The 71,199-nt window shown below is 41.3% G+C and overlaps 4 protein-coding genes, 1 non-coding gene and 2 pseudogenes across 6 annotated transcripts in view; 5 read left to right on the top strand and 2 right to left on the bottom strand.

Moving 5' to 3' along the window:
* The window catches only part of POLR2B (RNA polymerase II subunit B), a 46,637-nt gene extending 34,686 nt beyond the window's left edge, over window positions 1-11,951 (bottom strand). The window contains exons 1-4 of the mRNA XM_032400442.1: window positions 11,869-11,951; window positions 11,226-11,576; window positions 4,522-4,594; window positions 143-293 (exon numbers count right to left, since the gene is read on the bottom strand). Of these exons, the coding sequence (XP_032256333.1) occupies window positions 143-293; window positions 4,522-4,594; window positions 11,226-11,244 (243 nt within the window). The 5' untranslated portion in view covers window positions 11,245-11,576; window positions 11,869-11,951. The remainder of the gene's footprint in view (window positions 1-142; window positions 294-4,521; window positions 4,595-11,225; window positions 11,577-11,868) is intronic.
* Window positions 2,160-3,158, top strand: LOC116630004 (60S ribosomal protein L31-like). Its single transcript, XM_032400446.1, has one exon. The coding sequence runs from the start codon at window positions 2,479-2,481 to the stop codon at window positions 2,854-2,856; it is 378 nt and encodes a 125-aa protein (XP_032256337.1). The 5' UTR covers window positions 2,160-2,478; the 3' UTR covers window positions 2,857-3,158.
* LOC116630003 lies at window positions 7,661-8,181 on the top strand (annotated as a pseudogene).
* On the top strand, window positions 11,936-24,740 carry NOA1 (nitric oxide associated 1). Its single transcript, XM_032400443.1, has 7 exons — window positions 11,936-13,169; window positions 14,717-14,881; window positions 15,536-15,741; window positions 18,908-19,039; window positions 20,155-20,271; window positions 23,161-23,281; window positions 24,199-24,740. The coding sequence occupies exons 1-7, from the start codon at window positions 12,023-12,025 to the stop codon at window positions 24,396-24,398; spliced, it is 2,088 nt and encodes a 695-aa protein (XP_032256334.1). The 5' UTR covers window positions 11,936-12,022; the 3' UTR covers window positions 24,399-24,740.
* An 8,125-nt stretch (window positions 24,741-32,865) lies between these two features.
* LOC116629999 lies at window positions 32,866-34,262 on the top strand (annotated as a pseudogene).
* Window positions 34,263-40,102: 5,840 nt separating this feature from the next.
* Window positions 40,103-62,593, bottom strand: REST (RE1 silencing transcription factor). Of its 2 annotated transcripts, none has more exons than XM_032400440.1 (4): window positions 62,470-62,593; window positions 59,211-60,117; window positions 52,538-52,621; window positions 40,103-45,925 (listed from the first exon to the last, which is right to left on the bottom strand). In XM_032400440.1, the coding sequence occupies exons 2-4, from the start codon at window positions 60,106-60,108 to the stop codon at window positions 43,812-43,814; spliced, it is 3,096 nt and encodes a 1,031-aa protein (XP_032256331.1). In that variant the 5' UTR covers window positions 60,109-60,117; window positions 62,470-62,593; the 3' UTR covers window positions 40,103-43,811. The 2 variants fall into 2 exon arrangements, with proteins under 2 accessions (XP_032256331.1, XP_032256332.1); XM_032400441.1 differs by lacking the exon at window positions 62,470-62,593 and adding an exon at window positions 61,665-61,779.
* A 3,312-nt stretch (window positions 62,594-65,905) lies between these two features.
* Window positions 65,906-66,020, top strand: LOC116630391. The gene has a single exon (XR_004298968.1). It is a non-coding gene; the product is annotated as a U5 spliceosomal RNA (small nuclear RNA).
* Window positions 66,021-71,199: the final 5,179 nt, after the last annotated feature.

Here is a 71,199-nt window from a genome sequence, read left to right as displayed (position 1 = left end):
AAGGTAAAAGATGCTGTAAGTACCCTGCTAAAAACACCTACTTTTTTTTCTTTTACCTGTAGGCCAGGTGAGAAAAGGACTGAAGTTCCAAAATCAAAACTCTTCTTTCACATATGTTACTTTATTAGAATAACCATCTTACCGGTTCTTCAACTTCTCCGCTAGCATGCTGAGCTTCGGCTTGTAGGTCTATAGGTGGGGCATCTTCCACAATTCTTTGAACAGACATCTGAATAAACTCATCAAAAGAATCCAGCTGTTGTCTGACCAAGCCTTTCTCATCAAAATAGGAACTGGGAAAATATTGGAGTTTATAACCAGTTACAAGTCAGTGATTTTCTAGCATATTTCCTCATTTTCATTATAATTAAATCCAACAAATAATTAATTGTTAAATACCAACCACTATAAGCCCATCATTATACAGATACTATGAGTTATCCAAAAACAGGGTGAGACCAGGTTTCTTTGTAGAATTTGTTAAGTTTCAGGAAACAAGACTTATGGGTAAAATAATTAAAGCACAACAAAAAAACTATAAGGAAGCACTAATATAAATGTCCTTTATAAGTTTTATCCAACCTCTTTTTCTAAGTTTTATTTATTTATTTAAGTAATCTCTACAGCCCATGTGGGGCTCAAACTCATGACCCCAAGATCAAGAGCTGCATACTCCTCTGACTGAGCCAGCCAGGCGCCCTTCATCCAACCCCTTTGAAACATTTCTTCAAACTAAAGAAAATGTGGATACTTGAGTGGCACAGTCAATTAAGCGTCTGACTCTTGGTTTCGGCTCGGGTCATGATCTCAGGTTGATGAGATCGAGCCCAGGTGGGGCTCTGTAGTCAGCGAGGAGTCTGCTTAAAATTCTCTCTCCCTCTGCCCCTCCCCACCATGCTTGCTCTCTCTAAAATAAATAAATCTTAAACTAAAGAAAATATATAGTCAAAGATAAAAGAACTCTAATTTGAGTAACAGGGAAGATGATGATACCCATGACTAAAATATGGAAGGTATAAAAACTTCAATTTTAAGTTTAAGATTAGTTCGAATTTGTATATGTTAAAGGTGGGATGAGAGTAAGTCATTCAAGTGAAAATACTCATCAAATGACTGATGATAAAAAATGAAGTATGGGTAAGAGATGGGAGTTACCAATAGATACAGAAATCACATAATGAAGCCCTAAAAAAGAATGAAGAATCTAAAAAAAGAGACATACGGTTTACAAGGAACAGACTCTTGTTCACATGAGGGAAGGAAGAAGAATATATATAATAAAGGTACAAGACGATATAAGTACAAGAGCAATCTCACTCCTCACCACCACCCAGAAACAGTTATATAGCTGGGCTTCAGTGAGACTGTAAGAGCTCTGAGATTTACCACAACCCTAAGGACTGGATTATCTCATCAGCCCTCAGGAAATATCCCATGAGCACACCCCCATGTCTCAATTCCTTCACCTTGTGACCCTTGCATCTTATATCTCTGACACTTTCTTAGCTTCTGCTCCCCAACTCCCTTATCCTCACATCAATTTTCTGAGGCAATATGCAAAGCCCAACTGATCTCCAGTCTCCCATTTTGGCATCACCAGGTCACTTCACGGGTCACCAGCAGGCCAATTAACTGGCTGGCTTTGCGACAAGATCTCACCCTGATTCAATTAATCATGGATATCAATACTAGAAGTTAGGTCCTATGGCAGACAACAGTGCACACAATCATCCTTGTACAAGGTACAGCCGAAAGAATGGATAGGGCAATTTCCTTCAGTAGAGACTGTGAGCTAACAGGAAAGAAATTTCTCACAACCATTTGAGTCCACCACTGATATGTAAGAAACACATGGAAAAAGGCACTGTCTGTAATTTAAGTAACAATGGTTTTTACAGACAATTAACAACGAAAAATCTTCAACAAAAAAAAATCTTCACAAAACTATGGATAAGTTTCATTCCCCCAGGAAGACTTCCCAAGATCATTAGAACACGGCTTCATTAGAATGTTATCCTTGGGGCACCTGGTGGCTCAGTTAGTTAAGCGTCCAACTCTTGATTTCAGCTCAAGTCATGATCTCAATGTGTTGGGATGGAGCCCCATGTGGGGCTCCATACTCAAGCAAGGAGTCTGTTTCTCTCCTTCTCCCTCTGCCCTTCCCCCCGCTCACATGTGCAGGCACAAGCATGCGCTCTAATAAATAAATCTTTGGAAAAAAAAAAGTTGTTCTTTACATACCTAAACTATATAAATATCTCATATTTATATCTATCTTGATTATTTTACCAGAAGTCATCTTACTGAAGTCCCTGATAATATTAAGTAACATCATAGCCACAATGCTTGGGAAAAAAATCACTTTGATGTGAAAAAGTGAAAAAAAAAAAAAGCATCATCTCACAATAGACAAAGCACCTATAGTCAATTAAAATATAAAAATCAAATATTTTGTTTTTCCAACCAGGGCCTGGCAGAATGGCTCCCGCGAAGAAGGGTGGCGAGAAGAAGAAGGGCCGTTCTGCCATCAACGAGGTAGTGACCAGAGAATACACCACCAACATTCACAAGCACATCCATGGAGTGGGTTTCAAGAAGCGTGCCCCTCGGGCACTCAAAGAGATCCGGAAATTTGCCACGAAGGAGACGGGAACTCCAGATGTGTGCACTGACACCAGGCTCAACAAAGCTGTCTGGGCCAAAGGAATAAGGAATGTTCTATACTGTATCCGTGTGCAGTTGTCCAGAAAATGTAATGAGGATGAAGATTCACCAAACAAGCTCTACACACTGGTTACCTATGTACCTGTCACCACTTTCAAAAATCTACAGATAGTTAATGTGGATGAGAACTAATCACTGATTGTCAAATAAGGTATAAAACCGAAAAAAAAAAAATCAAATATTTTGTAACAAATGTTAAATAGGGTGACTATTCACAACAGTTTACCTTGAACAACCAATCACATATGTTGAAAACAATTCTTTAAGATCAAAATATCTTTTCTCCCTGGACATTGTAGAATAAGGCATACCCACAGAATATCTACCTAGTTAATTTTTCCTAGTAAGATGCCCCTTGGTGTTTAATACTCAAAGATCATAGAAGATACAAATGTCTTAATACGAAGTTTCTTTTTTTTCCCCCAAGATTTTATTTATTTATCTGACAGAGAGAGAGCAAAAAGAGGGAACACAAGCAGGGAGAGTGGGGGAGGGAGAAGCAGGCTTCCCACAGAGCAGGGAGCCCGATGCGGGGCTCGATCCCAGGACCCTGGGATCATGACCTGAGCCGAAGGCAGACGCTTAATGACTGAGCCACCCAGGAGCCCCTTAATACGAAGTTTTTATAGCCCATGTTTAGCAGTAAAAATATACATCTACATCTCAAAATCTCAATACATTTTTAATAAAACAAGGTTCAAGAAGGTTCAGTTATACTCCAAATACAACTGGTACAATGTTGGAAGCATATGTTCTTTGAAAAGGAAGAGACTGTCAACCAAGAGGATGTGCATCTTGGAGATTGAGGGGCTCAAAGAGACAGCATTCCGTTACTTTATAGACAGCAATTGTCAGTTTGATAAAAGAGGAGAGTTGTAGCATTTTATATCCTAACACAGCAAGATGTTACTTCAATACTTTGAAAGTTATTTTTCTTACCTACATGTAAGGCTTCTGAGTTTTGTTACATTTTAATTACACTTAGAATTGGATGGGAATTTCGGCTGAAATACAACCTAATGTAACTTTATCCATTTAAAATAATAAGAAAACCCAAAAATAAAATTAACACCAGTAATGGAAAAAAATGGGCATCACGTGCCTCCTGATAGACTGCAGAGAGAACATCACTGCTGCCAAAAGTAATCATTTGAATCTAATTATGAGGAAACATCAGAAAAACCCAAACTGAGGGGCATTCTAAAAAGCAACTGGCCTGTATTCTTCAAAAATGCCAAGGTCAAAAAAAAAAAAAAAAAAGAGGAAAACTGAGGAACTGTTCTAAATTACAGGAGACAAAAAAATAAGTCATGAAAACTAAATGCAATATGTAATCCTAGGATGGATCCAGGATGAGAAAAAAATGTATTTTGCTATGAACAACATTAGTGGGACAACTGGCAAAATTTGGGTAAGATCTGTAGATTAAATTATTGTATTAATATCAGTTTTCTGATTTTGATGACTTATGATTATGTAAAAGAATATCCTTAGGTCTGCAACTTACTCTCAAATGTCTCAGGAAAAAAATATTCAGAGAAAGGGGAAAAAAGGCAAAGAAAGTATGTAAGGTTAACATCTAGGGAACCTGAGTGAAATGTATATATGAATTCTTTGTGTAACTTTACTTAAGTCTGAAATACTTTAAAAGTTCAAGTTAAATACATAAATAGAGAAACCAGTTCTCATGTAGCATATTCATATAAACATCTAATTTTCAAGAACAGAATAAGCAGGAAATCCCTTTATAGGTTATTGTGCCTTTTAAGGCTTACTAAGTTTGGTCTCAAAAGTTACCTGATTACAATCCAGCATGCTTCTTGCCACAAGTCTGGGGTGATTTCATCATCATCTTCATCATATTGCATGTCTGCAAAAACCAAAAATATTGTACCCACGTGCAATAAAATGCTAGCAGTTAACATCTCGCTATGATTTGAAGTAGCAGAAACATATTTACTCTCTGTTAAATAAAAAGCAATCCTTTTACCCCACTTTTCTAAACTTTCACTTAATTGAATTATTACTAATATATTACAATATACACAGGTACACATCTATGTATACAAAGGTCTACGTCACATAGGTATTCTCCCAGTATACACTACAAAGGTTTAGTATAAGTTGTGTGAATTTGTTAATATTCCATCTTCTGCAGAAAGTCCATGTAATTCTCATTAATAGCTAACTATAATGATAACTAGGAACAAGCATGTAGTCCTCTTCAGGGACTGGAGAGAAAGATTAGGGTAAGGAAGTAAAGCCAGAGAAGGGTTCCAATAGCTGGGCAATACCTTAAGGTACAGTGGTTTATTATAGCAACATTTAATACAGGTAAAGGTATGACAGACTGTATTTTCCGAAGATGGCCACAACTATAGCTTCATTTCACATGTTCTTTTATAATGTCATCTTGATATGCCTACCATCAAGATACAGGGGTCTATTTTTCCTCCCCTTAAATCTGGGTGGGTCTCTGACACTGCCATAACTAAAAGAAAGCAGCTGAAGCCACACTACATGACTTAAAAAGCTAGGTAAGAAAAGGCAATGCAATTCCACCTTGTTTACTGAAACATGTGTTTCTGGAACTCTGAGTGGCCATTAGTTAAGTCCTACTACTCTAAGGCTTGTATAGTACAAGGAAGCCCAAATCATATGGAGAGGACACTTACAGATGCTCCCATCAATCCTGGTCCTTGAGTCCTGCTAGGCTAGGTGCCAGACATCTGAGTAATAAACACTCTAGATCTTCAAGGCCCCAGTTGTCAACACCCAAACTTTGAGTCTTTGCATTGAACCACTGACATCACGGAGCAAACAAGTCATTCCTACTATGCTCTATCCAAATTCCTAACCCACCGAATCCATGAGCACATTAATTTTTAAGCAGCCAAATTTTAGGGTAGTTATGCAGCAATAGTAATCTGAACAATAGGGGATTTGAAAAATCAGAGTGCACTGGTCCTCTGCTATTGGTCGCATCATCTTATGTAAAAGAGAAGTGTGCTGTATTTTTGTTTTTATATTCTAACTTATATAGCCTGTAAAACTTAAGAGCTTTCAATTCAAAATTTAATACATGTTCAAAACAAATTATATAATAAATGCTTCTTGAACAAATTGGAATTACTGATTCCTATACACGGGGGGGCGGGTGGTAAGAAAAACAAAGGTATCGAAAATAGCTCAGAGATATCTAGCTTTGATGACAGATTAGAGGTTAATATCACAGCCACATAGAGAAGCAAGAAGGTGGGAAAAAGAGAGAAATGAGGAGGTTAGCTTTAGGTACACTTGTGAATCATTTATCCCTTTAAATACCTGCAGTAAACAACTGGATATAAATATAAAACTCAAATAAGGGGTCTAAATTACAAAAAGCTAAGAATCATTAACAAGTGGTTGGTAGCATACGGAGAGCTTCCATAGAGAAGAAGACTAAAGGCAGGATATTAAGGAATACCTCTATTAGAGTCATGTGAAAAAAAAATGAATCCATGAAGGAGACTCATTTACTCATTCATCCATTCCCATTCATCAAATATTTATTGAATGTATTTACTATATCCCAGGCATTGGAAACACAACCTTCAATAAGATAAAAGATGGCTGTATCCTCAGGGAGATTATCACCTACTGGAGGGATACAAACAAGATGAAGTCAATTAAGAGGAAGAACAACGTGAATGGGCAGTCCTAACCAAGACCTGAGGAGGTTAGGGTAGACTTCCCAAAAGCTGAGCTGAGCAGAGACCTCATGTATGAATAAATAGGAGTAAACCAGGCAAAAGGAAAGGGTGAGGATGGGAGGGGTAGAGAAAGGAGTCTTTCAAAAAGAAAAAACAATTTGCACAAAAGACTCCAAAAAATGAAAGCTATTGAAGGAATGAAAGAAGGCTAATGTAGCTGAAGCATGAAGTGTGAAGTTGGAGTGGTTCAAGAGACGGGTCTTTACCAATACAGCTTTGAGGAACCACCCTAAGATTTTAACAAGGGTGTGGCTAGATCAGATTTTCATTTCTGAAAGATCACTATGGCCATAGTATGGACAGTGAATGGAAAGGAAAGAAACCTGGAGCACACAAACCAGTTAAGAATCTGGAGAAGTAATCTAGGTAAGAGATGGTAGTGGCCCGAACTAAAAATTGTGGCAGAGGTGACAGACAACTGACCAGATTTGACATACTTAGGAGACAGAACCCTCAGGACTTGGTGGCTTATGAGATAATGGGGGCAGAAGAGAGGAATCAAGAATGATGCCCAGGCATCTGGCTTCAACAACACAAGGGGGGATACCACTCACTGAGATGGAGAACACAGGACAAAGCAGATTAGGAAGGTGGATGAGTAAAGGAAAATAGCTCAGTCTGGGCAGTGACAAGTTTGAGTAGCTTAGAGCACATCCAAGTGAAGTTGTCCAGTGGCAGTTAGATATGTAAGACATCTGGACTGGAAATATAAATTCGAAGTCATCCACATACAAATAGTACCTGAAGCCATGGAGAAGATATGGAATCCTCCAGAAATAATACGAATAGAAGAGAATGAGAAGAAATGTCAGACAGGTAAGAAGAATTACGTGAGAGTTATGTGGCAGAAGGAAGGAGTGAGTTTCCAAGAGGAAGTAATCAACAATGCTGACTACCACAGGGTCTGGATAAGGTTTGAAAAATGTCCCTCTGATCTATCAACTGAGAAGTGACTAACATTCTTTTTTTTTTTTTTAAGATTTTATTTATTTATTTGAGAGAGAGAGAGAGCATGAGAGGAGAGAGGGTCAGAGGGAGAAGCAGACTCCCTGCTGAGCTGGGAGCCCGATGTGGGACTCGATCCTGGGACTCCGGGATCATGACCTGGGCTGAAAGCAGTCGCCTAATCAACTGAGCCACCCAGGCGCCCGAAGTGACTGACATTCTTATTAAGAGCTGTTTTACCTTTCGGCCAGAACCGCATCTTCCAGCAATTCGCCAAAATGACCAACACAAAGGGAAAGAGGAGAGGTACCTGCTATATGTTCTCTAGACCTTTTAGAAAACATGGAGTTGTTCCTTTAGCCTCATACATGAGAATCTATAAGAAAGGTGATATTGTGGACATCAAGGGAATGGGCACTGTTCAAAAAGGAACACCCCACAAATGTTACCATGGCAAAACTGAAGAGTCTACAATGTTACTCAGCATGCTGTTGGCATTGTTGTAAACAAACAAGTTAAGGGCAAGATTCTTGCCAAGAGAATTAATGTACGCACTGAGCATATTAAACACTCAAAGAGCCGAGATAGCTTCCTGAAGTGTGTGAAGGAAAATGATCAGAAAAAGAAGGAAGCCAAAGAGAAAGGTACTTGGGTTCAACTGAAGCACCAGCATGCCCCACCCAGAGAAGCATACTTTGTGAGAACCAATGGAAAGGAGCTGGAACTGCTGGAACCCATTCCCTATGAATTCATTGCATGATAAATGTAAAGAAAATAAAAGACCTCAAGACTGTTAAAAAAAAAAAAAAAAAAAAAGAGCTGTTTTTATGTAGTGGCTAGAACACAATTAGATTATAATAGGTTGAGGAGAAACTGGAAAATAGGAATTGGAAACAACAAAGAGCCTATTTTTTTTTTTTTTAAGAAGCTTGGCTGTGGGCGCCTGGGTGGCTCAGTTGGTTAAGCGACTGCCTTCAGCTCAGGTCATGATCCTGGAGTCCCTGGATCGAGTCCCGCATCCGGCTCCCTGCTCGGCAGGGAGTCTGCTTCTCCCTCTGACCCTCCCTCCTCTCATGTGCTCACTCTCATTCTCTTTCTCAAATAAATAAATAAAATCTTTAAAAAAAAAAAAAAGAAGTGGGGCGGCTGGGTGGCTCAGTCGGTTAAGCGGCTGCCTTCAGCTCAGGTCACGATCCCAGGGTCCTGGGATCGAGTCCCGCATCAGGGAGCCTGCTTCTCTCTCTCCCTCTGCCTGCTTCTCTGCCTACTTGTGTTCTCTATCTCTCTGTCAAATAAATAAATAAAATCTTTAAAAAAAAATAAAAAATAATAAAAAAAAAGAAGTTTGGCTGTGAATAAAAGGAGAAAGGCTAAATATTGGAAGAAAAAGTAAACAAAGTTTAACAACAAAAAAGAGTGTTTTTTTGAGGACAAGAGATCTAATATTTCACAAAGAAAAAGAAGACTGGTGAAGAGGAGTGTCTGAAAAACTGATGAGGGCATATCTAATAAAGCTATCAAAACGGGGCCCTGGGTGGCTCAGTCAGTTAAGCATCTGCCTTCAGCTCAAGTCATGATCTTGGGGTCCTGGGATCGAGCCCCGTGTTTGGCTCCCTGCTCAGCGGGGAGTCCACTTCTCCCCCCACAACTCATGCTTGTGCTCTCTCAAATAAATAAATAAAATCTTTAAAAAAAAAAAAGGGGGGGGGTGCCTCGGTGGCTCAGTCGGTTAAGCATCTACGTTCGACTCAGGTCATGATCCCAGGATCCTGGGATCGACCCCAAGTCGGACTCCCTACTCCGTGGGGAGCCTGCTTCTCCCTCTCCCCCGACTCGTGCTGTCACTATCTCTGTCTCTGCCTCTCAAATACATAAAATCTCAAAAAAAAAAAAAGATATCAAAGGACACAGGCAGGAATGGAATGTAGACTCAGTGTTGGAGTAGACTTGAAAAGAGAAGTAACTTTAACTCTCTTTCCACAGGATTATTATACATTGCTAATGAGAATATACTGGGGCGCCTGGGTGGCTCAGTCAGTTGAGTGTCTGCCTTCAGCTCAGGTCATGATGTGGGGCCCTGGGATCGAGCCCCATGTCAAGCTTCCTACTCGCGGGGAGCCTGCTTCTCCCTCCCCTCCCCACTCGTGCTCTATCTCTCAAATAAATAAAATCTTAAAAAAAAAAAGAATATAAACTAGTACAATCACTATAAAGGTCACTTGGCACCATCTGCAAAATGTTAAACATGTATATCATTTGAGCTGACAATTCTATAGGAATTTCTCCTACAGACATACCTACACTGGACAAAATGACATGTACAAGATAATTAATAACAGCACTATTTGAACCAGAAAAAGACCGGATATAACCCAAATACCCATCAATAAAACACTACTTAAGGTACATCCATACAAACTAGGTATGTGTGAAAAAAAATGAGGTGCTCAAGAAAATCTCCTAAATATAAATATATATATATGAAAAAATAAAAGTGCAGAAAAGTGTGTTACCTTTTTTCTGTAAAAGGATGGAAAACAGAATCCCATTTCTATTTGCCTGAATATGCATAAAGCACTCGAGAGAGAACCTAAGAACAGAGGTAACTTACTGTGGAGGAGGCCCACTCTACACAGATGGTGGACAAGAATAAAACCTTATGCTTTAACATTTTAATATTTTCTACCTTGTGAGCCATGAGAATATTCTACCCACTCAATTTAAGCTAAGAAAACTTTTAATTTTTTTTCTGAGATAGGAGTTAAGAAATCTAACGATGCTAACAAATTTCCAGACTCAAGATATGAGACAGAGAAGTTTAAACAGTAGAGTTTACGCTTTTTCTTCTTTTTCTCCATGGAGTGGCCTGGGAATAAGGAGAAACGTGAGAGGTGGCCACAAGACTGGGAGTCAGAAAAAAGTGGTTTGAAATAGTAGCTATGGAGAATGGAAGACCCAGCATTAAAAATACATAATATACACTAGACACGACTAAGAATTCTACATGTGAAAGGAAAAAACAAAGACATATTGGCCCTATTCAAAAGGATACATAAGACCTGAAAACTCTTCCATCTGTGGGGAGACGAAATTTAAAGGTCATCTTTTTTTTTTTTTTCAAGATTTTATTTATTTGAGAGAGTGAGTGAGAGAAAGAGTACAAGCCGGGGAGGGGGAGAGGGGCAGAGGGAGAAGTAGACTCCCTGCTGAGCAGGGAGCCCGATGCGGGGCTCGATCCCAGGACCCTGGGATCATGACCTGAGCCGAAGGCAGACGCTTAGCCGACTGAGCCACCCAAGCGCCCTAAAGGTCATCTTTTAAGACAATTTACTTAGACATATGACAGCATGAAGGAACGCCCGACACAGATACTAGATTCTTTGACCCGGCTGTAAAACCTAACACAATGCTTGGCACAGGATAACACTCAACAATTCAACTATTCAATAAATTCACTCTGGCCTTGGGGGAAATCAAGAAAGAAGCCCTTTGCTTCAAAGTCAAAACAACGGAAACTGTCTTACTGCTCCGCACGCCATTTCAATCCGGGAAGGCGGTATCAGACTCAGCCAGAAGCAGAAAGTGGAGAGAACAAGAATCACCTGACTAGGAGCATTAATGCTAAGGTTCCCTGCACCCTCCATCTCTCACAATCCCAGCTTCGTTCCCGGCCTGGGGAATGTTGGGGGCACGACTGGGAACACTTGAGCGGCGAGTAAGGGGGAGGCCGCAAATCCTCAATTGGTTCAGCTCCCCACTCTTCCCTCCTTAGGTCGTCGCGGAGTGTTCTGAGGAGTTACCTACCCTCGTCCGCGTCATACATATTGGCAAACGGTTCCCAAGTTCCTAACTCTTGGAATCAGAGAAAATCGCGCAGCAGCCTACAACACCCGCAGCGTGAAGAGAAGTAATTTCCGTCTCCGGCGTTCCCAGAATGCTCTGCTTCTCAGGCCAAAGGCCACCCACAAAGCAGCCTACGTAAGATCTGCGCCTGCGCAAGTGGGAGGCTACGGTTTGGTGAGAGTTAGAATTGCGCACGCGCAAATCGTAGACCGCCGCCTCCGGTGCTGATAGCGAGGACTGTTCCTCTAGTGAGGGTAGGATCCCGCCAATTAAATGTTTTGTTTTTTCAATATTGTTGCACAAATAATACACCTGAAAAAAAAACCAGAAAGATTTATTAATAAAAGATTTTAATTGAGGCCGTGGGTATGCGGCATTTGATAGGGGTTTTTTTTGCACTTCTAGAGACTAAAAACATGAAGCTTTTAAAAAATGTGATTCACTAAAAGCGAGTTGTGCCAGCGATGGCGCGTTGAAGAAGCCTGAAAGTACACAAACCCCCATTAGCCTCTCCCGCCCACCCAGCTCAGCCTAGGTCGCCGATGCTTTTGACGTAGCTTTGAATGGGTTCTCCGGCCTCAGATCCTTCATCGCGAGAACTCACAGAATTAGACGCGAAAGAAGCCGAAGTGCGCTTTCCGATAAATGACAGCCCACCAGCAGTCCCGGGTTTAAGTCAGGTTTAACGCGCATCCCGGATCCCAGTGCGCCTGCGCGCTTGTGACTCCGCCCCCGCCATACCAGGGGTAGCGTTCTCCATGCTGCCTTCACGCCTCACCCGCCAGCTGCTGTGGCCCTTCCTACGGGGATCAGTTCCCGCCGTAGCGTGCCATGTCCCTCGGGAGCCGCTTCTCGAGAGATGTGCGGTCGCCTCCTCCTCCCAGCACCCATCGGGCCTGGGACATAGGCTTTCCCACGGCTCAACGGCGACTGGGGGTTACGAAGGGAGGACTGACATGGAGGAGCATTTTCTGTTCCCAGAGTACGTCTCGGAGCCCGAGCCTGCACCGATCCTCGAAAAGCAGCTGCGAGAGCTGCAGCAGCGGCAGGAGGAGGAGGAGCGACAGAAGCAGCAGCGGCGGGAAGAGCGGCAGCAGCAGAAGGTACGGGCCAGAAGCCGGCTACACCCGATCGTGGGACACCCGGACCCGACGGTGCCGCCCAGCGGCCTGAACTGCTCGGGCTGTGGAGCGGAGCTGCACTGCCAGGACCCCGGCGTGCCCGGCTACCTGCCCCGCGAGAAGTTCCTCAGCGCAGCGGCGCAGACTGACGGCGGGCTGGCGCGAACTGTGTGCCAGCGCTGCTGGCTGCTGGTGCACTACCGGCGCGCCCTGCGCGTGCAGATGAGCCGCGAGCAGTATCTGGAGCTGGTGAGCGCCGCGCTGCGTCGCCCGGGGCCCGCCCTGGTGCTCTACATGGTGGACCTGCTCGATCTGCCCGACGCCCTGCTGCCCGACCTGCCCGCGCTGGTGGGCCCCAGGCAGCTGATCGTGCTGGGGAACAAGGTGGACCTGCTGCCCCGGGACGCGCCCGGCTACCTGCAGCGGCTCCGGGAGCGACTGTGGGACGACTGTACCCGCGCAGGGCTCCCGCGGCCCTCTGGCCACCGAGGACCACAACACGCCGGTGAGGACCCGCAGCAAGACGGGAGGGAGAATTCGATTCCTTCCGCTAGGACTCGCACGGTGCTCAGGGATGTACGGCTCATTAGCGCCAAGACTGGCTATGGGGTGGAAGAATTGATCACAGCGCTTCAGCGCTCCTGGCGTTACCGCGGCGACGTGTACCTGGTTGGCGCCACCAACGCTGGCAAGTCCACTCTCTTCAACACGCTCCTAGAATCCGACTACTGCATCGCCAAGGGCGCTGAGGCTATCGACAGAGCCACCATCTCCCCTTGGCCTGGTGAGCCTTAGGAGTCCCGCTTCCTTCCTTTTCTGAGATGCTGAAAGTCTGGTTGCAGCCCAGGCACCTCGTATATCCTTCCTTAATGTGCACCAGGGGCTGTCTGGAGTCTTCCGTTTAAAAATTCTCTCCGTACTTTGGTCACACCTCTCTTTTGTGTCAGCCTAGTTCTTGGAAATTTAGTACATGGTAGAGTCATTTTCTCATGGGCATATATATGGAGCACTTCTATGTTCCAGTCACTGTTCTTTAGGCACTGTAGATGAACTAGGAAACAAAGCAAGAGTTCCTGCTCTCTTGGAGGTTTCCCTGGGAGCTTTACTTCTTTGTATGTTTCTCTGGAAAGTCGTTCTTTTTACTTTCTTTTTTTCCTTCTTTTACTTTCTAAACTTCCACCCCTCAGTCTTACTCTTCATATCTTAAGTTTATTCATAAGATCAGTATACTATACACATTTAGCATTTGAATAATTCACTAATGCTATATGATTTGTGGCTTTGAGAAAAAAAGTCAACTTTGTGGGTTTTGTTTTTTAAGATTTTATTTATTTGTTTTTTTAAAAATTTTATTTATTTATTTAACAGAGGGATAGAGAGCACAAGTAGGCAAAGTGGCAGGCAGAGGGAGAGGGAGAAGCAGACTCCCCGATGAGCAGGGAGCCCAACGCGGGACTCGATCCTAGGACACTGGGATCATGACCTGAGCCGAAGGCAGACGCTTAACCGACTGAGCCACCCAGGCGCCCCTTTATTTATTTATTTGTCAGAGAGAGAGCACAAGCAGGGGGAGCAGCAGGTAGAGGGAGAAGCAGGCTCCCTGCTGAGCAAGGAGCCAGATTCGGGACTCCATCCCAGGAGCCTGGGATCATGACCTGAGCTGAAGGCAGACGCTTAACCCACTGAGCTACCCAGGCTTTGGTTTTAAGAAACTTTGTAATTGCAAAATGGGTCCTTCTGTGACCATGTTGGTATTTAACAGTTGGCAAAACTGCCTCATTTGTTCCTTTGAAACCAGTGTTTAACTTTGATAAGCTCTTCTTCTCTGTCCAGGACTTTGGTTAAATTATACACAGAAGTGCTTTTATGCTGAATGGTAGTACAGTGAAAATGGAAAGAAAGCAGGTCTGCAGATTTGGGATTCAAATCCAGGTTGAGCCTGTGGGCCAATCTCTGAGCCTGTTTCCTCATCTATAAAATAAGAATGATCTTGTAGAGGGTTGTCATGAAGGTTAAGTGAAGTAAATCGCAGTACCCAAGTCAGTGTAGCTCCTCAAAAATGTTAGTTTTCCGGGGCACCTGGGTGGCTCAGTCTGTTAAGCGTCTGCCTTCGGCTCAGGTCATGATCCCAGGGTCCTGGGATCGAGTCCCGCATCTGGTCCCCTGCTCAGCAGGGAGTCTGCTTCTCTGCCTCTGCTCATCCTCTCTCTCTCTCTCTCCCTCTAAATAATAAATTAAAAATCTTTAAAAGAAAACATGTTAGTTTTCCTCCCCGTATTCCCTTTTCTTGTACAATGTTTATAAGAACATATTTACTCTTTGGTATTTCAGGTACTACATTAAACCTTTTGAAGTTTCCTATTTGCAACCCAACACCTTACAGGATGTTTGAAAGACAAAAAAGGCTTAAAAAAACTGCAGCTGAAGCTGAAGAAGATCTTAGTCAGCAAGAACAAAATCAACTTAATCTCTTGAAAAAGCATGGTTATGTAGTAGGTAAGCATCTTCTATAGGAGAACTCTCGTTGGGGCTATGCTAAAATTTTTTGTTGAACCTGAAATACAGCTGTCTAGGGCTAGCCAGTTTTTGTGGGGAGAGACTACTCTCCTTGTTCTGGAACAAAGAGGCCCTTGAGAGGCAAGGCTGCTGTTTGGAAACCCAGAGTTCACTGTGCTAAGAAAACTGAAACAGTAGATACTTGGAGAAATCCAGGAGGGGAAACCTGCAAAACTGTCCACCTAGCCATTGTCGGGGTGGAAGCATTTTCACTGAGAAACAGCACCCTGTCCTTGCAGATGAGCACAAGTTGTGGACTCCATGCCGCAGCTTTATATTAGATTGTCCCTCTCTCTCCTTGGTATCTTTTTTCAACCTTCCTTCACTGAAAACAGTTTGGTTGCCAGCACTTTTTCCCCAACCACCCAGCCCCTTGCCCAGTGTACCCAGCTAGCGACATATTTGACCATTGCAAGAGTCTGACCTCCACTGCCTTTGAAAAAAAGGGCAAAGGTATCATTGTAGTCTTGCTTCCAGACACCATAGTTAGTCTCAATAACTTGTTTTTGAGGCAAGTGAGGAGAATAAGAATTATCTGTCTGGAATCAAAAGTTTCAAAGGAGTGACTAATAGCTTAAATATAACTTGTTCTAGGAAGAGTTAGAAGAACATTCTTGTATTCAGAAGAACGGAAAGATGAAGCTGCCTTTGAGTTTGATGCTGATGCACTTGCCTTTGACATGGAAAATGAACCTGTTATGGTTGCAGATAAATCCACCAAACGAGTAGAATTGACCCCGCAAGATGTGAAAGATGCCCACTGGTTTCATGACACCCCTGGAATTACAAAAGAAAATTGTGTATGTATTTGATGTCTTTTGGAACTATTAACTTTCAGTTGCACGAGTGCCATCTTCATTGGCAGAACACAGGAAAGGCGTATCCTTTCACTTTAGACTCAGTTCTGATTCATTCATAGAGGCAGTTCAGGGTGAGCTATGTGCCATCAAGATCTGTGTTCTGTTTGGTAGGCTTCACTGCTCACAACCTCTTTGTGTTAGTGTGGTGGTTACCTTCGTTGGGAGACATTTATAAAATCCTAGATTTTGAGGCTGGAAGAAAACAACTATCGCTGCAGTCCAGCCACCTATTCTATGCTTGAATTCCCTCTAAACATATCCATCCAGCTTGAACTGAAATAAGGAGTGACTCACCATCAGCTGAAGCAGTGTCCCCTTGTCTCCCATGGTAACCCATCTGGCCTTTGACCTGCTGTTTGTGTGGAGCTGAACAGTCTCCCTGTAACTTGTACCCATTGTTCCTCCAAATGGTCCTATGGAATGAACATAATGCCTCTTTCCCTTGCTAGACTTTGAACTATTTTAAGTTTAATATCCTATCTCTTCCTCACTCTACTCTTTCATTAGTTCATCCAACAAACATTGAACATTTACTGTGCTGACATAATCCAGATGATTTCTCTTTGTTTCTTGCAGCTGTTCTCTCTGAGAGGCTTTTCATCAACTCAGGCCTCTTTTCAGAATATTTTCTTAATTTGTTTTCGTCCTTAAAATACGACACTAAAGGGCAGCTGGGTGGCTCAGTCGGTTAAGCATCTGCCTTCAGCTCAGGTCATGATCCCAGGGTCCTGGGATCTAGCCCCACATCGGGCTCCCTGCTTAGCGGGGAGTCTGCTTCTCTCTCTTCCTCTGCCCCTCCCCACTGCTTGTGTGTGCTCTCGCGCTCTCTCTCCCCCTCTCAAATAAATAAAATCTTTAAAAATATATATGACACTAAGAACTAAATTTCTTGTGTAAGTGCCCTCTGATGAGCACAACTTAGAATAAGATTAACTCCACCTGTCTTGCCCTTATATGTCTTTTTACTCCAATTACAATCTTCTGGGCAACTTTCTTTTATATCATTAAATTAAGCCCATATCCTACACACTCATTAAATTTCACAACTTTTTATTCATTTGCAATTTTGGTTATCATCCAAGTCACGGATTGACTGAAGAATGCATCCAGGATACAGCCTTACAACAGATCCATTAATCAGTTTCCTTTGAATCTGATTACTGACGCAAGTTCCTGATTTGCCTAATTATGTCTGTATATGCCTATTAAACAACAGTGGTGTCTTAGCTTCTTTTCACTCTTTGCCTTATCTGGATCACTTAGTTTCAGTCTCAGAATTATACTCTATTTAGTGTCTCATGTCATAGAATCATATAGATATTTTTAACTTTTTTTGCGCTCCTAGAATAATTGCTTGTGTCCTGTCTCTTCCTTAGCAATCCGTAGCTTCAGAGTAACTGGACTGCTTTCTAATAATGTTCCAGCACTTGAACTTCACCATTCACCAACTTATTCTTCCCTTTTAGAATCAAGTCAAGGATAGCAGTTACTTTAGTCATCTGTACCTTCTTGTCAAATAGTCAGAAAAGCAAGAATTTGCTAAATATTGTAGCCAGCAAAATGAGACCCTAAGTTTTTAGATCTAAAAGGGCTCTGGCAGTTTGTTTCTGTGTCAGTTTAATGATACATTTATTAGATGCCTTAAACCAGTGTTTTCCCAAACCACATCAAGGAACTCTGTTGAGAAATAAATTAGGGTCTCTGCTAAAAGGGGTTAAAAGGCTTCTACTGCAGGTGGCTTTTAATGTGCTTTTTAAAACACAAATGCTGAGGAAAGTACTTGTATCCCCTTGTTATATATTTTCTTGTGAAGCTTTCTAGGTTTCACGTATTCTTTATTTCCTTGTTATTTTTCTTTTTTTTGTTGTTTTTAAGATTTTATTTATTTGAGAAGAGAGAAAGCGGGGGGGGGGGGGCGGGGGGGAGGCAGAGGGAGAGGGAAAGAATCTCAGCGCAGAGCCCAATGTGGGACTCGATCCCACAACCCTGAGATCATGACCTGAGCTGAAACCAAGTCAGATGCTTAACCGACTAAGCCACCCAAGCACCCCTCCTTGTTATTTTTCTTAAGAATCAAGTTCATAAAAGTTTTTTAATCCACTTTTTTACCTTCTCTAATACTTCTTTTTTTAAAAAAAAATTTTTTAAGTAATCTCTACACCCGGTGTGGGGCTCAAATTCAGAACCCTGAGATCAAGAGTCACATGCTCTACCAGCTGAGCCAGCCAGATGTCCCATAATATTTCTTTTTTTTAATATTTTGATTCCTTAAATCCTACCAGAATCTTGTGCTTCCTGGCTTGCCTTTTCTATTTTCTCTAGTCTCTTTAGGAACTCTTCATCCTTAGAAGCCAGAGGATTCATAACTTTCTCTCTCGTTTTTTGCTGAGTGTTTGGGGGACATAAGAAAACTGAAGACCAGACTTCAGAAAAGGGTTCTTCAAAGCTCTATAACTGCTCCTAGAATGAGGTGACCATTTTGCATTTAATGCATGCATACTTGCCAGTGGGCTAGCAGTTGGCATATTGCCTTACCTTTAGCTGAGAACTACTGGTCCCTAGAAGCCTTGGTAGAGAGAACGTATGTGCTATTTTGGGATTGACACATCACTGTTTTCAGTTCACACCAATTTTGACATTTGAGGGATGCTACTGACATACAAAGTCTTATACTCCCATATAAGTTGTTTTGCTCAGTATTAAGTTGTGAAACAAGAGTAGAGCCATCCATAAATTGATTGATTTAGACAGAACGTAGCAATTTTATATGCAGCAAATTCTGACATACTTTGGTTTATTTTGAAGTCTGGAAAAAAATTATCACTTTTTTTTAAGATTTTATTTATTTATTTGACAGAGAAGGGACAGAGAGAGAGGAAACACAAGCAGGGGGAGTGGGAGAGGGAGAAGCAGACTTCCCGCTGAGCAGGGAGCCCAGTGTGGGACTCGATCCCAGTACCCTGAGATCATGACCCGAGCCAAAGGCAGACGCTTAATGACGGAGCCACCCAGGCGTCCCTATCACTTTTTACCTTAAAGGTAAATCACAATATATCATATCTTCAATAAAAGTAATTCTCTAAAATATCTGCCCTCCGCTTTACAGATTTTAAACCTTCTAACAGAAAAAGAAGTAAATATTGTTTTGCCAACACATTCCATTGTTCCAAGAACTTTCGTGCTTAAACCAGGAATGGTTCTGTTTTTGGGTGCCATAGGCCGCCTAGATTTTCTGCAGGTAAGGAAAGTCTGTACTGTTAAAAAATGACTTAGGATTACTTTAAGGATGCAGATATATGAAGAAGATTGGCAAATTGTTCATAACTAGTTCATGACTGTGTAGGAAGTTGATACTTTTTTGTTTGTTTGTTTGAAATTGTCCATAATAAAAACTTGGGAAAAAGAAATGGGGAGGAAAAACAAGTAGTAGGTCTCAAAAGCTAGATCTTCATTAGGATATTGAATGCCCCATACAGCTTGGCATGAGGAAAAGATACTGCCCCTATCCTGTGGTATTGTTTCACATGGAAATCATAGGTTAAAAAAAAATAGGTCCAACCTTTAGGTACAGGGTTAGTGTGCATTAAATAAATCCCACACTTTTTAAGTTTTTATTTTTAAGTCATCTCTATACCCAGCGTGGAGCTTGAACTCACAACTCCTGATCAAGAGTCACATGCTCCACTGACCGAGGCAGCCAGGCGCCCCTCCCACGCCTGTTTATATTCCAAGATACATATACATTACATATGTACTTTTTTGTTTGATATTCATTTACATAGCATCATTCTGGTGATTTTAGAGTATTTATAGAATTGCTCCCTGTTTTCTCAAAGTGAGGAGAAAAAGGAAATGTAACATGGATGTATCTAGCAACAGTAAATGTAACTTGCAGGCCATTGCTATAGCATATTTCTTGGGTTTTGTGTTTTCTCATAATTTTTTTGGCAATTTAGCCTTACACACTTAAAACCCTTATATGTTTCATTAAAGCCCACAGAATGTTAAACCTAACTTTATACTGGCACAATTAAAGCATTTCCTTTTACTTATATTCCCATATATATACTTTTTTTCTTTTTTTCTTTTAAGTAGGCTTCACGCCCAGTGTGGAGCCCAACACAGGGCTTGAACTCATGACCCTGAGATCAAGAGTCAGCCGCTTTAACCGACTGAGCCACCCAGGCACCCCTTCTTATGTTTTTCCTTTAATTATATTTATTTACATTTCCATTTACTTATAAAGGGAGCTTGGTTTTTTTTGAGGGGGATGGTAATTGATTGTAATTTGTAATATGTTGGTTTTGCAAGTTTTTCAGTCTGTAAAATAACTTATTTTCTTCCTTTCTTAAGGGAAATCAGTCGGCTTGGTTTACAGTTGTGGCTTCCAACCTCCTCCCTGTGCATATTACTTCCTCTGACAGGGCAGATACTATGTATCAGAAGCATGCAGGTCATACATTACTCAAGGTGAGGCAGCACACTTGGAAGATCGCACAGTTGGGTTAACCTACACTGTGACAGTCCCGCAGCCCTGCTAAGGAAGCCTTTGTTGGACATACCATTTTTGTTATATGATCAGCTAGCTCTCTCCTTCCCTGTTCTGCTTGAGGATTTGGGCTATAAAGTAAAGTGGACCCTATAAGAAAAGGGATGTTGTTTGGACTGATCTAGAATAGCTACAGACTTGTGTTTTCTCTGAACTACACTGGCCAATACCGTAGCCACGAGTGGCTATTTCAATTTAAATAAAATCTAAAATTTAGCTTTTCAGTTGCACTAGCTACTTTCCAACTGCCCAGCAGTCACATCATTGCAGAAAGTTGTATTGGATTAATGCTGAGCGAAGAGAAGGCACACGTTTTCTCACAGCTGGGGGCGTTACTGGCATCCAGTGGACAGAGGCCAGGGATAATGCTGAACATCCTGCTGTGCACAAGACAGACCCTCACAACGAAGAATTATCTGGTCCAAAATGTCCATAAGGCCAAGGCTGAGAAGTCCTGGTCCGAGTGGAAAAGCTCTCCTCCCAGGTTCTAACTCCCAGACACTTACAGATTATCCTGGCTTTTTACTTCTGCTCTACTAATTCCTTCCTTCCCCCTGTAAGTATGCTATAGTTTCATCTTTAAAAAACAAAACAAAACTCAGCGTCCTGCTTATTCCTTCTTTTACAGTCAATACTTCTCGTGCTCCTCATGTCCCATCCTCTGCAGTCCCTGTTTGGTCCTTACTGTGTCACTGAAATTGTTCTAAGTTCACCAAATACTGTGTGAGAACTGTTTTCAGCTTAATAAGGCATTGCATACACACGGTTAATGTACAATGTCTGTACAATGTTTAAGATCGCCACAGCCAGACTGTGCAAATGCTCTTTTCCACCCACAAAGCTATGTGACTGTGTGTCATACCTACATCACAAGGTTGTGGCGAGGACTGAGTTCCAGGGCACTGCTGTAAGTGCTATGTAAGTGTTTGTGGTGATGATGATGATGATGATGGAACACATCCACAAAAATACCAGGTGCATCCAGCAGAGGTGATTCAGTATTAATTAATGCTTATGCAACTGAATATAAGCCAAAACCCAAAATATACACCTGCCCTTCAAAGAGGCTAAAGATAAACCTAACTTGAGAAGTAAATGCTTTTTTCTTTCTGTATTTCCTAAGAAAGCCAGACTGAAATTAAAACTCTATTGAAATAATTGCCCTAAAGTGAATATTCCAGAGACTTGTAGGATTTGCAGGGTGGGTGAGCATATAAAGGCAATCAGCAATATAGGATCTGTTGATTTTTCTACACTTAAAAAGCCTTTGGTTGTCCTGTTACATTTGCTCACTTTTTAGGCAAAACATAATACATGAGTTGAAATACAGCTGGAGACTTACAGGAAAGAAAACTTCCTGAGTTTGTTTAATATGGCTCTCATAAAAATGAACTCTGTGGTTCTCTACCCCCACTCATCTGTGTAGTTTTCAGAGTGGACATCACTGATACTTTCCAAAGCAACAGTCCCAGCCTTCTCTCCCACCGTAACAGAAACGTGTTTTGGGGGCTACTCTGAGACTCATTCTTGCCTCCTGGTTTTCTTACCTCCCAAATGAAAGTCAGCCCTGCCTCCTAATTATCACTGAATCCAGCCTCCCAATTCAGGCTGTAATCTGATGTCAGTAGGCTGTTTTTGAGATCCTGAAGTATTTTCTTAGCTTCCAGCTTTTGCCCTCCTCCCACCTCCACCCCAAATATACCTCCATGGCCACTACAGCAGTGCTTCTCAACCAGGGTTGACTTTTGCCCCCAGGGGCCATCTGACAACGACTGAAGACATTTTTGTTTTTCACAACTTGGTGGATACTGAGTAGATGCCGGGGATGCTGCTAAAAATTCTACAATGCACAGGACAGCTCCCCACCCCACCCCCAAAGAATTATTCAGCCTAAAATGTCAATAGTGCCAAAGTTAAGACACCCTGCACTACAGAGATCTTTCAAAAATACAAAGCAGGCCACAGTATTTTTTTATTCCTATCTCTATTCTTTTTCCTGCTTCTAATTCCTTGGTAGTTCCACATTACTGAGAAGTCCAAACTGATAGCCTCATCACTAATGCACACTCATACACAGACTTAATGTACCCTCTACAGTTCAACTGCAGTTCCCTGACCTCATCCTTTTTCCGGTTTTTGTGTCTATACATATGCTAACCCAGAATACCATTCCAGTAAGTAACTTTAACCTATTTCTCAAAATGCTGCTCAGATACTGCTTCTTCGTTAATGTTTTCCTCGACCAAAACACGTTCATTACTTCTTCCTCCACAACCATAGTACTTAATAGACGCTTCCCATCACACTTCTTACCTTGTAATTTGTCTACATGTTATCTCCACCTTCTGACCCCTGTGGGCGCAGGGACCATACTGTAACATCTATCTTGTGTCCCTCATGTTAAACACAGATCTATTAGTAATTACCCAGTTACTTCCCATTCATGGACATATCTGTAAGCAGAAGCTGAACCTTACCCATTGTACATGTACGCTTCACTTGTAATGAGGCAGGGAGGGATTAATCTTTGAGGCCAGCCAGGCCTATGAGAACTAAGGTATTTTGAAGGATGTTACCGTAATTGCCAAACATTACTCTCTAAAGCTTAATGGAGGGCTGTAAAAATAGTGAAAACTAATAAAACAAGATGATGCTATTAGGAGGTTACCACCAGACGCATGCTCACATGCAGATTTTGTCACTGGGATCACTATAGGCTTCATCTCCCTACAGAGCTCTCCCATGCTTTTCATTTGAACTAGAAGTGATTTGGGGTTTTCAGTAGCTGAGAATATTTATCTCAATGGCAGGTTCCAATGGGTGGAGAAGAACGAATGGCAGGATTTCCTCCTCTTGTTGGTGAAGACATTACATTAAAAGAAGGACTTGGGGAATCTGAAGCAGTGGCTGACATCAAGTTTTCCTCTGCAGGTAATTTTACACCAGGCACTTTTTTTTTTTTTTTTTAAGATTTTATTTATTTGACAGAAGAGCACGGGGAGTAGGAGAGGGAGAAACAGGCTCCCCGCAAAGCAGAGAGCCCGATGCGGGACTCGATCCCAGGACCCTGAGATCACGACCTGAGCCAAAGGCAGACGCCCAACCGACTGAGCCACCCAGGCGCCCCCCAGGCACTTTTTAAAAGGTGAATAAAGTACCCTTACTGACTTACAGTATATTTTTATAGAAATGTGCATTTAACTGACATAAACTGAGGATTTTAGGAAATATGTACTAGTTTATTCATTAAATGCAACCTACTGTAAAAATAAATTTGTACCTTTTCACAAATGCATTGCATGCTTTCTTTAAAACTAGAGCAAAAGAGGGGCGCCTGGGTGGCTCAGTTGGTTAAGCGACTGCCTTCGGCTCAGGTCATGATCCTGGAGTCCCGGGATCGAGTCCCGCATTGGGCTCCCTGCTCAGCAGGGAGTCTGCTTCTCCCTCTGACCCTCATGATCTCTCTATCTCATTCTCTCTCTCAAATAAATAAATAAAATCTTTAAAAAAAAATAAAATAAAATAAATAAAACTAGAGCAAAAGAGGGACACTTGGGTGGCTCAGTCATTAAGCGTCTGCCTTCAGCTCAGGTCATGATCCCAGGGTCCTGGGATCGAGCCCTGCATCGGGCTCCCTGCTTGGCGGGAAGCCTGCTTCTCCCTCTCCCTCTTCCTGCCACTCCCCCTGCTTGTGCTCGCTCTCTGTCAAATAAATAAAATCCTTTAAAAAAAAAAAAAGGCAAAAAAGAGCAGTAGCCTCCTTTGGTGCTCCATTTTGAGCTTGAGCTTAGTGTTTGTAGTAAGATGGTTGCTGACACCATTTTGTGTTCTGTCGCATGCCTGCATAGGTTGGGTTGCAGTAACACCTCAGTGTAAGGACACACTGCATCTCCGAGGCTACACACCTCAAGGAACGGTTCTGACAGTCCGGCCCCCTCTCTTGCCACATATTGTTAACATCAAAGGAGAGCGTCTCAAGAGAAGTGTGGCCTATAAAACCAAGAAGCCTCCTTCCCTTGTGTACAATCTGCAGAAGAAGAAAAAATAAATAGGTGAAGTTGATCTTGTTCACACTGAATATTAACTATATTAGACATAACTACATACATTGAATTGTATTAAATATAACTATAATAAAGCTCTCTTTGCTCCCACCCTTTTTAAACCACCCAAGACTGTGCCTGTTTGTAATGTATTGAATTTGTAAATACAAGTTATTTTTTTGTAAGGTATGTATATGTATATATTTGTGACCCAAATAGACCTAAAAAGGAGTTCAGCCACATTCAGGTTTCTCGCACTACTTATTTATTAAGACCAGTTGGGGGCACCTGGGTGGCTCCGTCGTTAAGCGTCTGCCTTCAGCTAAGGTCATGATCCCAGGGTCCTGGGATCGAGCCCCACATCGGGCTCCCTGCTCAGCGGGAAGCCTGCTTCTCCCTCTCCCATTCCCCCTGCTTGTGTTCCCTCTCTTGCTGTGTCTCTCTCTGTAAAATAAATAAATAAAATCTTTAAAAAAAAAACAAAAACAGTTGTTGGGGCACCAAGCTGGCTCAGTCAGAGAAGCATTCAACTCTTGATCTCAGGGTCATGAGTTTGAGCCCCATGTTGGGGATAGAGATTACAAAAAAATAAATAAACTTAAAAAAAAAAAGACCAGATGTCATTTCTTATTTGCAGCCTGATTGAGAGAGCAACACAACAGTTGGCATATGAAAAAATGGCAAAAAATGAATTTGTCCAAAATATATTGGCTTAAGTAAGATAGAAGTGAATAGGTTCCTCTGCTCCGTATAGTCATCCAAGTATCCAACTGGTGGAACACTCCGTGGCTTCCTCTCTAGGTCTAAGGTGGTTGCTCAGGTTGTCAACCCTTCCCAGCAAGTGGCAAGAGGGAAAGTGAGTAAGAACACACAGTTTCCCTATTTCAAAGAAGGGGAAAAGGTTGGAAATTGCACACATTCCATACCGTCCATTGGTCAAGTCACAATGGTCACACCCACCCACAACAGAGCTGAAAGATGTTGGGGGAAATGGAGACCATTTGGGGTTTTTATTACTTAGGGGAGAATGAACACTGGAGAATCAAGTAGATACCTTACATAATCCTACCTGAAAATCTTAAGAAAAGATTCAGGTTATATCTTTGTGGCATCCAAAGCCTATTCTGCAGTTATCAGAGCACTTACAACCATTTTATCAACATCTGCCTGTATATACTGTGTAACATTCCATCGGTCAGATGTCTGCCTTTTATTCCTAGCTGAGTAAGTAGCACTGTAGCTGTGTACAGTGAACAATTGGCAAGTCAAGTCCCAGATCCCAATGTTGAGATGAATGCTAGTGGGATTAGCTGGACTGAAATGCAGTCAGATCCATGCATTTCCTGTAGACTAAGGTTTACCATAAAATTAATAAACACACCTATGTTCTCAGTCAATGGGTATCCCCCAGCCCCCATCTCACTAAGACAGCTTAGAATAAATGGTTAGCATTTTAAGATGCAACCTGTAAAAACTAGATCTCGCTTTCATCATGTTTCAAAGAAAATACTATTGGCATCTTGGGGAAAGGAGCTCTTTATGTGTAAAACTGCATTTCAGTATGCCAGCATCCCTCATCCCCAGATAGTAAATGCCAGTCAGTAACAGCTCCCCCTGCCCCATTAGTCATTGTGACAAAGAAAAAGCACCTCTCCGGCACCTGGGTGGCTCAGTCAGTTAAAGGTCTACCTGGGGCTCAGGTCATGATCCCAGGGTCCTGGGATCGAGTCCTGCATCGGGCTCTCTCTGTTCAGCAGGGAGTCTGTTTCTCCCTCTGCTCCTCTCCCCGGGTTTGTGCTCGCTCGTTCTCAAAAATAAAAATCTTTAAGAAAAAAAAAAAGTACCTCTTACATTTCCAAGCCCACCCTCTAGAGGGCGGTAGCTTCCCAAATTGAGAAAATCAATTTCTAGTTGTTTTTATTTTGGAAAAAAGGAAATACCATTAATTTTACAAGTTAAAAATCTGGCATTTGTATAAAAATATAGAACCTACGAACTGATGCTACTGTCATTACCCCGATAACTTCTGAATATTTTAGAAAGCAAAGCATTCCTCCTTATCGTCTGTCTCTAAGCTTTTAGGCCTCCTGACTAACAAAGATCCAGTTTTTCAATGTTCTTAATTTAGACTCTCAGATCTCCTTTAACTCTAAAATTCAGTGGTTTTGTTTTATAAAGCTTGACTGAAGCAGATGTTCCAGTGTACCTTGCTAGAAGTTTCAAACAGTACAGTTTACTCGGCAAGTTTAGTTTCCCTGGTTATATTAGTTAATGTCTTCAGGTCTTCATTTTCTCACCTATAACAGGAGGGAAAGACATTAGATTTTTCTCAGTCCTTGTATAATTCTCAGCAAAAACAGGCAGGAAAGCCAGGGAGAGTGGTTCCAATACCGCAGACAAAAATGATGCCCCGTGCCTAGATAGTCGAGGACTTCTGCTAGGATCCGTGTTAACTTACTCCATATTCTGCCAACCTCATGCAGCCCAGGATCACTGCTGGTATATTCAACTGCTCCACAGTGGATGTAACTTTAAGAAAGTTGTTACTGTGTTGGTTTCTAAGCATTAGTCAGCTTAATGATACTTCTTAATCTAGTAATCTAAGTATGAAGAGCTCCCTTGAATCAGTAATTATGCAGGAATAAGTAACGAGGGGAGATTAATGGCAAAGTGTCCGGACAGCCCACTCACTTTTCCACAAAACAGAGATGGTTTCGAGGGGCTAGAAAACAATTAAGCAAGTTTATACTAAATCATTTACAATTTCTGCAGCTGTGTGACGTTCAGCATGTCACCTCTTTTGTATTCCTGACACCTAAAGGAAGTAAAATATGTGCCATCAAAGGTTTTTGACTTCTATGTAACATTAAACTCAAAGTTGTTTTTTTTTAAGTTACACCTTATCTCCTCCCCTTCTTGAAACAGCAGCATTTCCTTCCAAGGTCCCGGAACAGTTTAACACATTTTGAATTTTTAATCACCATAAATGGCCATTAGAACTTTACTGTGGGGGCGCCTGGGTGGCTCAGTCGGTTAAACATCTGCCTTCAGCTCAGGTCATGATCCCAGGGTCCTGGGATCAAGTCCCGCATCGGGCTCCCTGCTCCGTGGGAAGCCTGCTTCTCCCTCTCCCACTCCCCCTGCTTGTGTTCCCTCTCTCGCTGTCTCTGTCAAATAAATAAATAAAATATTAAAAAAATAATAATAACTTTACTGTGTAGTTCCCCCAAAGTCTAAATTTGTTGATGTTACTTGCAATGCTCACTTCCCATGACAACCAAGGAGAAGTAGAGCCCAGATGCAATCCTGTGGGCTTGCGTTTCTGGATCGTTCAGACACTGCTTACAAAATGGAGATCAAGGCCAGTTTCCTGCAGATGACTAACTTGGAGCTCCCGCTGTGCCAGCCATGGTAGAGCTGTTATTGCTTCACTGAGTAGGCACCCAGCGCCCAAGCTGGGGCGAGCTGGTTCGTAGACAGCCTCTGATCATTTATCCTGGCTTCCCTCCCACTTGGCTCTGCCTTGTGGAGCAATAGAATCATTTCCATTCTTTCTCAGACTGTTCCATTTTCTCTTGGCTGCTTTCCTCCTCCCAGGGGGATTGTTTTCTCAACTGTCAAAGAGTAATGCTTAAACATTAAAAACAAGACCTCACACTCATGTGAATCGAATAGAGAGCACCTCTGCCTGCTCTTAATGTCTCTGTGTCATGTTGTCTGTCCCATTAATGTCCTGCTGTAGTGATAGGGGAACGGTTCAAGATTAATTGAACACCATATAGGAATGATGCCTCGTTTTTCCCTTCATGTCGAAGAGCATTGTTATTCTCTCATTTTGTACAAGAGATTCATGATCTGAATATTCCTAAGTCTGTCTAGAGCATCCTTAAAAAACCCACGGCTTGGACCCCCAGGTTCCTGTTTTTCAAAAGCTTCCTTTTCTCTCCCAAATAATTCTCAGAATTTACCTTGTAGGTAATCAACCTAGTGGAAGAATTTCTTTGGTCTTAATATTCTCACTGGTAGATGCCATAGATAACGATGCTTAGTCGTAGACATTATCAGTACTTCTAGCCATTTGCTGTGGTAAATCTGAAAAGCCAGACCACACACACACACACACACACACAAAGATACACATGCACTGGAGAACACATCATCAGGTGATCTGGGAAGTGAAAGACTGCCAAGATCCTTTCTAACTTTTCAGTAAGTCCCTGGAAAATAACAGGCATTCAATGCACAATTGAATGAATTAGGAGAATGAGGGGATTTTCTTGTTTGATTGGTTGGGTTTTGCCTTCCCTGGAAAATAGCAACAGAGCAGACTTAAATTTCCTTAGTAGAGGGGCACCTCAGGCTCAGTCGGTTAAGCATCTGACTCTTGATTTCGGCTCAGGTCATGATCTCAGGGTTGTGAGTTGGAGCACCGAACTAGGCTCTGCACTGGGTGGGTGTGGAGCCTGCTTAGGATTCTCTTTCACTCTCTCTCTGCCCCTACCCTCCAACAGGGCACACATGCACACACACATGTGCATTTAAAAGAAATTTTTTTTTTTTTGCTTAGTAGCATTTGCATTCTTTTAGGGTTTCTTCCTTTCCTGCATAAGGGCACCACCTCATGGTAGTTGTATTTTAGACTGTTCATGGTTGCTATGATCATATGATAGCCCATACATCTTTTTATTCCTTTACATTATAATAATAGTAGCTATCTCTTATATAGCACATACAATGAGCCAGGCACTGTTTTAAGTGTTTTACATATATTAGCTGAATCCCTACAGCAAACTCCATGCAGGAGATACTATTATTACCTGCATTTACAGATGGGAAAACTAAGGCACAAGTAATTTGCCCAGGGTCACACAACTAATGAACAATGGAGCTGTGATTCAAACAAACCCAAGCAGTCTAGGTTCAGCACCCCTGTGGGTTTAATTATGCAGGGAAACTGACTTTTTTCCCTTTCATTATACAGTTCTATGGATTTCAATATAGATATGTCTGTGTACCGACCACCACAATTAAGATACAGAACAGTCCCATCCGATAGCACCCAGGTTTCTAACCACTACACGGTATGTCCCCTATATATGGGAACGCATCACAAGTCTAAAGGAGAGAACTTTTCAACCTCAAGGGGGAAACATGTTATCTCAGAAAGGCCACTTTGAAGACCTCCGAAGGCAATGACACAATTTCCATGGAAACTCTGTAACTGCCATGTTAGTTCTTTCTGGCTTCCTTTGAACTCTACTATGCACAATTCTACTGTGAGAAGAGTATTTCTCAGGGCTAGGGCAGAGTGTGTGTGTGATGTGCTATTATTCTCTTGCTGTCTTACTTCAGCAATGCTGAACAAACGTCAAGTGTCCCAGTGTGATTTCCTTGCTCTCTTACCATCTCAGATAGCTTTAAATCAACTGCGCTTTCGTGGCTGGCTGGGAATCTTTCCACAGTGCTAGTGAGCTTTGCCAAGTACCACGGACAGATCACAGCATGAGTGGAGATCCTGAACCACAGTTCTGATTAAGAAAATAGTAAATTAAATACACAGGAAATCTGGAACGCAAACATCCAAAGAATTATACCACTAAATTACCACAGAAAAGAAACTGATTTTTAAGTCCTGACTCTACTAGTGACATAGAATTAGAACTGTATTAGAACAGAAGAACTCTATTCACAAATCAAATAGCTTCGAATACCAAATTGATCTGGTCCTGAACTTGTGTAAATGGACTTGCCTTTTCTACTTGTTTAGCACTCATCCTATTCCTGTTCATTTTTACATCTTACTTTCACTAAAAGGGAATCCTGGTTGCCCAACTAAAAACTTTCTATTATCTCCAGTTTTTCTCAGCATTTAACATCAGGCTTAAAAGAAGTTTTTTTCTTCCCGTCTTTGACTTTAAAACTCCATGATTACACAACAGGAAGGAAAATTAGAGAAATGGGACTACTTTTCTCTAAAATGCCAGATAAAAGATGTATTTTGCTGAAACACTAGCTAAAGAAAATGTCTTTTTCACTGAACAAATAAAGCTATTATGTAAAGCTAATTCTGAGAAATGTGAAAATTTTCAGCATGGGAACTTGGATGAGACTGTTCAACAAAGGAAAACTATGCTTAATGGTCCCATTTACCCGCTAACTCCCCCAATAGGCACGGGTTAAGTCACTTCTAGGTAGTTGCTCATTTGTTCATTGGAAATGCTTTTTTTTTTTTTTAAGATTTTATTTATTTGACAGAGCACAAGCAGGGGGAGCGGCAGGTAGAGGGAGAGGGAGAAGCAGACTCCCCGCTGAGCAGGGAGCCCGATGTGGGATCATGACCCGAGCCGAAGGCAGACGCTTAACCAACTGAGCCACCCAGGCGCCCCGGAAATGCTTTTTTATTAACCAGATTGAGGACATTATTAGGTTTGTATCCTTATCTATTGCTGGGTAACAAACTAAGTGACAAACCAAAACTAAGTGGCTTTACACAAGCATTTATTTGCTCCCATTCCTTAGTTTGGCAGTTTAATCTAGGCTCAGCTCAGGGACTCTTCTGCTCTACAGGGACATGCACTTGCAGAGTTCACTCTACATCAGGAGCTCCAGCTGGGAGCCCGGGCCCGGGCCTTTTTCCAGCAGTCACTCTATCTACTGGGTCTCACCCTAAAGCTTGTTTACAAACCTGTGACAGTGTTCAGAAAGAGCATGAGAGAAGAGGCAAGGCCTCCAGGAGCTGAAGCTCAGAAGCGACACGTCATTCCGCTGCATTCTATTGGTCAAAGCAAATCAAAATGGCAGCACAGATTCAAGCTGACTGGAAGGGCTACAAAGAATCTGTGCACCAGATTTTATCCACAAGTATCAGGCATGTTCATCACCTTGAGGAAAATGCCGTGTAACATGCTATCTATTCTAACAACCTTATGAAGAGAATCCACTGTAAATCTGCAAAATAAGGAATTTGGTGCTAGTTTAAATTTACCTGCTATATGTACCTATATGTCAGGTACAAATAGCAGCTATGTGACTGAGGAAAGGAGGGAGGAAAAGGCTATGGAATGTTGATGCCATCATAAATCTTTCAGGAATATTGGGGTTTTTTTTAAGTTTTTTTTAAAGATTTTATTTGTCAAAGAGAGAGGAGGGGGGGATAGAAGGAGAAGCAGGCTCCCCGCTAAGCAAGGAGCCCCATGTGGGACTTGATCCCAGGACCCCGGGATGCATGGGGGTGGAGATAGGCTAGATTTGAATCTGAATGGATTTTTTTTTTTCACTTTAAGTTTATGAAAGTAATACATGCACAGTTTAAAACAATATCCCTGGGGCACCTGGGTGGCTCAGTCAGTTGGGCGTCTGCCTTTGGCTTGGGTCATGATCTTGGGGTCCTGGGATCAAGACCCGCATCGGGATCAAGACCTGCGTTGGGTTCCCTAATGCTTAGTGGGGAAGCCTGCTTCTCCCTCTCACTCTGCCATTACCCCTGCTTGTGCTCCCTCTCACTCTCTCTCTCTCAAATAAATAAATAAAATCTTTTTTTAAAAAAAAGAGGATGCCTGGGTGGCTCAGTTGGTTAAGGTCTGCCTTCGGCTGGGGTCATGATCCCGGGGTCCTGGGATAGAGTCCCACATCGGGCTCCCTACTTGGCGGGGAGTCTGCTTCTCCCTCTACCCCTCTCCCCTGCTTGTGTGTTCTCTTTCTCTCACTCTCAAATAAAATCTTTTTTTTTAAAGATTTTATTTATCTGTTTTGACAGAGAGAGACACAGCGAGAGAGGGAACACAAGCAGGGGGAGTGGGAGAGGGAGAAGCAGGCTTCCTGCAGAGCAGGGAGCCCGACGTGGGGCTCGATCCCAGGACCTTGGGATCATGACCCGAGCCAAAGACAGACATTTAACTGACTGAGCCACCCAGGTGCCCCTCAAATAAAATCTTAAAAAAAAAAACAAAAACAAAAAACAAAACAAATAGCTACCCACAGGGGCACCTGGGTGGCTCAGTGGGTTAAGCATCCAGCTCTTCATGTTGGCTCAGGTCATGATCTCAGGGTCATGGGATTAAGTCCTGTGTCGGTCTCTGGGATCAGCTCGGGAGTCTGCTTAACATTCTTTCCCCTCCCCTCTCCCTCCCCCTCCGCTCCTTCCCCACCTCTTGCTCATTTTTTTTTTTTTTTTTTAAAGATTTTATTTATTTATTCATGAGAGACAGAGAGAGAGAGAGGCAGAGGGAGAAGCAGGCTCCCAAGGAGCAGGGAGCCTGATGCGGGACTTGATCCCAGGACTCTGGGATCATGACCTGAGCCGAAGGCAGATGCTTAACCATCTGAGCCACCCAGGCGCCCTCATGCTCATTTTCTAAAATAAATCTTTAGCTCTTACCTCTCCCCCAGACTCCTTGGTAGTCTGTCAGCGGGAGATCCTTGTCACCGTCCCCTTGCCTCCTCCAGCCCCGAGGAACCCTATAAGTCTCAGTCATGCGTGAGTGCATCTCCATCCACGTGGGCCAGGCTGCTGTCCAGATTGGTAATGCCTGCCGGGAGCTCTATTGCCTGGAACACGGCATCCCGATGGCCAGATGCCAAGTGACAAGACCATCGGGGGAGGAGATGATTCCTTCAAAACCTTCTTCAGTGAGACTGGCGCTGGCAAGCATGTGCCCACGGCCGTGTTTGCAGAGCTGGAACCCACGGTCATTAATGAAGTTCACACCAGCACCTATTGGCAGCTCTTCCACCCTGAGCAGCTCATCACTGGCAAGGAGGACGCTGCCAACAACTACGCCCAAGGGCACTACACCATCGGCAAGGAGATCATTGACCTTGTCTTGGACTGCATTCGGAAGCTGGCTGACGAGTGCACAGGTCTTCAGGGCTTCTTGGTTTTCCACAGCTTTGGAGGGGGGACTGGTTCCGGGTTCACCTCCCTGCTGATGGAATGTCTTCTCTGCAAGAAGTCCAAGCTGGAGCTCTCCATTTACTCAGCCCCCAGGTTTCCACAGCTGTAGTTGAGCCCTACAACTCTATCCTCACTACCCACACACCCTGGAGCACTCTGTGCCTTCATGGTAGACAATGAGGCCATCTATGACATCTGTCGTAGAAACCTCAATATTGAATGCCCAACCTACACTAATCTAAATAGGCTGATAGGTCAAATTGTGTCCTCCATCACTGCTTCCCTCAGATTTGATGGAGCCCCGCATGTTGATCTGACAGAATTCCAGACCAACCTGGTGCCCTATCCCCGCATCCACTTCCCTCTGGCCACCGACACCCCCATCATCTCTGCTGAGAAAGCTACCATGGACAGCTGACTGTAGCAGAGATCACCAATGCAGGCTTTGAGTCAGCCAACCAGATGGTGAAATGTGACCCTCAGCATGGTAAATACATGGCTTGCTGCCTGTTGTACTGTGGCGACGTGGTTCCCAAAGATGTCAATGCTGCCATTGCCACCATCAAGACCAAGTGTACCATCCAGTTTGTGGACTGGTGCCCCACTGGCTTCAAAGTGGGCATTAACTACCAGCCTCTCACTGTGGTGCCTGGTGGAGACCTGGCCAAAGTACAGCAAGCTGTGTGCATGCTGAGCAACACCACAGCCATCGCTGAGGCCTGGGCTCGCCTGGATCACAAGTTTGACCTGATGTATGCCAAGCATGCCTTTGTTCACTGGTATGTGGGGGAGGGCATGGAGGAAGGAGAGTTTTCTGAGGCCCGTGAAGACATGGCTGCCCTTGAGAAGGATTATGAGGAGGTTGGAGCGGATAGTGCTGAGGGAGAGGATGAGGGTGAAGAGTATTAACCTGTCTGCTCCGATTTTACACTCCATTGTCTTGGGACTGTCTTATTTCTGTTCTGGAAGCTGTCTGTTGTGGCCCTAACTTGTCAATAAAAGTGATGTTTCTATTTTTTAAAAAAATTTAAAAAATAAAATAAATCTTTAAAATATGTATATGGCGGGCGCCTGGGTGGCTCAGTTGGTTAAGCAACTGCCTTCGGCTCAGGTCATGATCCTGGAGTCCCTGGATCGAGTCCCACATCGGGCTCCCTGCTCAGCAGGGAGTCTGCTTCTCCCTCTGACCCTCCCTCATGTGCTCGCTCTCATTCTCTCTCTCAAATAAATAAAATCTTTAAAAAATAAAAAAATAAAAAAAAATATATATATGGCTATCCACATAATATAGTGGCTTATCTAAAAATGCCAGCTTAAAAAAAAAAATGCCAGTTTATGCTATCTCAGAACTAGGATTAAGTAGGATTAGGGCACAGTTCTTTTATCCTAGTTTACTTGTATTTCAAAAAGGTGAAATTAATCTGACTACTGATGGTAAGCTTCTCATAAGGTCTTTAATAAATATAAACTGATTAGAAGTTATGATAGAGGGAAGCCTGTTTAAAGAGTGCCCTTTTTATCATGTTAAGGGGGCACTGTAAATTGAGAACATTCAGATTAGGCGGATATCCCTTTGATCACTCCTAATTGCTCCTTTTATTTTTGTAACAGCCATTCCCCCACATATTCTTCACTTAATCAAGAAGGCAGTGTGGCACAAACCTGCCACTTCCTACTGTGACATCAAGCAACGTACTTGTCTGTAGGATGCAATGTGAGGGTAACAACCTACTTGTTAGTGATGCTCAGGGGGGTTCAGTTAATGTGATGTGCTTAGAACTGTGCTTGGTGCTCATGAAAGTACTTACACTCCTAGATGCTAATGCAGGATCTCTAAGCCCATGCAGTGTTTCCCAATGAGCTGAGTTGTTTCACATGGATGAGTTAAGTCCTACCTACTCGTACATGAGATCAGCCATTTTATTTCTCTCCAACAGCTTCCTTTAATGGAATTTCATACTTCTGTGCACAGGGCACAGAACATCTCATCAGAAAAATCATTCTTTTATGCCAGTAAGACTCCCGTTGGGCTCCCCACACAGGTCAAATAGACATGGCCCAGCTAGTTATATCTTATGCTCAAATTACAATTCCTTAATATGCCATTATATGGATAATACATTCACACCAGTATGTTAGCTCAGTGTGAGGTGCTATTGCCTACCTGCATCTATGCTGAACATTAAATGCTGGGAATATTATTCATCATTCTGTTATTTTAAGCAACACTAAATTAAACATTCCAAATATATACATCTTCTGTGTTTAAAAAAAAAAAAAGCTTTAACGTAAAAAGTGCAAGACTTGATTACTACTAGAAAACCTGAAGGAAATTCTATCTTAAGAAAACAAGCACAGGGGCGCCTGGGTGGCTCAGTTGTTAAGCGTCTGCTTTCAGCTCGGGTCATGATCCCAGGGTCCTGGGATCAAGCCCCGCATCGGGCTACCTGCTCCGCGGGAAGCCTGCTTCTCCCTCTCCCACTCCCCCTGCTTGTGTTCCCTCTCTTGCTGTGTCACTCTCTGTCAAATAAATAAAATCTTAAAAAAAAAAAAACACACAAGCACAAACTAACATAATTTGTAAGACTGTAAGATAAATAACGGGTCCTCTGAACCTTACTTCATATGGTTTCCATTCTCAGAATACTTGCAGGTTATCAACCAATTTTGGCATAAGGATGTCAGAGAAATAGGCATTAAAGAGATTAAAACATGACACATTCACCCTTTGGAACATTATGCAATAGTTACAAAGAATGAGTTAAGTTCCTAACTACTGACAAAGATCCCCAAATTCTGCAAATTGCAAAATATCAATAATCCCATTTGTCAAAAGCAAAAAAATCAAATATTTTAATGTGTATATAGATATGGAGGTAAAAAGTTAACAGTAAACCATTAAAAGTAGTTAAGTCTAGAGAACAAATAAGAGTAAGAGGGTTAACAGGAAGAGAGCTAGTCAAGATGGATTTTAACATTTTTAATGAGAATTTAGTTTCACATGCATTATGTGATTTTTAAACAGCAACTAGGACACATACACTAAGAAATAAAAGGTGTGGTATTTCAAAATTAATATAAGAATTAGGATACTGTTCTTTAAAATTGCCCCTTCTAGTGGTAGAATCTTGACCACTGGTAAATTTCCACCTGAGTTTATACCTTAAGACATTCCAGAAAGCTTCCATAATTTTATAGTACTGTTATGACTTAAGCAGAGAGAAATTTGATATATCTGAGTTTCAAAGTATTTGGTCATAAGTAAGAATCTTCAGTGTATTAAGACTACGTCTCATGAAGGGAGCCAGAAAGGGCGCCCCCCACTGGCTGAATTGGAGTAAAGTGAATGACTGCCAGATAACACAGGAAACAAGAACTGGGCTCTGGGCGCCTGGGTGGCTCAGTTGGTTAAGCGACTGCCTTCAGCTCAGGTCGTGATCCTGGAGTCCCGGGATCGAGTCCCACATCGGGCTCCCTGCTCAGCAGGGGGTCTGCTTCTCCCTCTGACCCTCTTCCCTCTCGTGCTCTCTGTCTCTCATTCTCTCTCAAATAAATAAATAAAAAATCTTTAAAAAAAAAAAACAAAAAAAAAACATTACCTCTTTTAAAAAAAAAAAAAAAAACTGGGCTCTACCAGAACGAAAAGCTCTTCCTGACAGAACACCAGCGAACACAGAAGGTATAACTGATTCAAGCAAAAATAATTATATGCTAAAATCACTGGTTTTGTTGATACTTTCAGTATATCCTCCCACAGAGGGGTGCCTGGGTGGCTCAGTCGTTAAGCATCTGCCTTCGGCTAAGGTCATGGTCCCAGGGTCCTGGGATCGAGCCCCGCATCGGGCTCCCTGCTCGGCAGGAGGCCTGCTTCTCCCTCTCCCACTCCCCCTGCTTGTGTTCCCTCTCTCACTGTGTCTCTGTCAAATAAATAAAATCTTAAAAAAAAAAAAATTATCCTCCCACAGAATATTATGAAGGGGAAAAAAAAAGTAAGAGAAATTTGGTGGACAACACCTTAACCAAGTAAGAGTTAACACCAATAATGGGATAAACTGACACAATGTATGCCATCTGGTGTAATGCACCAATATTTAGTATTCCTGCCAAAATGCGTAACCTGAATTGAGGTCTGAGGAAATAGTAGTAGGATAATCTAAATTAAGAAACACTCCTTAAACAGCTGGCATGAACTCTTCAAACTCTCACTGTTGTGAAGAACAAGCTAGGGAATTGTTCTAAATTAGATTTATGCGATCTGAAGAGAAACCAGAGTAAATTAGAGGAAATTGAAGAGATGAGACAACTAAATGCAATGGGTAATAGGAACAGGGGAATTGTTAAAGGTTAGTATTAAGACATTTGGCATAATTTGAACATAGATTGTAATAGAAATACTCTATCAATCTTAAAAGTCCTAAATTTGATAACTGGAGTGTGGTTGTGCAAGAGAACGCCCTTATCCTTAGGAGACACAAACTGAAACATTCAGAGATAAAAAGGTATGCCACTTAATTTCTGGTGGTTCAGCAAATAATACATACATAACATATAGAAAGCAAATGTGAGTGAATCCAAATGAGGATACACAAAATTTCAAGGTACCATTGCTGCAATTTCTAAGTTTGAACCTTACTCAAAATAAAATTTCTTAACAAAGTCTCTTTCTCAAGATTTACTATTTCCTGCTACTTGGGTTGACTCTCCTTGCATCCAGAAAAATACCCTCCTCTAGGAACCAAGAGATTTCTGCATTATCAGAATTTTTTTTTAAAGATTTACTTATTTGACAGAGACACAGCGAGAGAGGGAACACAAGCAGGGGGAGTGAGAGAGGGAGAAGCAGGGTTCCCACGGAGCAGGGAGCCCAATGCAGGGCTCGATCCCAGGACCCTGGGATCATGACCTGAGCTCAAGGCAGACGCTTAACGACTGAGCCACCCAGGCGCCCCTGCATTATCAGAACTTAAAAATTACAGTAAACCTACCATCATTAATTAGCTAAAATCAAGGAGAAACACACAGAAATACACACCACAAGCAATTCTTGGCCCAGGTAACTATTCTACCAAGGACCACATACTATTTTGGTTGCTTAATAAAGCAGTGAACATAAAAGCATTCTGACTCCTAATATATTACAATATAGTTTGACACAAAAGCCCACGTACTACTTTAACATTAAAAGCTGTTTTGCAAGACAAGCAGGTGAATTACACAACTTAATCATGCCCAAATATAGAGGAAGGACTTCATATATTTAAGGATAGTTACTTGGTTTGTCATGTAATGAAAGAGGTCCCAGTAAAACTATATACCAAGCACCAGGCTAAATGCTTAATAAGCACTTAACACTCAAAGTCTCTCTGGATAGAAATTCCATGTCCCTTTTATAGATGAAGAAATAGGTTCAGTAAAGGTAAAATGGTTTGCCCATTTTATAGTGGTAAGGAAGAGAGGCCCATTGTGAACCCAGCTCTAACTCAAAGGCCCACAGAGCACTTGATGCAGTGCTCTTTTGAAAAGGCAATTTCTTAACACTGAAACTTTCCCTTATTACCAAACACTAGTGCATTGTTCTTAGTACCTTCACCAATCTGCCTTTCTGAAGCTGAGAATGAGTGCTGTGGAGTACCCTAGGTGGACGCTCACACAACTACACTGTAACTCTACCTACAAATGAGAGTCAAGCCCTCACTGAGACCTGGGGAGAAAAAAAGATGGCCAAGAGGTCAAGTGTAAATGTATGGCATATGTAAACATCACAAGGGTAAGCCCCTGGGAAAGAAGTAGAAAGGGGCTGAAGAAAGACACTTGTAACCATTCCTTCACTCATTAAAGATAACAAACCGGGCGCCTGGGTGGCTCAGTTGGTTAAGCGACTGCCTTCGGCTCACGTCATGATCCTGGAGTCCCTGGATCGAGTCCTGCATCGGGCTCCCTGCTCGGCGGGAAGCCTGCTTCTCCCTCTCCCACTCCCCGTTTGTGTTCCCTCTCTCGCTGTGTCTTTCTCTGTCAAATAAATAAATAAAATCTTTATTTATAAATAAATAAATGAATGAATGAATGAATGCTTGGAAATTCATTTTGCCTTTTGCCGATAAAGAGTCTTACAAAAGAGGATGGAGGGTGAATCAGTCTCAATATGAAATACCCATTTAGGACTCAGGACCTTCCAGGTCATTCGCTGTATCCGGACAGAATGCAATCCACTTGTTTTGATGCTTTGCATAGCCAGAGGTTTCTCCATCACCCTCCCCTCTTTCTTTCAACTCAACAAAAACACATTAAAACACATTTCTCCATTAACAAAAAAAGCAGACTCTTATTAAGAAGATGGTTTATCACTATCCCTTGAGTTTCATTTTTTTCTCAGAGTTTAATTAAATACAGTAAAATGCTTAAAACAGTACCTTGGCAGTCAACACTCAGTGTAACTCAACTTATTTTCCCTTCAATGCATCTTTTTCCAATTGTGAGTCAAAATGTACTAACACCAGGCCTGCTACTGAGAAAGGGTATTTATGTCATAGCTGTTAAGGGAACCTGTGATTGGGAAGTAATTACTATGCAAAGCATGCTATGAACTGTCTTCAGGTTGTTTCTCCCTGACCTCCATGTCCCAGAAAAGTACAGTATGGGAAGATACGCTCTGGACTACTACCCACTGGACTGTTACCCCAAACAAGAGATTGCCATGATCTTTCTACCTACCATGGGTTATCAGACGTAATACTTTTAGAATTAATATACTTGCAATTCTAGCAAAATAAATTTGGTTTGATACTTGACATACCAATAATAAACAAAGGCATAAAATGCTTTTTAAAACTTTATTTCAACATAACTATGCTTACAGAAATACACTCATACTGGTTAATAGAATGCAATTTAAGTTTAACTTATCCTACACAATTTGGACCAAAGACTTGGTACATGGTTTAAGCTTAAAAAAAAAAAAAAAAAGGATTTGCAATCTGGTTTATTTTTCATCTATTACAAATGTATATAAAAGATCCTCCCATCAAATGCTGCTAAAGCAGGCAGCAAGAACCTTGAGATATTAACCTTTGGTTTGTCTCGGAAAAATAACACGTATTGCACTGTAAAAGTTTATAAAATTGGTGCAACAAAACATCGTTGTAATGTTTCAATGCCAGTTTACAAAGATCAATTAACTAATGGATGTTGAAAAGGGTGGGGAGAGCCTATGTACACAAGTGAAAATGTAAAAGCTATCTGATTTAGTTAAAATTGCATGTAGATTGCAAGTCTACACAAACCAAGATTCAGATAATTTATTGAATCTGAATTAACACTATCAGATCAGTTCATCTGCTGAGGTCAACAAGGAAACTGCACACACTAAGTGTTTTTCTGGTTTATGCAATATTAAGTTTCTTCCCCAGCTTTTCAGTCCAGAACTGTTATTATACTACAGGCAAGGTATTCCTTCCATTGTCAACATTCATGGGGTGACATGTGATGAGGTCTACTTGGGTTTAAATTTATTTGCATTAGCACTTATATGCAAAATAGTCCCCAAAGTTAAAGACCACATGACTTTAGAAGTAACTCTAAAAAATAAAATGGCCCTTCTTGGAAGACTAGAACAAAACATCCAGCCATAGTTATAAGAAGGCTTATCAGAAATGTAGCCCCTTATGAATTATACCTCAATAAAAAAAAGTAGCCCCAAAGAAGCAGCTCTGAAAAGAGGAAAAAATATAACTTAAGATATCTTGAAAACCAATGTGAATATAGGTTCAGAAGATAAAAGAGATACATTTTCATAAGACTACCTAGGATTAGGCTTATAATGTATTCTAGTATTTCAAGTTTATCTCTAGTTACTAAACATCAATTTACAAATAACATATTCACTTTTTATTCCTTTAACAAAAGGGAAAATTCTAGTTTCAATTCTATCCAGTGGAGGGGAAACTGAGAAAACAAAGATTCAAACAGTTCCATGCAAATATCACATTTTTCAAATGGAAGAACTCCCAACTAAACCAGAAGTTCAAATTACTAATATATTTTTCATTGAAACAATTTTTAACAAGTACAATACATGGCATTAAGGTTCAGAACCTAATATAGGCCTGAAAATCAAGTCCTTGTTTTCTGGAAGAAAGGCCTCAAGTCCCACTCAATTTCCAGTAACAATGTTTTCACAGATCAATTTAATAATAAGGGGTTTTAATTTCCTTCATATTTTGTTTTTAGCATTCTAGTCTTAAAACTAGATTAAGAAAATTAGTCCAATTCCCCAGAAGTCTAATTTTTTTCTTTTGTAGCATGAAAGAATCCACAAAACCTCTTCCCCAAACTGATTCCCAATCTCCAATCTGTACTTAACATGAGTGTTTTCATATAGAATGTAAAAGGTAACTTACATAAAATGTACCCATGAACATTAAAACTAGTTGTTAGAAAGATTTAACTAGCTTTATAATTTAAGTTTTAAAACATAAATATTTGCAGCTTGATCTTCTGTTGACAATGATTGTCGGAGCCGTGAATTCATCTAGAATTCAACATCATTTATAAATTCCCATTCATGCACACAAAACATACACCATTAACACACAACTTACTCCTCAAGTCTTGAGAGAATCTTCTCTTCTTTATATCTTTGGCCTCCCAGTCAATTCCAAGTTCAAATGTCTTTTAACTCAAACTTCACTCTCAGATTTTTAACAAGTTTTCCACCCACACTTCATCAATGCTTTTCCTAATCTTTCATGTTGCATTGCCAAACTCATACCTGCCTCAAAGAGATCACCAGATAAAAGAAAATAAATGAAATATAAAGTGGTTATTTCAGAACAGAACATGGGAGGATCAGAATTGTCCAAGATTCCCTACTGGGATCATACTTTGACTGAAATGAATTAACTGCTATCAGCAAGGAAAATCCCGTTGGATTCTTTCATATTCTTTGGCAACTGGCCAAAGAACCTACCAAGAAAGTTTTAGAAGTACACTCTTTCTTAATACAAAGTGCCCCCACAGGAACACCAGGATAGCTGCAATTCATTTGAGGCCTCACCTGTAGAAAGAGGCTGTCACAGGGACAGCCAGGACACCCACTAGTTTGTGGAGATCCCTGAGAAAGTGTGATTTTTTTAAATCTGGACTGTACTTAAGTTTCACCTGCCTTTTTCATTGTATTCATAGAAAGTAAGTAGCAGCTGGTCTACCAGCACTCATACTACCTCTCTCAACCTAGTTTGCTGTAAAATTGCTATGGCTTTGGAATCTCACAACTGATAATTCTGTATAACTTGAAGGAGTAATTATGTCTCCTAATTCCAGGTTTGCAGTTTCCAAATATCACTTACAGTTCTTTTCAGCTGAGTAGCCATATGGACACCAACCATCTATGGAAAAAGGTTTTCCTCAAAGATATATATGATTTAACACTGTACATCTAGGAAGTAGTTATACTAAAACAAGCCAAAAATTTTTACTTATGGTTGGTATCTGAGATAAAAACCCATTTAATATAGAGCCTAGTGGTTTATTTATTGTAAAGGTCAAAATGAGAGCTGTGAACTCACTATATCCTTTTAAAATAAATAACTTATGTGAAATACAGATTCGGCATAGATATAAGATGTGAAATTCAGAATCAATGGATTGAACCTGCATGTTTCATTTGCTCACAAATTTGCAAACACTAATAATATTCTGCAAAAAAGACAATTGCAGCAAAGGAAAAAGAAAACTGCCCTTTTGCAAACAAGACTAAAAAGCATCCCTCCAAAGAGGACAAAATAAACATGCATATATATGTATAAAGTGTTACTGTTCAACAAATACTATTTCTAGAAAAAAATTGAACTGCATAGGTTAAAAAAAAAAAAACAACAATGTGCAACATCTTAAGCCATTAAAGCACCAAAAAAAACCACGAAAAAACAAAACAAAAAAAACCACACCAAAATCATAATGACGATTAACATAAACAAATAAGAAATATTGATCAAAACTCAGGAAGTAAATACCTGGACTGATACAATGTCCACTGTTGGGAGAATTTTTCTTCAATTTAAATGTCTCTTCTCATCTCTAAAAAAATTTTAAAGTGCTAACTTTATATAAAGCAGGCAAATTCTTCAAGTAATTTGCTATTTAAGTATGCCAATTTTTATAGAACTAAACAAAGAACTAAGAAAAAAACTAATGTGAAACAAGAAGACAGACATGGCAAGAAAAGTGACAAGTTACAGCCAGACAAAGCAATAGAATGCTACAATACCACCTTGGCCTTCTCATTTCAATTAAATGTATAAGCTAACAGATTTAGGTGTCTGCTGGTTTAGTACACTAACTTCCTTGGATTTGCTAAAATTTATCCATCAATAGGTATAGAGTCCTAAGGAAAAGAGTGCCACTTAAAAATCAACATCGGACACTAATTAAAGCAATTTAAAAAATAAAAGGTTGTCTACAACTATAAATGAATATTAAATGTAATAGATCTTATAAACTAAGAACTGAAGCCTTATCCTAAGTTTAATTACTCCTGCCCTTTAGCTGCTTTTTCAAGGAAGTATACATTAACCAAATGGCGATTGAGGTGCTTGCTGTAATCTTTTTCCTTTCTAAAAGAGCGATCACAGAAGATACAAACAAAATCTCCCTCAGCCACTTTGACTGCCAAGGCTTCCTTTGCATTTTTCCTGTTGGTTTCTTGTGGAACTGGCCGGGCCCCATTCAATCCAGAGTCATCACTACCCTCTGACATGTTGTCACTTAGATCACTTCCATCATGACTGTGGATGCCTTCATCTTCATCCATTTCCTGAGACTCATTTACTGCTACAATGACAGGAGGTGATGTCACAGCAGTTTTGGACACTGCTTCGTGGTTTTCTACTGGTAGGGGAAGCAGCACTGGTGAAACTGGTTCTTCAACTGCTGGGTCTTTGCCAGGGGGATTCTCTGTTTTGTTCTCATCAGTGTCCATTTCCATTTCACAAAGCACAGTGTCAGCCTGACACTTAACATCTAAAATTTCACCCTCTGGCATAGTCAAGTTTTGTTCAGAGGATGAAATATTGGCAGATTCCTTGATAATAGCAGCAAGACCAGCTAGACTCTTCTCTGCCTCTTCTACTTTTTGAAGAGGGGCTTCTTTGCTTCCTTCGCCTTCAGTGAATAATTTTTGGTCTTTTGACTCCTCTTCTTTTAAGTTTTCCTTTGGCGGTGGTGTTGATGGTGGTGAGAGATCCTGTGCACCTGCACTTTCCTTCAGAGGCTGGCTATCTTTGACAGGCACTAAGCCAACTTCAATAAGGACTTGCTCCTTCCGTGCCATTTCACTCTGCGTGTTGGACTTTTCCTTTTTATCTTTTCGAGGAGACTTTTTGGGACTTGGTTCCATGTGAAGAGGAGGCTCTGTGGGAGGAGGAGGCTCCATCTGATCAACCTCCAGCTGAGCGGGCCCCATGGGAGGAGATGGCTCTGTCTGAGCAGGCCCTATCTGAGCAGACTCCATTGGAGGAGGCGGCTCCATCTGACCAACATCCATCTGAGCAGACTCCATGGCAGGGGGCGGCTCCATCTGAGCAGGCCCCCTGGGAGAAGGCTCCGAATGAGAAGGCCCCTTGGAAGGGGAAGGCTCCATCTGAGAAGGCCCCTTGGAAGGAGAGGGCTCCATCTGAGAAGGCCCCTTGGAAGGAGAGGGCTCCATCTGAGAAGGCCCCTTGGAAGGAGAGGGCTCCATCTGAGCAGGCCCCCTGGAAGGAGAGGGCTCCATCTGAGCAGGCCCCTTGGAAGGAGAGGGCTCCATCTGAGCAGGCCCCTTCTGAGCAGGCTCCTTTTGAGCAGGCTTGCTGCCTTTTTTACTTGACTTATTTTTCAGACTTTTCTTCTTTGTACTTTTTTTTGTGCAAGTATTTTGCTTTTTAGTCTCCTCTACTTTGCTATCAGCTTTTGGCACTTCCTGACTATTTTTGGATTTGCTTTCTGCCTTCTTTTTCTTTTTTGTCATAGGTTCCTCATCATTAATAGGATCTTTTAAGGAATGGGCTTCAGCTTCCATCCTCCTTTTGCTTTTCTTGGTTTTACAGGTTGTTTCTGAATTATTTCCTGTATGCACATCCATTTCTTTAGTTTCCATTGCGGATTTGCGAGTTCTGGTAGTCACTTGAGTTGAAGCATTACTACAGGACTTTTTCTCTTTAGAAACATTATCTTTTTTCTCCACTTTTACAGACCTCTCATTCTTCTTTCCAGCCACATCCCCCTTTATTTTTGTCTGTTCTGTTTCTTTTTTTTCATTGGTAATATTGTTATCAGGCAGGTCAGCCTCTCGCTTTTTGGTTTTCTTTAGTTTCACTTTTGAGACATCCATTGTTTTATTAGGACAAGTAGGATGCTTGGATTTGAAGTGATACTGCAGATTACACTTCTTGGAAGCTGCATAGTCGCATACAGGGCAATTGAACTGCCGTGGATTAACATGTAGCTCTACATGTTTTTTGAAGTTACTTCTATCTGCTGTTTTGTAGTCACAATGTGGACAGTTAAGAGGTTTAGGCCCATTATGAACCTGTCTTGCATGGCGGGTTACTTCATGTTGATTAGAGGCCACGTAACTGCACTGATCACATTTAAATGGCTTCTCACCTGAAGGTAAACAAGAGATGTTAGAACATAGATTAAGAAATGAAATCAAGCTTTTATTAAAATACAAGGAATTGGATATGTTAAAACAAACACACACACAAGCTATTCATTGAAAAGACTGTATCATGCACTTTACATTTACCATATTTATTTGTAGATCTTTTCTCTACCCCTTGACAATGACTCTCATACCAAATGGAGGAACAATGACCTCATTTAACCATGCTCTCCTAAAAAGTTCATCAAGCTAGAGCTCTCAAACACTGTAAGAGAACAATGAATCATCAAGAAGTACACGACAATTACTGGCAAAGTTGGCTGGGCTCTAGATGTGAATTTTGGGGCAAGGGCACTCAAAGAGAAAAAATAATTTTATTTTATTATTTTATTTTTTTGAGAAAAGATAATTTTAAATGTTTTATGTTTAGTTAAAACAAATGACAATGGAGTAGAATATATAATTCCCATACATTTTTAAGATAAATCTTGAGACTTCAAAAGAAATATCTTACACTCCAGGTTATACTCTCAGACCTTAAATGTAGAAGTTGTAAAAGTTTTAGCCTCAGGGAACAAAAGGCCTTTTCTTTAAATTTAACCCTTTTGTCCATCCTAGCAGGAGTAGAGTCAAGCTTCACTCAGAAAAACTCGTCCAATGCCAGAATTGCTATTTTAAGGCAAAAATATAGCAAAGCCAGAAACTTTTTGATTTTTCCCTACCTTCTTTTAACAAATGGGTAAAGAAACAACATAGATAAGAAAGGGCATACAAATAGATATGGTATGTAAAATAATCGAACAAAGTCATGATCACAGATCATAGGTACATACAAAACCAAAACCACCCCCACCCCCAAATTAAAGGTACAAGATTAACACATTCTACCTGAATACATACCCATCTAGATCACACTCTAGTAAATATTACCAAATGGTATCCATACCCCACTGGTCCAATGGAATGCATAGTAGAAAAATGGAAATTGACATTTATGAAAATTCATCTCTGAAACATTCTCAAATTCATATCAAATCTAATTTTTTCATAAAGCAAATGTCTCAGACATTAAGTAAAACCATGGTAAGCTTTACATGATTAGAAAATGTCTGATGATAAAATAATCGCAGAAACAACTTATTCAGGTATATCAGATTGGTTAGATTGGTTATGTAGCTAACTGGACAACTCTTTTCCACGTTAGACTACTAACAGATTCACAAATAGAGTAATGCCTCTATCTTGTCTTCTCTAGTGAATTACCTCAGTGGAGACAAACATTTGCTTAACATATATAGACAAAGAATGGGGAAAAAATAGGTGGCATAATGATTAAGAACTATCTGGGGGATCAAATATGGGCTCTTCTCCAACTCAATGTGAGATCCTGAGTAAGGTACCGAAAACTCTCTAAGGCTCAATTTCTTCACCTGTAAAAATACTTTTAAGTGTTATGAGCAATAAATAATTTAATCCATATAAAGCACTTAGCATGGAACAGAGAGCCAAGCAGTCCATATACATTCCCTATAAATCATCACTTTTGGAACAGGTACTTTTAGTATGGGTAAACAAAAGGCAAGATTCATTTTGCCTTTCCATTTTAAACCCTACCTCTGAGTAAACAAGTAGCTGATGAATGAAGTTTATCTCTTTAAGAAAATATTTGTGCTAATAAAAGAATTACAATGGAAATATTGCCATTGTATAACCCCTAATAAATGCAGGTATTTACACAGCAAGCATCAATCAAAGTTCAAGCCTCCACCTATGAAATGGTCAGAGAATGGGAGTTCATAAAAATCTATTTAAATTTTGATGGCAAAATTTACTTGCTCCATTCATTCCCCCCCTCAATTTTATTTTCTTGCCTTAAATCTTGTGTATTAGACCTAGGCATTAAAACTATACAGGTTATTAGTATCTAGTTAAATATACATTTTTTGCCTTTTATCAATGATTTTAATTCTTTTCCAATTCTAGTATTTATGTTTTTCATCTTTATAAACATGTCAGATGTCTATTTTATTCTTCCCAAATTAACTTAAAGGTATATAGCAAATTCAAAAGAGCACTTTACATGTTTTTATCAAGAAGAATCCAGAAAGGGCGCCTGGGTGGCTCAGTTGGTTAAGCGACTGCCTTCGGCTCAGGTCATGATCCTGGAGTCCCTGGATCGAGTCCCGCATCGGGCTCCCTGCTCGGCAGGGAGTCTGCTTCTCCCTCTGACCCTCCCCCCTCTCATGTACTCGCTCTCTCATTCTCTCTCTCTCAAATAAAAATAAATAAAATCTTTAAAAAAAAAAAAAAAGAAGAATCCAGAAAGAACAGCAAGGGGACTTTATTTAAAGTGTAATGGGGCATACAATTGATTACTACTTAGCAAAAAACCACAAAGTTCTTATAAAGCAGCATGGGATGAATGTCAAAAACATCTTACAGAAGACTGTCATAATACTCTTTTTGATAGAAGTCAGACTCTCGGTTGGGGGTAGACTGGAAAGGGTAAGGAGGGAACTTTTCTGAGGGTGTAAAAATGTTTCAGGTCTTCCTCTAGGGGGCAGTCAAACAGGAGAAACCATGTGAAGTCACTGACCTGTGTGCTTCAGATACGTGTATGCATTTTCATGTGTGTAAATTGAACCTCAATAGAATACTGTTTAAAAATTTATTCTATACACCTGAAACTAATGTAACACTGTGTATCAACTATACTTCAATAAAAACTACGTTTACTGAACAAAAAAAGCCCAAACTGCATAGTAAGTTCAATTTGACATGACATACTAAAATGAGAAATAAAATAGCAAAGACACAGGGAAGAAAACTTATTCTAGAATTCATGAAGACTCTCAAACCATAACGTCTTTCAAATAAGCCCAGCCATTAAAATAGTGCCTCCATAATAATTATCAAATACTTGGTGAAAGGAAAATAAACTTAGGGTTGAAAAAAATACTTTTCCATCTTAAAAAGAGTAATAAATGAGGCAGAACTTGGCAAGTTGTTAATCTCCTTTAACAAAAGCATCCATTACACTCATTGTGGAAAAATATTCAAAATGAATTCCTATGCAAGCAGAATGGGGAACTAGCCATTATATAAAATATTATCATTAACAGCAAATACAAACTGGATGTATTTCATCTAGAACAAAATATTTCATCCAGGATGAAATGGTAGCATCTCCATTGAGAATAAGAAAGGGAGAGCTGTGGATAATGTCAGCCAGGTGAAGGATACTTTAATACCATTAGGGAGAAACACCAATAAAATGGAGAATAACACCAGATAAGGTTAGATTAGTTTAGGGTGTCAATTTTTCACCTCATCAACATTCTGATCACTTCCTAATTTGGCCTAAAAAAACCTCACCCTATGGTTGGAAATGCTCTAAGTAAATAACCATTGTCGTTTTGCTTTATAAACGAATCTGTCAGTTAAGCTAAAATGTATCAACTCCACAGAGCCTAATCTCTTCCAAAAATAAGAGAATGAGCACATACTTTTCTTCTCTAAAATACACTCACATGAACCAGGAACAAACAAGCCCCTGGGGACCTTAAAGATCAGACTCCAGACCACAGAGAAGGCACCCAAGATATTCACTCCATGCAACCCATTCAAAAAGACTACCGATCCAATTTGACCTAATTTAGCCTCACTGATCCAATTTGACCTAATTTAGCCTCACTTTACTTACAAGTGCTATCAGTAACTTCGATTAAAAGTATTAAAACATAAGATCTTCTGTAAATAATTGCACACTCATACACAAAACAAACTAACCATGTTTGCTTCCTGTTTGCAACTCAAACTATTGGCACCCAATAAAAGACATGTCTCTGCTCTCTCCATACTCTGTGGTTCCAATTTCGTTATGCTGTAGCTTCCTGAGCCACTTTCTGAGCCATAATTTTGTTTTAACCATGCTGATAACTGAAAATTGGAGGGGTGAGTTTAAGCTAAATCCCAGCTCTTCTAATTTAAAGGAATGACAATTAACCACAATAAAAGCATTTATCCTAAGTCTGTGTCCTAATCCATAAACTAGGATTAAGTATTTAAGGACTACTAAGATTAGAGATAACAAATCCCAATTTCTCAGTACCTGGCATATAATAAATAGTAGCTACTATTGGGGTGCCTGGCTGGTTCAGTCGATAGGGCATGTGACTCTTGATCTTGGGGTTGTGAGTTTAAGACCCACACTGGGTGTAGAGATTATTTAGAAAAATAAAATCTTTATGGGGCGCCTGGGTGGCTCAGTTGGTTAACCAACTGCCTTCGGCTCTGGTCATGATCCTGGAGTCCCGGGATGAGTCCCGCATTGGGCTCCCTGCTCAGCAGGGAGTCTGCTTCTCCCTCTGGCCGTTCCCCCCTCTTATGTGCTCTCTCTCTCTCTCATTCTCGCTCTCTCAAATAAATAAAATCTTTAAAAAAAAAAAAAGAAAAAGAAAATCTTTAAAAATAGTAGCTACTACTCATTAAGAGACTTTTAAAATACTTGCTGTACTGTAACAGTACTGAATATCATCTTTTAATACAGCAAAGAGATTCAAAAGACAACAGTTAGCAAACACAAAATTATTCAAGCAGAAGTTACTGACTGGTGTAAAACACCATAGACACTTAAACAGTGACAAAAGTATTATCCATTCAATGAAAAAGATACAAGTATGTCATCATTCTAATCCAGTAACCCAGCAACACTAATAGTGGGTCAACCAGATAGGACTTCAAATGAGACACATTAAGTAGAATTCAAGCATTCATATTTAATTTCCAGTGTACAAGTAATACAAGGCACAGGGACAGAGGAAAACCCAAATGACACCGTAAGAAAGCAAGTAAGACAAATCCAGAAAGGGGGATATTCTACAGGAAAAATGGCCACATTTCTTCAATGCCTAGTTTAGTTTCCCCATTGGTAAAATGGGGACAGCAATAGAACTTATACATTATTGGATAGTTAGTTATAAAGGACTAAATTTAGTTAACTCACATAAAACTCTTAAATGTTTTAAGGACTAGAACACAACTATCAATAGAACACGATGCCTACCCTCAACGAAGCCTGAGAGAGCATCCAAATTACCCTCAGAAAATGAAACCAGGAAGTACCTAAGCAATAAACTCAGGTTTCTGGTTAAGTGACTCAACTCAATAGCTTAGGAGATTTAGAAAGAACACTCAAAGTATATTAAAATGACAAGCTTTAGGGTGAGGAAAAGCTAGCAAACATATTATGTGACCCCTTCATAGCTGCTCAAATCAGAATCTGTACTATAATCAAATGTTACTCAATCACTGACTCAAAACAGTGATATCCAATAGAAATAAAATGCAAGCAATGTATGTAATTTTAAATTTTCTGGTAGTCACATTTACAAAGGTAAAAAACAGGTAAAATTAAATTTTACTACTTATTTAACCCAATATAACTAATGTCATGTCAACATGTAATCAATACTTTAAAAAAAAATTTAAGTTTTATTTAAGTCATCTCTACCCCCAAAATGGGGCTCTAACTCATGACCCCGAGATCAAGAATCACATGCTCCTCCAACTGAGCCAGCCAGGCACCCCAAAATAGGTATTTTACGTGCTTTTATTTATGTTGTTTGAATTCTGCTATGTATTTTATACTTTTCAAATTACATTTCACAAGCTTAATAACCACATGGCTAGTGGATACACAAGCAGACTATACAAATTTCAGGCAATTAATTAACCTAAGATAGATGAGTCTACATAGACTTCTGTTAACACCAAGATTTTGGCATAGTTTCCCTACAGGAGTATATATTCCAAATTTGTAAGGAGAGTATTCTGATCAGTTGTGGTGGTTCACCAAGGGTCAAGTGTCAATTGTAGCCAAAATGAATTATCCTTTCAAGACCACCTATGCTATATTTACTTTTTAACTCTGCCATCTACCTACCTTGATAACGGGGACCAATTCTGGCTAGTGATCACAATTATTTCACTCACTGGAGTGCATTTCTAGCCCTGCATTTTATCTATTATAGGTTAATAAACTGAGATCCTGGATTATCTATTATTCTTTAAAGTTTGGCTTTTGTAAATCAGTCCACAGAAGCCCTATCAGCTCTCAAAAGAGGACAAACCCACATTTCAGGACCTGAGAAGTTAAGAAGGATCTCTGTAACCTGGAAACCACACACTATGAAACTTCGTGTTATATTGTGTTGGGAGTGGGGGAGAGGGTGAGAAGGTAAGGGGTTGCTCAAAACGTACAAACCAGTGTTGGTCTATAACAGCATTTCAAGTTTTATTAGTCATAGAACTTTAAGATCTGATGAAAATTATGGACCTTCCACCCAGAAACAGTGCATGCATACATTTATATTCAGTTTCAAGAGTTCCACCTATGGATTCCTCATTAAGAGCCTACATTTAGATACAGCGCCACATGAATACGACACTGATTTTTAACTCTAATTTCTAAATTATGTTAAAAATAAATCATAAATTGATTTTTAAATAAATAAATCGTAAATAATGACCCAGTTCCAGGTCTAGAAGAACTTCCTTATACTGATAAGTATTGTTTACTAAAAATCATAGAAGGGTTACCATTTCTTACCAACCTGAATGAGTACGCATATGTCTAGTTAGATGAGTCTTCTGAGAACTTGAGTAAGGACAAAGTTCACATTTATATGGGCGTTCCCCTGCAAAAATATAATGATTAGGGTTTAATTATGATAAAATAAGGGAAATACAATTCTCACTAACAATATACATAATACTCAGTACTGAGCATTTTTTGATAAGGATTCTTTTCCTATTCCTGGCAAAATGGTCAATTTTTTATCAGGTGTTAGACATGTAAATGATTTAATTCAGAATTCACATAACTACATTTCACCTTTGCTGACAAAAAAGATCACTGGTGGATGCCTGGGTGGCTCAGTTGTTAAGCGTCTGCCTCCGGCTCAGGTCATGATCCCAGGGTCCTGGGATCGAGTCCCACATCGGGCTCCCTGCTCGGCAGGAAGCCCGCTTTCTCCCTCTCCCACTCCCCCTGCTTGTGTTCCTGCTCTCGCTATCTCTCTGTCAAATAAATAAATAAAATCTTTAAAAAAAAAAAAAAAGATCACTGGCTTTCTGAATTCTCATAGCCCTTTTAATTTTCACAGTAATGCTACATACTATCACATTAAATATTAAGAACTAAATAATTATCTTGATAAGTTATCAAGGAGCATCCTTCTTTTCTTTTTTAATTAGAATTACCCTTAGGAAAAAAATCTACCCAAATTTTCTCATGCTGTCACTTGGAATTTTTTATTCTTGTGAAGGATAAATCTATCATTTGAAATTGTTAGCTTAAAAGCAAGAAAACTTGAGTGGGGATGCTTAAGCTAAAAATTTCAAGTAATAGCCCTTTCATGAAATAGATCAGTACTGGTTAAGGCAAATGATGCTCATAAAGCCATTAGGACTGACAGCAACTGAAGATGAGAGGATAATAACGGCAGGAAATGTATATTTTTTGGGTATGGTTTGTCAACCACAAAACAGGTTTTTTTTAAAAAGCTTGGCTATTAAAAAAAAAGCTTGACAATTTGTAATTTGTTTTCATCTGTCTTTGGCCACAAGATAATAATTACAACCTTGGGCAAGTTTCCTCAGTAAAAGTAAAAGCGCCTTCACTTCCTAGAATTGTGAGAATTTAAATTTAAGATAATACAGAACATTTGACATTGTGCCTGGCACACAGTAAAGCCCTCAATAAATACCAGTTATTATTTTGTCTATACAGTAAGTTACAGTAACAGATGTGTCTAGTAAAATGGACAAGGGAAAGAAAAAACAAAGTGAAAAAAGAGGAAGAATACTGTAATGAGTAGGAAATGTGTTCCTAGTACCTGTACAGCTGTTATTAGTTGGTAGCTATAGATTAGCTATAAATAGGTCACACCAAAAGAATTCCTACTTCAACCTGGAAGAATTTTAGCTTAAAAAATGTTGAATGTATTCCTATAAATATACATATAAGTGACAGATAAGCACATGAAAAGATTCACAATATCTTTACCCATGACGGAAATGCATATCAAAACCACAATGAGATGAAGACTTTACATCCATGAGGATGGCTATAATCAAAAGGACAGATGTTAAAGAGTATTGGTGAGAATATGGAAAAATCGGAACACTCATACAATGTGAAACTGTAAAATCGTGCAGCCACTTTGGAAAATAGTTTAGCAGTTCCTCAAATGACTAAACATAGTTACCACATGGCCTAGCAATTCCACTCCTAGGTATGAACAGCTGACCCTTGAACAACATGGGTTTCAACTGTGTAGGTCCCTTTATACATGTTTTGGGTTTTTTTCAATAAACACAATACAGTTCTGTAAATTTATTTTCTCTTCCTCATGGATTTTTTTCTTCTTTTAAAAACATTTATTTATTTATTTGAAAGAGAGAATGAGCAGGGCAGAGGGAGAGAATGCCAAGCAGCCTCCCGGCAGAGTGCAGAACCCTTGGGCCTGAGATCAGAACCTCTACCGAAATCAAGTCAGATGCTTAACCGACTGAGCCACTCAAGGTGCCCCCCTCATGGATTTTCTTCATTTTCTTTTTTCTAGCTTAAGAATACAGTATATAGGGGCGCCTGGGTGGCTCAGTCGTTAAGCGTCTGCCTTCGGCTCAGGTCATGATCCCAGGGTCCTGGGATTGAGCCCCACATCGGGCTCCCTGCTTGGCGGGGGGCCTGCTTCTCCCTCTGCTTCTGTTCCCTCTCTCACTGTGCCTCTCTGTCAAATAAATAAAATCTTAAAAAAAAAAAAGAATACAGTATATAATACATACAACATATAAAATGTGTTAATCAGCTATGTTATTGGTAAGGCATCTGGTCAACAGTAGGCTATTAGTGGTTAAGTTTTGGGGGAGTCAAAAGGTATGTGCAGATTTTCGACCACCCCTAATCCCTGCATTGTTCAAGGGTCAACTGTATATATCCAAGAGAAATAAAAACATGTGTTCACACAAACTTGCATACGAATGTTCACAGAATTATTCACAATAGCTGCAGAATTATTCACAATAGCCAAAAAAATGGAAAACAATCCAAATATTCTAACTGATGAATGGATAAACAAAATGTGCTATATCCCTACAAGAGATTATTTTTGGCAACAAAAGGAAAACAAGTACTCTACATAGAACATGGAGGAACCTTGAAAACATTATGCTAAGTGAAAGAAGGCAGTCACAAAGGACCATATATTATTGTATGATTCTATTTATGTGAAATGTCTAGAATGAGCCAATCCACAGTGAATTGTATGGTATATAAAATGTATCTCAATTAAGCTGTCACAGAAAGAAAAGTTAATGGAAGAAAAATCAAATACCATTATAGATAAACATAAAGGATTCTTTATAAAAGATTGCTTCTATCTGTGCAATTCTACAAAACAGGCATAAATACTCTAGAAAACTCAGTGAATTTTCAGTCACACATAGTGGCAAAAATGTCATCCTTTAGAATTTGTGAACTTTTTTTTTTTTTAAAGATTTTTTTTATTTGAGAGAGAGAGAGAGGGAACAAGCAGGGGGAGGGACAGAGGGAGAGGGAGAAGCCGACTCCCTGCTGAGCAGGGAACCGATCCCATGAACCTGGGATCATGACCCGGGCCAAAGGCAGATGCTTAACCAACTTAGCCACCCAGGTGCCCAGAATTTGTGAACTGGTTAAATATCAAACCCACAAAATTAAAAATCTTTTGATTGAAGACTCAAATGAAAGTAATCCTCAGCCCACCACCATGGTAATTACCCATAAAAAGAGAACTGAACTTTGACTCTTAGTTGTATATGTATGACCTTGGACACATCACTTCAGGGTTTCCTCTCAGTAAACGTGGGCTATTATAACTTAGTTCCTCAATAGATTGTTCTGCAGATTAGCACAGAAGTACCCAACACTGGCCACTCAAAGAACAGAAGAAACCCATTAAGTGAATGTGAAAACTAGGGTACTTAAATGAGAAGTGATTCTATTACTTCTTATCTCTACTCTTCAGCATTAAATGAATTTATGTTTCTATAAACACAATTTTCAGAACCATGCATTTATCACCAGAGATACTCAGAATTTACAACATTCAAATATTATCCTCCCAATGTATGCACTACCAAATTGTTTTAAAAAGCTTACCAAAAATAAAAAATGACAAAGATAACATTAGGAAGAAAAAAATTATTTTCAAAAAGTATTAAGACCACACAAGTTTAACACTAAACTGGGGGGGGGGAGCACTAAAATGTGAAATGAGATACATACAACCAATGTTAGCTTACTGTGAAAATATCAACCTTAAATTAATGGGGACAAAAACTTATGGATGGTACAGTTACGCATAAAAAATATACCCATTAAAAATCAGTCACCTAAACTGCAATTAAAAAAAACTACTCTAAAAAAAATTAAAATAAAATAAATCACTCTACTAAAAAATTTTTAAATGGCCAAGAGTTCTTAGGTTTTTTTCCCCCACTGTGGTGTGTGTGTTTGTTTGTTTGTTTTTTAAAGACTTATTTATTTTAGAGAGAGTAAGAGCACACGCACCCGCAAGCAGGGGTAGGGGTAGAGGAAATGGGAGAGAAGCAGACTCCCCCTCCGAGCACGGAGCATCTATGCACGGCTCCATTCCAGGACCCTGAGATCATGACCTGAGCCCAAATTGAGAGTTGAGTCAGAGGTTTCACCGACTGAGTCACCCAAGCACCCCAAGAGATCTTGTTTAAAACAAAACAAAATGAAAACACTTTACATAAGAAAAAAGTAAAAATAAAAAAAAAAAAAAAAAAAAATTGGAAATACACACAAAATACTAAAAAGGTTTTCCAGTTCTCTCCATTTTCTTTTTGGTTCTAGAAATACTCTTAAGTTGACAAATTTAGATTTACAGTTGAAAACATTTTTAGTTTTGGGAAACATGAATTATCAAAATACAACTGACAAAAAAAATCAAAATGTATTAAGACAAAAGCACTGGGGTGCTGGTCATATTCTCTATGTTGACTTGCATGGTGGTTATGAGTACATATATTTGTAAAAGTCATCTATTATACTTAATTAATTAAAACAATTCATCGAAGTATACAGATAAAAGTTATGCTATGGCTACTACCTGAAAGCTCTACAGATCACAGCCAATCTAAACTAATCCCCAAGGTTTTCAAAGAAATGTTAAATGAATATGAAAATAATTATGGCTTAAGTATATATAGTGGCTAGGATTTATTTTAAGATATTATACATGAGGTTAGTTTGTTTAATTCAAACTATTAAGTGATTAATGGGGTAGGATTTCCAAGTAACTTGACTTCGTATGCCATGTAATTTTGTAATGTTTGAACTTCTAGACTTTTGAAACTAAAATGGTTTCAAAGCATGGAGACAATCACAGATTACAACAAATTCCAAAGGATTTACAAACTTTTTTACTTGACTAGATTTTAAAGCCATATATATACATAAATATATATATATATATATATACATATATATATATACACACACACACATAATACTGGAGCATTCTCCTGGAGCTTAGAAATCTTCCTGCAGACATCTTTTCTTCCTCTTTTTTTTCTGAGTTTGAGAGAGAGCGCGCATGCACGCACGCCCACACGAAGGGGGTGGGGGGGGAACAGGAGGACAGAGGGAGAGGGACAAACGGACTCTGCCCAAGCAGGGCTTGATCCCACCAGCAGAGATTGTGACCTGAGCTGAAATCAAGTCAGGCGCTCAACTGACTGAGCCACCCAGGTGCCCTGACATCTTTCTTGTAATTGAATTTCACCCGCAAGTTTTATTAAGTCTATCACTTCAGTAAAGCACTACTGATTGCCCTCCCCACGGTGCCCTACTTTACCGGTGGGGTTCAGTCCTACAGAGTGACAACGCTTGCAAAAGGGATCTTACACAAACAGCATCCTACAACCCCTTTTTACTTGTGATCCAGACTACTGTACTAGATTACCCTAACCATTTTGTTCAGACCACTAATCAGTCCTCAAAGTACCAATTAGCAGAAAAATGTAACGTGAGAAAACTACCAATAAGTTGCAAACATTTCCTTAAAAAATCAGACTCCTTGGGGCTCCTGGATGGCTCAGTCAGTTCAGTGGGGCATGCAACTCTTGATCTCAGGGTCGTGAGTTCTAGCCCCACAATGGGCCTAGAGCTTACTTAAAATAAAAAAAACTGAATGATTAAGGGGTGCTGAGGAGAAATGGGGAGCAACCATCAATAGGGTTTCTTTTTGGGTTGAAGATGTCCTAAAAAGTGACTGTGGTGACAGTTACACAACCTTTGTGAATATACCAAAACCAGTGAATCTTAACTTTAAGCAGATGAATTCTGTGGTAGTAGACTATATCTCAATAAAGCTGATATTTACCAAAAAAATTGCCAAATGTGATGAAATATCATTAACTAATGAATATAGGTAATAGGTACATGTTGGTATTTGAGATGTTTGAAATTTTTCATATTTTTAACATTGTTCCATTTTTTTGATAGACTATACTTACATACTAGAAACATTCTCTTACCTGTATGAGTTCAAACATGCTGAAGGACATTATTTTTTGTCTGAAAAATAGCTTCGTTTTCCACATGTGTTTGCTTTCTCAGGAAAATGATTTCAAGTGTGGTAATCCCACCAATCTTTTAAAAACTAACTTTTCACATTTCTATGTTTCGGAGACAAGGTTAAGTTGTTCCACTTAGGAACTCAATACCAAGACAAATTTTTTTAAAAGTTTAAGGCTTCTGTGAAATGGATCTATGCAAAGGTTAATCATTGAGTTTTCCTTTTTGCCTAAGTCCTCAATTCCTTTGGGAAACTATACTGCATCTTAGATGTAGTCACTATCAACTAAATACATCTTCCAAAAAAAAAAAAAAAAAAAAAGGTAGTCCAATTTAGCTAAATATCTATCCCAAGTTGTTAGAATACAAATTTTAACAAGAACATGGATAATATTTGTCTTGGCCATTCTTTGAAATAAGTGTTCTTCACTTATCCTCCAATCCCATATAGGTATTACCCCCATGGAGAGAGAAACTGAAGCACAAAGAGGTTAAATGACTTATCCAAGGTCACAAAGACAGCAAATAATGGAACCAGAACTTGACCCCAGAATCCCCTTTCTTCAGTACTACTTTAACTGCCTACTGAATTAACTATCAAAAGTGAGCTGAACTTAGGGACTACAAGGTACTCTTACCTGTATGAGTTCGAACATGTTGAACATAATTATTTTTTCTGTCTGAAAAATAGTTGCATTTTCCACATGTGTATACTTTCCTTGGAAAATGGTTTCTCAAGTGTTTCCTCCAGTGATATTCGCTTACTGTGGTGTATGTGCAAATGATACACTTGTAGACTCGCTCATTATCCCCAGCTCTGGTGTGGTGTTTCAGGTGAGCAGTATAGTGATCGTATCGATTGGTATTATAGCCACAGCGGTCACAGCGAATGGGGCCCTTGGAGAAATCTCCCTCCTCTGCAGTGGAAGACCCAGATTCTCTGGCTTTTGCTTGCTTCTCTGCACTTTCTTCCACAAAAAATTTCTTGGCACTATGAACTCTGATGTGATGCACAAACTGTTCTTCAGATTCGGCTTCATACTGGCATGGCTTACAGCGAAAAGGTTTGCTCTTCAAGTTCTTGCATTTGTCCTCTGCTCCAGGTGTCTCAGGGGGAAGATCTTTACTGGAGCTGTAAATTTCTGGGGCAGCAGCTGAGACCTCAAACACAGGCTGTGGTTCTACAACACTGAGTTCCAAACTTTCCAGTTCCATGTTTTCCAGTCCACTGGGTTCACCTTTTATTTCAGGGGACTCCTCAAGTCCTTCTCCATCACTATCTGAAAAGTTGTTATCTCCAACAGGCATCAATTCTGCCATCTGTCTTTCTTCACCAACCAGGTAATCACAGCAGCTGCCACTTACTTCCCCAGTTAAGGCCACATTTGCCAACATGATAAGTTGAGGCGCAGCCAATTCAGCTTTGGAGAGGTCATGCAAGTCATACATGTCGTTAGGCAAGGCCATGCCAATGTTGCCACTGCCCGTGAACAGGCCTCCTCCTCCAGAAGACTGCCCCATTACCTGGGTGGCCATGACTGTACTCTGAATTCAAAATAAGACAAAAAAATGCAAAAAGTACCAGTTTAAACACAACATCCAAAACAGTGCTGTAATTCTTCATAACCTAAAAAATTCTTTTCAAATATAATCTTTAAATTCAATGAGCTTTGTTAATTGCTAAAATTAAGCTTTGAAATATTTTTGTACTACCAGATTTTCTTCACTGCAGTCACCAAAAAAATTTCTATTATCCCTACAAAAAATTCTATCAATTCTATGACATAACTCATCCATCAACTAGGCCTACCACTGGCATGCCTTACCTCAAGCACTTTTAATTTTTTTGGTGGGAAAAAAAAAGTAACTTCATTTTTAATATTAATTAAAATTATTTTTCAATTCAACACATGAATAGTAAATTGCTGTTCTCCCAATTCCCCCCTTCAACAGTTTACTGGTCAGAAAATGGAGAACTCCAAAAACCATACTGTGCATTTGTTACGTACAAACATGTCTGGAAAGTAGAAGCCCGTAGTAATTGGTCAACTGAACTGAATTTCATATGAACTCAACTAACTCCAGAAGAATAAACTACTGTGAAAAAGTACCCAGTTTTTTTTTTTTTTTTTAATGACTCGACCTGTTTAAAAGAAAAAAAAAATCGGACCTTTTCTGTAAAAAAAGGAAGCTCCGTGTATTCAAAACTTCACAAATGAAAATAAAGAAACTTTCAAAACCGCTAATAATCGTACAACTTAACCCGACAATCAGCAACTTTCTTGCATTGTGCTTGACTTGGCCTACTTGCTTAGTGGAAGCCATTACAAGATCACCTTCTTGAAAACATGTTGGGCTTTTAAAGTCGCCTTAAGCACGTTACTTTCCAATCTAAATGGTGCTATTCTCAAACTGAGCGCTGTCTTGCAAATTAGAAAAAGCAAAATAAGTGGCAAGCACTCAAAAAATCAAATCAAACCCCAAACACAAAAAGCAGTCCGTTTCACCCAGGTGCATAAACACAAACCGACTGAGTTATAATGTACCAAAAGTTGGAATCAAATGCCATCACAGAAAACAAACTGAGGGCCATAACTGTCCCAGGGCTTAACAGCCCAAGCTACTCGGCAATTTACCCAAACATCGACTTTTCTAATACCCCCCAACCCTAACTACCGTCCCTAAAGGAATTTTCACGTTTGTCAGGAAGGCCGTCTATGCACAGCCCGAAACCCAACGTGTTGCACGAATTCCTATGTGCGGCTGCCACCAGCGCCTGCCTCGGCGGCGGCATTCCTGACTGAAATAGGCATTCGGCCATTTTCTCAAAATACCAAACACAAAGCAGCTCTTTGCAAACTCGGGCGCTCTCGCTTCCTCTCGGCTGGGCCCGCTCACTGCACACATTTCCACACCAACTCGCGGGAGTTGCCCCAACACTCGTCCTGAAGCTTTTCCTGAGTTCCCCAGCACTAAGAAAAAGCAAGGTGGGCAAACTCGGGGCGCCGTTGGGCCAGACCAAGTCTTCCCCATTCGGGGCTGCCCCCTCCCCGGTCCGCGGGCCCGAGTCTGGGAAGAGGAAGGAAAGTTACCGCGTTGCCGGCGTCCCGGCTCCTCTCACGGCCCCTGGGCTCACCCTCCGCAGAGGGCCCGGGAGGCTCCGCGGGCGCCCTCCGGAGGCGTCGGGGCCCTAGCGCCGGAGGGGGCCCCCACGCGCGCCGGCCACCTCCCCCGCGCCCCGGAAGTTTGCGAACTCACTCCCCCACGGCGCCCCGCGAGACGCGCGCCCCGGCCCCGCCAGCTAGGGCGCCGAGGTGGCCGGGTGCGGAGGGCCGCGGCGGCGGGGCGGCCCGAGAGCAGAAATCGCTGTCCAGCCCCATTGGAGGAACCGCCCGGGCCGCGGGGCTGACTCAACCCGCCCGGCCGCACTCAACGGCGCCTTCCGGCGAAAGGGAGAGGCCGGAGAGGGAGGGGGACGCGAGGGCCGCGGGCCGACGAGGGGCTGCGGCGGGACCTGGGAGCAGGAGGACGGGGAGGAAGTTTCAGGACCAGGGCCACAAGCAGCTCCACTCCTCAGGACCCGACTCGAAGGGCGCCCGGGCCCGCGCGGAGGCGGCGGCCCGGCCTCGACTGGGGAGGGGGTCCTGGCTCCAAGCCGCTCCCCAAGGACGCCCCCGGCCCAGCCCCCGGGCCGCCCCGGTGTAACCCGATCCCGCTCGGCCGCCCGCCTCCGCCCCGCGCTGCGGCCGCCGCCGGAGCCACAGTATCTGCAAATCAGCCCTGGACAGCGCCTCGCTCCGCGTCCTTCCGCGCCCTCCCCCTGCCACTGCCGCCGCCGCCGCCGCCGCCCGGCCCTCCCCCACCCCGACCGAGCCCCCAGTCCTGCGCCGCGCTTACCGGCCTTCCTAGGCGAGGAGGGGCGGGAGACACGGCGTCGCCGCTCCTTCTCCGACTACTTTTCTTTGTTGCTGGAGTTTCGGGGGGAGGGGTGGGGGAGGATGGAAAAGTTGGGCGCTGGGGACGTCGAGGCCCGCGAAGGCCCAGGAGTGGGAGTGCAGAGAGTACTCAGGCCGCCGGCTCTCGCCCCGCCGTCCCGGCCACCGCCGCCGCCGCCGCCGCCGCCGGGGTTTGTGGCCCGGGGCCTCGGCGGCGCTTGCTCTGCTGCTGCGCCGCGAGCTCGCGGGAGCCGCACATTCCAGCACAGGAGGCTGCGCCGCGCACCCAGCCCGCGCCGCCGCCGCCGCCGCCGCCGCCGCCCGCGGGACACGCCTCCTCCACCGCCCGCGCGCGCCCGCGGGACACGCCCACTCCGCCGCCCGCGCGCGTGGCCGTCCGGCGCGCCCCGCCCCTTGGCGAAGGGGGTTGCTCTGGGCCCTGGCTGGGCTGTGGGCGCGCCTAGGGGGAGCCGCACCTAATCCGCCCGGCCCCTCACTCTTGCCCTTAGGTCAAAGAAGAGACGAGCCCGGGTCCCTTTCTTGATTTCTTTCATAAACAAACAACAGAAGAGTTGCCCCCTAGCCCTGGCGTGCAAGGATGAGAATAGAGCTGTTAAAAGAAAAATCTGCAGGCTTTGACCGTTCTCTTTAGAACTATTGTCACCCGCCTTTCAAGTCTAAAGCGCTCGAAAATACCCTTTAGAATCTCTTGAAATCTCCACCCATAGCCACCCTTAACTAATTAAGCTTCGTTAAGCTCACGCGGTAAAAATGCATCCCAAATTTTAAACAATAAGAGAGGAAAATGCAGTCAGTTCGTGAGTTGTGAGAAGAAAATGTCTCGGGAAGATCATGGACTCAGAACTGTGGGGACAAGTCCAAGTCCATAGACATGGCAGGTAGCAGGTAATTCCTGAGCCTTCAAAACACGATTTCAGGGGCGCCTGGGTGGCTCAGTCATTAAGTGTCTGCCTTCGGCTCAGGTCATGATCCCAGGGTCCTGGAATCGAGCCCCGCATCGGGCTCCCTCCTCTGCGGGAAGCCTGCTTCTCCCTCTCGCATTCCCCCTGCTTGTGTTCCCTCTCTCGCTGTGTCTCTCTCTGTCAAATAAATAAATAAATAAAATCTTTAAAAAAAAAAAAACATGATTTCAGTGGAGCAATTATCCTCAGATTTACAGGACGGTAAAGCAGGTGGTGAGGACATGGAGGCAGTCTGGTCACCACCTGTGGGAGAGTAACCTGGTTTCCCTGTTTATAAAGTGGAGTAACCATGCATAATACCTGGTGCACAGTAATATGCTTTTAAAAGAGAAAGAGAGAGAGAGAACGTCGTCTCATGTACCCCTTACCTTCTATTTACACCAGAAATGCCTTATTAGTCTGCCTTTGAACTCTAAATCATGCCCATCCTCAAAAATTTAATGGCTTCCTTAAACCACTTAGTGTAGCATTCAAGGCCCTGACCAACCTGATCTAGATAAGCTGTACTATCACTAGGATTAAAATAGAGGTAGCAGCAAGTGCTACGGAGGTTCAGAGTAGGGAGATGGTCCCTAGCTAAGAGGATCTAGATACTTCTCACAGTAGATGATTATCCAATCTGCCCTTACAGAATTAGTAGAATTTCAACAGGTGGAAAGTAGGGGAAGGAACATTCTACACAGTGAAAACAGCAAGCTCAAAAACCCATCAGCTGAGACTTGCCTAACTCCTCCTCCAGCTCCCCCAGTTCCTTCTCTTTCAAGTTCCTTCACTTGTTTCTCTTATGACACAGCTTCCACACTCCTCACTTTCCTAGTCTACACCCCAGTAGGACCCTTGTCTCCCCATATTAGGACAGTATAGTATTAATTAATGCAGCTTCAGATGCAAAATGTTTTAAAGGCCCTAGGGGCTTAATCACCATGGGTCTGGTTATTTAATATCAAATGCAAGCCCTCCCCTGTCAATCAAACTTGAGAGGTATTCATTTTCATTGAACCAAACAGAAAGAAATGAAGAAAGGGAAGGAGGGAGGGAGAGAGACAGAGAGGAGAGGAAGAGAGGGAGGGAAAGGAGGAAGGGAGGGAAGAAGGAAGGAAGGAAGGAGAAAGAAAGAAAGAAGAAAGAAAGAAAAGAAAGAAAGAAAGAGAAAGAGAGAAAAAAAGAAAACTGCTACAAACTTGTCTGCATTTATTCTTTCTTTTTTATTTCTTTCTTTTTTTTTTTTTTCTTTTTAACTAAAATCTAATTTGAGTTGCATGGCTTTTTTAGATGCTGTAGCCCAAGGAATAATTCTGGCTTCTGTCAAAGCCCTCAAAGGCATAAACTGTTTTCTTTCCTTTTTTTATATCCAAAAAGGCAAAAATGAAACATCTCTTCTTAAACTTACTAGATAAATGTCCTTCATTTCCTCTGCCTGACTGCTTCCTGGAAATGTTTTATTAATTGAGAATTTATTCCCACATATTGTGATGCAAAAAAAAGAATGGCAAATTGGCAGCTGCATTCATTTAAAATTAGCAGAGGCCCTTGTTCAAGAGATGGCATATTCAGAGTGACCCAAATTATCAAGACATGAAGGCCACAGGTCAAATTCAAGGCCAAGTTACAAATCAATAGAAAATTTCCTTGGGGGGGTGGGTGGAAGCTAGTGCTATGAACTTGAATTCTTAATTGTTTTTCAAGAGACTGTATAATTTGCTGCATCCAAAATTTAAGATCTTTGCAAGATAAAGACTTTGACACGTGAATGAGTTCTGGTTTTCTTATTTTGAGACTATGGATTCTTTCCTATATAGTTAATTCATCAATTTTTAAATTTTAATTATCATATGTTCTTAATAATGTTTTCTCTGGAGATTTACTTCAAAAGTTTGGAATAATGTTTTTCTGCTTTCGTGTGCTTTTTATTCCTAACCATGTTTCATTTTTTTTCCCTCTAGAAAAGAGCTTAGTTTGGCTGAACCCACATGAATGTTACACTGAAGTTCAATTATCTGCTTTACATGTTACATAACTCAAGGTTTTGTGACTGAAAATTGGGGTACAACATCTCCATTATGATGTTAAAAGATTTCACTTCTACTCATTTGGGGTCACCAGCCAAAGGGAAGACATTGGTGTGTCAAGGACTAACGTTTTGGGTGTTTCTCCCACTCTCTCTGCATTTTCAGTAGTACCTGTCACTGTTCACCCTTCCAGGAATCTCCTCCCCATGTAATTAATTCTGCAGGGACTGAACTCTGGCTCTGAAGTTTTTGCTGTGAGTTAGCCCAATTTCTATTTAACATTGAGTTCAAGTGAACTTAGAAGACAATTTAAAAAATACTGCTTTACTTTCTCTATAACCTTATTCTGAAACTTTCAGTGAGAGTAAAAAAAGATTTTTTGTGTGTGATAGAAAGTGCACTGGATACTCTTGGTTTCTCTTCAGATCATAGAAATGTTTTGCCTTTTACTAAAGATTTCCGTGGAAAGGAACAACTTTGAGTCTTAAGCCAATTTTTTGAGTCCGTGTTTCATCAAGTTAAAAAAAAAGAGAGAGAGTGAGAGAGAGAGGAAGGAAGGAAGGAAAAGAAGAAAAAGAGTGAGTGAGCACAGACCAGATAGGCTAGAGAACTGTTTCTCCCCTCTATCGCTTTAATAAATCACTTCTCTTGAGTTTTCCCTGTAAAATGAAGAGGTTGGATTGTGATGTCTCAAAAGTTCTCAGCAGCTTAGAAGCCTAGGGTACTTTTTATTCTGTTTGAAATTTCAAATCATGTGTAGTTTTTCCTAGTACAATCATATATATTTTAAGTTCAATGTACTGGCGTCCCTAGTTTCTTCTCTATGGTTCTCTTTTGCCCTCCATGGAGACCCACCAGTAGCCTTGAGTCATACTGGCTTAAAGATTGATGTTGTCTGAAGACAGGGATCTGAGGTCTGGTCTAGCTCTACTCAGTGCAGGATCATCTATCCTTGCTTCCAGCTGGACCCTGACCTTCTGTTCTGGTTCTGACAACTGGAACGCAATGTCTTACCCACTACAGTATCTGCAGCTTGAGGCACAGAGATGTCTCCTAAATGCTGAGAGAAGGGAGGGAGGTGAACAAGGGAACTCCAGAATGAGCTGGGCTCCCTCCTGCCCTCTCCCAGAGCCCAGAACATACTTTGAACTACTCTCCCCTTGTTCCTCTTCCCTTCAGCACCACTGGCCTCCTTGAAGCCCAATTGCGGTTCCTTGTTCTGCTTGCTGTTCCTCTTCGGAAACACTGTCCAGTACCCTCTATCCATGCTGCTCATTCCTGCCCCTCCTGATTCAGATGTCATCTCCTCATTTACCAAGCTTTTAGAATTACAGCCTCCTCCCCTTTGCATCCAATCCTGTTGTCCTTCCCTGGTGTTTTTCTTATTAGCATTTATCACTAACTAGCATGTTATGCATTTTATTTACCTTATTTATTTTCTTTCCTTACTAGAACTTAAGCTCCAGAAGAGAAATTGTTCTTTATCTCCAGTGCCTATAATACGGTCATTGTTCAACAACAGTTTGTGAAATGAATGATTGGGGGATCTCAGCTTGGTTTTTGCAGACTTTCAAAGTGGGGACACCCCTTACACATATCAGTACCCCCAGTTCAGTACCCATGACAGACTTCCCTCATGCTAAATGCTAGCCTGCCTCTTTGAATCTCCCCTAAAATATTCCCTTTTCGATAATTATTTGTTGAAGGAATAAAGAAATGCTCCTGGATCCCTGGTCCCTGTGATCTGCCTTCTTGTTGGAAATCTCCCTTCCACCTCTTCTGCATATTGTATTCCTAGCACACCCCTAGTTTCACACACCAGTCTCTAGTTGGATTTTCCTTGGCGCCCCTAACAGTCTGTTGAGCCTCCAGTGGCGCTCCGTTTGCCTGTGGTTTAAATATAAGCCACACACCCCTCCCTGCAAAGCTGTCATCTCCATTGCCCTGCCCCTGCCCTGCATTCTATCTCTTTCCTCTGGCCTTTGTCATTGTTCTTCCTCCCAGAGTTCTCCTTCGGGATGATATGCAGACCACAAAATCTCACAACTAGAAGAGATCTTAGGGGTCCAAGCTCTCACTTTATGGATGAAAGAAGATAGGCCTGCAAGTATTTGGCTTGCACAGGTTTGCACTCAAGTTAGGGTACAGCTGGAATGAGGATCCAGAGGCTCAGATTTCCAGCCAGTCTGGTGCTCTTTCCACATCTCTCAAAATCTCCAGTCTTCCTTTGGTTTTTCCTCTGGCCCCAGTGGCCCCGTTCCCAAAAACATCTTTTACTCCTCTGGACCTGATGAGCCACTTTGTTCAATGGCTGTACAAACAATGTATATTTGAGGTAAGAAATCTTTTCAGATCCATATTTTCCTTACTTTTAAGCCTATTTTCATATTAAAATTTTCACATGAAAATAGGCTTAAAAGGGAAAGCTAGGGAAGCCCTTATTGTATCCTATTACACTTAAAATACTCCAGACCCGGGGCAGCGGGGTGGTGCAGTCAGTTAAGCCGTTTGACTCTTGGTTTTGGCTCAGGTCCTGATCTCAGGGTCTTGAGATCAAGCCCTGCAGCAGGCGAGTCTGCTTAAGACTCTCTCTCCCTTGGGACGCCTGGGTGGCTCAGTCAGTTAAGCATCTGCCTTCGGCTCGCGTCATGATCCCAGCGTCCTGGGATCGAGCCCAGCATCAGGCTCCCCGCTCAGCGGGACGCCTGCTTCTCCCTCTCCCACTCCCCCTGCTTGTGTAACCTCTCCCACTGTGTCTCTCTCTGTCAAATAAATAAATGAAATCTTAAAAAAAAAAAAAGACATGCACGTTGGAATCGGTCTATCTAGTTTCCTATAGAGACACTTAGCATATAATCTAGGTATTCTATTGTTAAAAAGAAAACCACAGGCCCAAAATAGCATCACTTAAACCAAGTTTCAACCAGGAATTTTCTGATCACATCAATGAGGTAATCTGTCACATGGGCCCTCTTCACCCACTCCCCCCTCCAAAAAAAGATGAGGTAATCTGCCTGATAAGATTCCTGCTCTTCCCCCTAAGGGAAGGTGACCTTGTCTGAAACAACCTTTTCTTTCCTTTTGCTAATAACTTCCTTGCCCCACCCTCCTTCCTATAAAAACATTCCATTTTTGTACAACTCCTCAGAACTCCCCTCTACCTCCTAGGGGGGATGCTGCCCAATTCATGAAATGATTAATAAAGCCAATTAGAATTTCAAATTCACTTGGTTGAATTTTGTTTAACAGTACTAATGCAAGAGAACTGAAAATATATGCCATCCATGCAAAGACCCTGTAGGAAAGTGTCCAAAAACTGGGAACAACCCAAAAGTCAACTGGTAAATGGGTAAACAAATTTTGATACACCCATACAATGGAATAATAGTGTCAGGGAACTAAAACTTTCCCTGTACTCTCAGTTTAAGTGAGTGGGGCCCTGCAAATTAGACTAACAAAGACAGATTAGCAAAAGATCAAATTTAATCATTGTTTTTGTTAAGGTATATAGAAGGGTACACAGTAAAATGTGACACAAAGGGGCTGTTAGCATTTGGGGCTTATACACCATCCTAACAGAGGCAGGGGAGGAGGAGAAGGACACTTAGGGGAAAACTAATGACTTCTAATAAGGGAAGGTGGAGGATGAAAGAGCACTTATGGGAAGACAAATGAGGTTTTTTTGTTGTTGTTTTTCTTTTTAGATTTTATTTATTTGACAGAGAGAGAGAGACAGCAAGAAAGGGAACACAAGCAGGGGCAGAGGGAGAGGGAGAAGCAGGCTCCCCGCTGAGCAGGGAGCCTGATGTGGGGCTCGATCCCAGGACCCTGGGATCATGACCCGAGCCAAAGGCAGACGCTTAACGGCTGAGCCACCCAGGCACCCTGACAAATGAGTTTTTGGAAAGATAAATGGGCTTCAGGAGAAGAGATGGGAAGTGTGAGAGTTTGTTTGTTAGTTTAAAGATTTTATTTATTTATTTGACAGAGAGAGAGATAGCGAGAGAGGGAACACAAGCAGGGGGAGTGGGCGAGGGAGAAGCAGGCTTCCCGCTGAGCAGGGAGCCCGATGTGAGGCTTGATCCCAGGACCCTGGGATCATGACCTGAGCCGAAGGCAGACGCTTAACAACTGAGCCACCCATGTGCCCCTTAAGATTTTATTTTTAAGTAATCTCTACACCTAATGGTGGGCTCAAACTCACAACCTCGAGACCAAGAGTGACGTGCTCCACTGGCTGAGCCAGCCAGGTGCCCCTTCTTCTAAAAATTTTTATGCCACAGTGAGTGGCATATTCTGGACTCTTCCAATAGCAATAAAAAGGAATTAGCTATAAGGCAACTGCATAGATGAATCTGGAGAGCATTATGCCAAGTGAAAGGAGCCAGATACAAAAGGTCACTTCCCTTATGATTCCATTTGTATAACATTGTGGGAAAGGCAAGCCAACAGAGACACAAATCAGATCAGTGTTTGCCAGGGGCTGGTGGTTAGGGAAGGGAAGTGACTTCAAAAGGGCATAGGGCATTGTGGGGGTGATGTTAGTGATTATACCTTGTCTACGGTGATGGCTACACAACTGTACAAACTCAAAATCCATAGAAATGAGCAACCTAAAGGGGCAAATTTTACTGAATGCAAAGTATACCTTAATAAGCCTGACTTTTCAGAAATATAGCTGTAGAGAATAGAAATTAGTTTTTCTTTGTCTAGGTGTTGGGTTATTTGAGTTATTTTGAAAAGTGTCTGAAATCCTTTCACCAAATGTTACATCTGAGAATGATGACTTTTCTCCTAATAGAGTCTCTTCCAATTTATACTAAGAAATCACTTTTTATCCCTAAAGCTATTTTATTCTACAGATATTTACTAAGCACCTCGTCTGTTCAGGGCACAAGGGTGGGGTTGGGGGGTAGGAGGCAGGTAAAGAAGTATAAACTAGGTTTTGACCTTCACCAGCTTACAATTTAGCTGGGGAAATAAAACCCTGCTTTAGTTAAAGAACAGACAGTAAGAGCTTTTCGAGTTTGGAAGAGAAAGTGCTTTCAGCTAGGGCATAGCTTCCACAATGCAGCACAGGATGTCTTGCAGGAAGGGAAGCAGCCCATGGATATAGTTCATAAGGAAAGAGTTCGAAGTCTAGAGAGCAGTTACCTTAAGGTCACGCCTAATGTGTCATCCAGGAGGAGAGACTGGTTCTCTGGTGAAACATGAAGAAACAGCAACAGAGATGCAGGAAAGAAAGGTAAACCAGAATAGCAAACCAGCTGGGGCTGGAGCAAAACAGGACTAAAGGTGAAGTGCATGGCATCAGTTTACGTCTGGCACCCTTTTAAGTGTGGGCTTGGCTTTCTACCAACAATGTCTTAAATAAGCAGTAATGGATTCTCTCAGAAAAACAGACAAACAGAAACGCGAACAGAATCAGCACTACAATCTTTTTTTTTTGTTTTTTTAAAGATTTATTTATTTATTTATTTATTTATTTGACACAGAGAGAGAGAGAGACAACGAGAGAGGGAACACAAGCAGGGGGAGTGGGAGAGGGAGAAGCAGGCCTCCCGCCGAGCAAGGAGCCCGATGCGGGGCTCGATCCCAGGACCCTGGGACCACGACCCAAGCCGAAGGCAGACACCCAACGACTGAGCTACCCAGGCGCCCCATCAGCACTACAATCTAATCACACTTAAGATGGTCACA

Source organism: Phoca vitulina, unplaced genomic scaffold (assembly GCF_004348235.1).
Source record: "Phoca vitulina isolate PV1807 unplaced genomic scaffold, GSC_HSeal_1.0 scaffold3, whole genome shotgun sequence".
Classification (NCBI taxonomy): domain Eukaryota; kingdom Metazoa; phylum Chordata; class Mammalia; order Carnivora; family Phocidae; genus Phoca; species Phoca vitulina.
Note: the sequence above shows the minus strand (reverse complement) of the source record. Positions and strands in the feature narration are given on the sequence as shown.

Coding starts and splice junctions, on each gene's coding strand:
- LOC116630004 (XM_032400446.1), top strand. CDS start 2,479: ATGGCTCCCGCGAAGAAGGGTGGCGAGAAGAAGAAGGGCCGTTCTGCC.
- NOA1 (XM_032400443.1), top strand. CDS start 12,023: ATGCTGCCTTCACGCCTCACCCGCCAGCTGCTGTGGCCCTTCCTACGG. Junction 13,170..14,716: donor CACCATCTCCCCTTGGCCTG/GTGAGCCTTAGG, acceptor TTGGTATTTCAG/GTACTACATTAAACCTTTTG. Junction 14,882..15,535: donor AAAGCATGGTTATGTAGTAG/GTAAGCATCTTC, acceptor AACTTGTTCTAG/GAAGAGTTAGAAGAACATTC.
- REST (XM_032400440.1), bottom strand. CDS start 60,108: ATGGCCACCCAGGTAATGGGGCAGTCTTCTGGAGGAGGAGGCCTGTTC. Junction 52,622..59,210: donor ACATGTTCGAACTCATACAG/GTAAGAGTACCT, acceptor ATATTTTTGCAG/GGGAACGCCCATATAAATGT. Junction 45,926..52,537: donor ACATATGCGTACTCATTCAG/GTTGGTAAGAAA, acceptor GTTTACCTTCAG/GTGAGAAGCCATTTAAATGT.